Consider the following 72,089-nt stretch of genomic DNA (forward strand, 5'->3'; position numbering starts at 1 on the left):
ACAGTTCCATCGAACCCATGTGGAGCCGGGATGTCTCGAAGACCATGCAGCTCAGCAGATTCTTGTGTCTCCTCCTGAGTTTTCTTACCCTTCATCTTTCCTCGAAGTGCCTTGCGGCACAGCTGGCAGACTGAGACATGGCCCGCCAAGGGGCGGGAGCTGCTCAACATTTCCATCAGGTGCTTGATCTTCAGGTCGTGTGCAGCCTGCCCAGCAATGAGAGAGTCAAGAATGGATCTTGGTAGCTGCCCAGAGCCTGGTGCCTCTGGGGCAACCTGATGGCATTGGGTCCTGGGAAGATCTGTCCTGCTCTCACCAGCCTGTGCCTCTGGCCTCAGGCAGGAGCCTTCTCTGGAGATAACCTTCCTCTCCATGTGCAGCTCCAGCTTCTCTTCAGTCCCTTTGGTGTCACTCAAACTGGGAAGGGGCTTTCTCAACTCACTCCTATCAACATAGAGTATCGCAGCGAGCGTCTCTCTTAATGCGGTTCCTGGAGGCGGCGATGTCAGATCCACCCCTGCTGGCAGAGTGCAGCGATCAGGGTTAGTCTGGTTTCCTGCCGTGCCATCACTGCTGCCCGTCTCCATGGTGGTATCTTCCACTGGCGTTGGAGGACGTGTGGAACAAGAGGAGCTTGTGCTTTGCTTCCCTGTCTGCGATGCGCTGTGATGGTCTGGGCTCCCTTTTGATGCTACTGCCACAGGATGCTTCCAGGAGTAAGACCTGGCCATTTGCTGCCTTCTGTCAGTGGGTAGAGCATGTCCATCCTCCAGCCATCTCTTACTGGGGGCCCTTAGAGGCAACTGAATAGATGGAGCCTTCTTGGAGCACAGCTGAAACGGTGACAGGTAGGGAGTCGCTGTGCCCCCACACGTAGGGTGAGAGAGCTGGCCTCTCTCCTCTGGGGAAGGAGACATGAAACTCCTTCGGGAATCCTGGATCCTCATGGGCAGTCCCCATCTTTGCTGCACTTGCATCTTTATAATGTGGAACGCCAGCTGTTTCTTAACGTCCCCTCCAAGGAAGGGCAGCTCCCCAAGGATGGGAACCACCTCAACCTCGGGCATTGCCTTCAGGGAGGACAGCTTGGGAACCGGGGGTAGGAAAGCCCTCAGGGATTGACACACGGCATCCGGCAAACCCCACTCCTGCTGCAGCTTCTTCCGCTGCAAATGCCAGCCCAAGTTCTCCCTGACCTCATCAAGCAGGAAATCAGTCTGCATCTCGCTGAACTCTACACCAGCTCCCATGGCTGGGATGGCATGAGGCAGGTTTTCCGGGGGCTCTGGGTCCAGGGTGAGCGGCCCCCACTGCATGACGAGATGCTTAGGGCTCAGGTGGAGTTCCATGGGGTGGGCAGGTTGTTGTCCCAGTGTTGGGAATGCCGCTGGCCTGTGCTTCCCTGGCTCCCCAGGGGGGCAGAGTGGCCCAGGCAGGGCAGTCTCTCTCAGGAGGGGAGCATTTCTGGGTGACTCTCTCACGATCTTAGGAAATGCCTTCATTTGGATCTCCAAGCATTTCTGAGCCACATGATCCTGCAGCTTGACCACCGCTGTGGGCACAAGCCTGGCCAGGATGGCATCAGGGGATTTTCTGATGCTAGGGGCATTTTGGGGCAGGGATCCCGAGGGGCACACACATGGCTCCCGGATCTCCTCTGCACACTGAGGGCTGGCATCAGATCTCATGGGCTTTGGGACCTTTGCTGGAAATCCACATCTGGGCTGATCTGGGCTTAATTCCCATTGCTGCTTGGTCTCATGCTCACCCAGCAATGGCTCCCCCGGGATGCGGATTTGTGGAGTTGGAGGCAGAAGAGCTGTGTGAGGTTTCTGGGGGGTGAGGGGTAAGCCCTGCTCATGCTGGAGTCTCTTTGTGTGGCAGTGACAGTAAAGCTCCTCCCGGACTTCAAGGCTTCGGAAAGGGACCCTGCTCACATTGAACTTCACCCTGGGGCCTCTGTCTGGTGGGCGCAGAGCAGTGGCATTAGGGATCGCCCTGGCCAGCCACTCTGTGTATGCGGTAGGTGCCCCCAGTTGACTCTGCAGATGATTCTGTCTAATGTTGAAGTCTAAGGCATGGGCTGACGTCTGGTCCAGACCCGTGATTCGCTCTCGCCGGTCTCGTCTGCTGTGGACAGCAGGCCTGGGGAGAGGCTGGTCTTGGATGGGATGAGTGGATCCTTCCCAGCTCGTGACAGCCATGATCTCCCTTGTGTGGTAGAGGGGCTCAGACCGAGCCACGGAGGCTTCTCTCAGGGAAAAGGAGGTGGAGATCCGGAGGAAAGAGGTGATGGAGTCCACAGAGGAATAGGAGAACTGGCTCACGGAAAATGTCATCACACATGGCCTGTGGGAGAGAGCAGACAGGGACAGATGGGACATGGCCCTGCTGAGCAAAGGCAAGCCTTGGGAACAGCCTTCCAACTGTACTGCAATGGGGCAGTGTCTAGGCATGCATGGCACACCACGCTCTGACACAAGGACATCAACTGGAGAATGAAGGACTGCGAGGGGGAGCTGGCACTCATTTTATCGATAACAATTACCCCTTCATTGCACGCACAGGTGCAGCACCTAGCACAATGGGGCTTGAGCATGATTGGGGACCGAGTGCTCTTTTAATAGAAAGATTAGCTAACAAAAATTGGTTTGGGTGAGGAAGATGTGAGCATGTGTATGTTACCCTTGCCAGAGGATGTTGTGAAGGCCAAGACCATAAACAGGGTTCAAAAAAGAACTAGATCAATTCCCCAATGGTTATTAGCCAGGATGGGCAGGGATGGTGTCCCTAGTCTCTCCCTGAAGCTGGGAATGGGTGAGAAGGGATGGATAACTTGATAATTACCTGTTCTGTTCATTCCCTCTGAAGCACTTGGCATTGGCCACTGTCGGAAGACAGGATACTGGGCTAGATGGATCTTTGATCTGACCCAGTATGGCCGTCCCTAAGTTCTTATGTTCTAACCCCCTGGAAAACTGTCCTCGTCGAGTGGCTGATGCACTAGAGGATAACCACCTACTACTGATACCAGTTAATGGAGTTTCTTCTGTAGCTCCAGTGGTGAAGGTCTGTGCTATTGTCCTGAAAGTCCTGGGTTTGAACTTGATGACTCAAGTTTGGGGTGTGTCACTGGGTGCACCGCTCACTTCTTGTCTAGTACCTCCTCCTGGTCACTCCGGGGATTAGCGCTCGAGCTCAACGCCCCTCCCCATTGCCACACGTGATCACATCATCTCCCTCTCGGGTCTATAACCCCTCTCTCTTCCCCGACTGCAGTGTCTTCTTCTTGACTCAGCCACGTGACTTGGCCATTCAGCATTTCCCCCTCTTCCAGGGTACAGTCCTTCAATTGCCTCTCACTCCCACCGTGACCCAGACCGTCTTCCTTTTCACTGCCCCACCCATCTATGCCATGCCCTCGGTGGCTGGCAGGGAAACCTGGGCCCACACTTTTCACCTGGTTCCAGGCCAGGGACCCTCAACCCAGCAGTTCTGGGCTTTGCTCTCCCAGCCCTCACCACTTCTTCCCTGGACTGCTTCCTGTTACTCCTCATTCCCCTGCTGGGTGTACAAGCTCCAAACACTCCCCCCTCTTCCCAGGGAAGGACTGCCCTTTCCCAGGGGCAGCCCCTGTCTGTTGCCAGCTTCCTGGCTATATAGGCCTGGCCTATTCCTGCCCAGCTGAGCCTGCTTGCCATCAATTCCCTGCTCCCTGACTCTTCCTCCAGATGCAGCCTGTGGAGTTAATAGGGCTAGCTGCCCACCTTAACCCCTTCCAGTCCTATGTAGGGTGGACACCCCATCACAGGGTGTCATTTGATTGCTTTTTCTTTCAAACATAGCAGGGAAAGGTTCTAAACAGTCGTCTGCTGGGAGATATTGCTGTACAGAAGGCTTTTCCCTGTTATTTTAGGATCCTGGAGTGTCTGGTTTTCTCTGCTCCCTCCTCTCTACATTCACTATCCCCTCCCACCCAGCCCCCAGTCTGGTGCCCCCCGTTCAGTTGCCTTACGGTATCAGAACTTCATCCAGCTGTCTGGCCACGTACTGTATCCTCCTCTCAACCAGCCTGAGGCTGTCAGCCAAGGTGAGCCTCTCCAGGGGCACGGGGCAGCTGCGGAACAGAGAGAGCAGATAGTTGAGGGCAGGCCCTGCCCTCAGGCCCTCTTTCACCCAGGGGTGCGGCACTGACAGGCTCCCTGTCCCATTCTCCACTGAGGCAACCTCCTCCCCTGCAATACCCAGGCCTTGGATGTTCTGGTTTGGGGTTAGCTGGATTGTTCGGTGATCCCTGTGCAGTGCTGAGACAGTGAGAGTGTGTCCTGCTGGCAGAGTGTGTGTCATGCACCTTCCGCACAAGCTAATCAACATGGAGGATAACTGCCTGTGACAGCTACCAACTAATGCAGCTCCCTCTTGGACTCTAAGGGGTGCTTTATGCTGCAGGACTGAAGGTCCAAGGTTGAAGTCCAACTGGGAACCCATGCTGGGAGACTGGAGGTGGGGGTGGTGGAGGGGCCATTACAGAAGTGCTGCCGGATCCCTTTCACCCTACTCACCGTCCCAGAAAGGCCAGCCTTCCTCCCTGAACTCTCCATCTCACCTCCCAGGTGTGCACGGGGCTGCTCCCAGAAAGCATTTTCTCCCCCTCTTGGGAGGGGAGGATGGTCCACTCCAGTCAACACAATCTACCATCCCCCGCTCCCCCCCCCCCCCAGATTAAATGAGCTTCATGATGCTAGAGAAAGGGAATGGCCCACTGTAGGATGCATGGGTGGCTTAGAGATGGCAACTTCTGCTGGGTGAGAATGAATTGCATGATTCTAAAGGAGAATAGGTTTTAGAGTCGCAGCCGTGTTAGTCTGTATTTGCAAAAAGAAAAGAAGTATCATAGAATCATAGAATATCAGGGTTGGAAGGGACCTCAGGAGGTCATCTAGTCCAACCCCCTGCTCAAAGCAGGACCAATCCCAATTTAAATCATCCCAGCCAGGGCTTTGTCAAGCCTGACCTTAAAAACTTCTAAGGAAGGAGATTCTACCACCTCCCTAGGTAACAGATTCCAGTGTTTCACCACCCTCTTGGTGAAAAAGTTCCAGACCCCTAATCATTTTTGTTGCCCTTTGCTGGACTCTCTCTAATTTTTCCACATCCTTCTTGTAGTGTGGGGCCCAAAACTGGACACAGTACTCCAGATGAGGCCTCACCAATGTCGAATAGAGGGGAACGATCACGTCCCTCGATCTGCTGGCTATGCCCCTACTTATACATCCCAAAATGCCATTGGCCTTCTTGGCAACAAGGGCACACTGTTGACTCATATCCAGCTTCTCGTCCACTGTCACCCCAGGTCCCTTTCCGCAGAACTCCTGCCTAGCCATTCGGTCCCTAGTCTGTAGCGGTGCATGGGATTCTTCCGTCCTAAGTGCAGGACCCTTAGTACTTGTGGCACCTTAGAGACTAACAAATTTATTTGAACATAAGCTTTCCGTGAGCTACAGCTCACTTCATCGGATGCATTTCGATGCAGTCAGCTGTAGCTCACGAAAGCTTATGCTCAAATAAATTTGTAAGTCTCTAAGGTGCCACAAGTCCTCCTTTTCTTAAAGAAGAATAGTTGCTTGCCTGGTATATAGGTTGGGGCAGGGGAGGGATTACTAGGGCTACTGCCCCAGGGTGGGTTCTGAATCTATGAATGATTTTACACCTCTGGCATGTTCCCTCTTGAAGTAGTCCCAGTCTTTTCAATCTCTTTCTGTACAGAGGAGTCTTTCCAGGCCTTTCATCACTTTGGACCCTCCAATTTCAACACATGACAGGGTGCCCCACCCTACCCCACTGCCCCCGGAAGAGGAGGTTAAAGTGCTTTGGAATGCAGGAAAAGTACCTTCCACAACCCAAAGGGATGGTCCCTGATGACAGCTGGGTCTGGGGAAGAAGCTTCTTAAAAGGAAGATTTTGAGCCAGGGGAGAAGTCCTTGCTCACAGAAAGGAGCACACTCAGTCTGGGCCTGGGTTGAGAATACTTGTCCTACAGAAAGGACCTAGAGCTGAGCAGACTGATGCTCTCTCATCTCAGGGTGTTTGGTCCTCTTAGCACTGTCATAACAGTCCCCGGTCAACCAGGGACACTTTGTTGTGAGTTAATGCCTCAAGAGGGTGAAATAAGACCTGCAGTGGGTATGTAGCGAAGTGGTTGAAGCCTGAAGTTGGCAGACCTTCATCAGCCCCATGGGGGCTGGCAGGTGTGGTGCCAAGAGTGGGAACTACAAGGCACCATATCCCAATGACTGCTGCTGTGGTGGGCAGAGAACCAGACCCAGCAACAGCACTGCTATTCCTTTGACAAATGGCATCTCGGCAGCCTCGGGGGGCATGGATCAATGTTCACATTGCACTCCCTGACCCCAGCAGTACCCAGGCCGGGCCGGGGAAGCCAATGATCCAACCAACAGACCAAATTCATTGATGAATCCTGGTCACGTGCCACTTGAGGCACGTTGTGCATACGCTAAGAAGAAGAAGCAGCAGCCTCAAATGTGAGATAGCAGCTTTCTCCAGCCTCCGGGTCAGACGCCACCCCTACCTGCAGGACTAGCCTAGGACTGGCCACCAGAACCAGCACCACTGACCCAAATGGTCCTGATCATGATCCTGAGGTCACCATCAAGAGCGCATCAGTGCTCAGCAGCTCCCAGGCAAGTGGGCTGAACTCACGCCAAACTGTTTTCTTTTGGTGTAAAACAGCTGCCGTTTCAGGATGATATCGGGGTTAAATGAGCACTTGTTTGGGAGGATTTCTATAACCCACTCCTGGCTTCACCACTCAGGAGTAGCATGGCCATCCCAAATGCATGCAGATGAAACCCCTATATCATGCATTCCCTAAATATGGAAACAGGAAACACTGTGGTCCAGATGTCGGATTTCTCCCCCAAGGTCTGAATTCGGGGACTGGTATCTGTGGTTCGTTGCATACCCTGCAGTCCTTAAATCTGCAGAGTTTTAGAAGCTCTGCAGGAGAGAAAACTTTGCAGGATCTCTCCTTCAATGCTGATAAACTCTGCAGGCTCCTACTACAAGCAATCCCTGTTTCTCCAACCCCTCGATGATTCCAGGGACCCCTGTTATGGGTTGTGCTGTGTTCCCTATATGGGCTGCATGATAGGAAAGCACAATGCCTACCCATGATTCCTCAGAGTGCAATACTCTCCCACAAGGAAAAACTTCCTCTGGCCCCACATGGCAATCCCCTCTGGCTCCTTGTTATCCCAGTTTTATTGAGGAGTTCTCTCTAACCCTGCTGCTTTTTCTGTGTGTGGCAGGCTTCTGAGAGGAAGACGAGGCACAGACACAAAAAGAAGGAACAGAAAGGTAAGCAGTCCCTGACCCCACAGCTGTGGTGGCAGACTCAGGCCCCATGCAAAGCAGAGAAATCGGGTCTCTTCCCCCACTTGCCTCCCCTCTTCCTGCGAAGGCACAGACAAGCCCAGAGTCCTGCAGAAGCACTGTCTGGGGCTCCGTTCACATGCTGCGCCTGAAATCTGGGGATCTGGGATGCTAGGAAGCAAAGGATGCCCAAGCAGCTCAATATCTCCTTTACGTCTCACTTCTGGCAGATTTTGGACGCTGTGAGGAAGAGTTGGAGGAGGCTTCTGCATCCCAAGAGACATGCTCCCCTCTATAAATCTGCAGTGGGTCAGACCCCTCCTTTAGATTCAAAGTAACCCTTGCCACAGAATGGTGTGAAGGCCAAGACCATAAACAGGGTTCAAAAAAGAACTAGATCAATTCCTCAATTACTATTAGCCAAGATGGACAAGGATGGTGTCCCTAGTCTCTGCCTGAAGCTGGGAATGGGCGACAGGATGGATCACTTGATAATTACCTGTTCTGTTCATTCCCTCTGAAGCACCTGGCATTGGCCACTTTCGGAAGACAGGATACTGGGCTAAATGGATCTTTGGTCTGACCCAGTATGGCCGTCCTTAAATTCTGTGTTCTAACCCACTAGAAAACTGTCCTCGTCGAGTGGCTGATGCACTAGAGGATAACCACCTACTACGGTCTCCCACAGTATTCTTGTCAGCAAGTTAAAGAAGTATGGGCTGGATGAATGCACTATAAGGTGGGTAGAAAGCTGGCTAGATTGTCGGGCTCAACGGGTAGTGATAAATGGCTCCATGTCTAGTTGGCAGCCGGTGTCAAGTGGTCCTGGGGCCGGTTTTGTTCAATATCTTCATAAATGATCTGGAGGATGGTGTGGATTGCACTCTCAGCAAATTTGCAGATGATACTAAACTGGGAGGAGTGGTAGATACGCTGGAGGGGAGGGATAGGATACAGAAGGACCTAGACAAATTGGAGGATTGGGCCAAAAGAAATCTGATGAGGTTCAATAAGGATAAGTGCAGGGTCCTGCACTTAGGATGGAAGAATCCAATGCACCGCTACAGACTAGGGACCGAATGGCTAGGCAGCAGTTCTGCGGAAAAGGACCTAGGGGTGACAGTGGACGAGAAGCTGGATATGAGTCAACAGTGTGCCCTTGTTGCCAAGAAGGCCAATGGCATTTTGGGATGTATAAGTAGGGGCATAGCCAGCAGATCGAGGGATGTGATCGTTCCCCTCTATTCGACACTGGTGAGGCCTCATCTGGAGTACTGTGTCCAGTTTTGGGCCCCACACTACAAGAAGGATGTGGATAAATTGGAGAGAGTCCAGCGAAGGGCAACAAAAATGATTAGGGGTCTAGAGCACATGACTTATGAGGAGAGGCTGAGGGAGCTGGGATTGTTTAGTCTGCAGAAGAGAAGAATGAGGGGGGATTTGATAGCTGCTTTCAACTACCTGAAAGGGGGTTCCAAAGAGGATGGCTCTAGACTGTTCTCAATGGTAGCAGATGACAGAACGAGGAGTAATGGTCTCAAGTTGCAATGGGGGAGGTTTAGATTGGATATTAGGAAAAACTTTTTCACTAAGAGGGTGGTGAAACACTGGAATGCGTTACCTAGGGAGGTGGTAGAATCTCCTTCCTTAGAGGTTTTTAAGGTCAGGCTTGACAAAGCCCTGGCTGGGATGATTTAACTGGGAATTGGTCCTGCTTCGAGCAGGGGGTTGGACTAGATGACCTTCTGGGGTCCCTTCCAACCCTGATATTCTATGATTCTATACTGCTATCAGTTAATGGAGTTTCTTCTTTAGCTCCAGTGGTGGAGATCTGTGTATGGTCCTGAAAGTTCTGGGTTTGAACCCAGCTGATGACTCATGTTTGGGGCGTGTCACTGGGTGCACTGCTCACTGCTTGTCTGGTACCTCCTCCTGGTCACTCCGGGGATTAGCACTCGAGGTAAATGCCCCTTCCCATTCTCACACGTGGTCATATCATCTATCTCTTGGGTCTGCAGCTCCTCTCTCGTTCCGAGAACTACAATCTTCATGACTCAAGCCCGCTGGCCCTTTCACTCAGCGTTTCTCCCCTTTGGGGTACAGTCCTTCAATCTCTATCACTCTCACAGTGACCCAGTCAGGCTTCCCATTCATTGTCCTGCCAGTCTATGCCACTCCCTCAGTAGCTGGTAGGGGAACCTGGGCCTGCCCTCTACTCCGGGTTCCAGTCCAGGGACCCTCCATCCAGGAGTTCTGGGCTTTCCTCTCCCAGCCGTCTCCGCTTCTTCCCTGCACTGCTTCCTATCACTCCTGGTTCCCCTGCTGGGTGTACAACCTCCCAACACTCCCCCATCTTCCCAGGGAGGGACTGCCCTTTCCCAGCGGCAGCCCCTGTCTGTTGCCAGCTTCCTGGCTTTTTGGCCTGACCTATTCCTGCCCAACTGAGCCTGCTTCCAATCAATTCCCTGCTCCCTGACTCTTCCTCCAGATGCAGCCTGTGGAATTAACAGGGCTAGCTGCCCACCTTAACCTCTTCCAGACCGATGTAGGGTGGACACCCCATCACAGGGTGTCATTTGATTGCTTTTTCTTTCAAACATAGCAGGAGAAGGTTCTAGACAGTCGTCTGCTGGGAGATATTGCCGTACAGAAGGATTTTGATCCGACTCCCAACCCCAGTTTGTAGTCTCTGCATTTAATTTCTGATAAGCCCTCACCTCACTTTCACTGGTATCTCACCTTGGAAGCTAAAGTCTCTTAGTGGCTTTTTCCCTGTTATTTTAGGATCCTGGAGTGTCTGGCTTTCTCTGCTCCCCCTCTCTACATTCACTGTCCCCTCACACCCAGCCCCACGTCTGGTGCCCCCCGTTCAGTTGCCTTACGGTATCAGAACTTCATCCAGGTATCTGGCCACGTCCTGTACCCTCCTCTCAACGAGGCTGAGTCTTTGAGCCAAGGTGAGCGTCTCCAGGGGCACGTGGCAGCTGTGGAATAGAGAGAGCAGATAGTTGAGGGCAGGCCCTGCTCTCAGGCCCTCTTTCACCCAGAGGTGCGGCACTGACAGGCTCCGTGTCCCATTCTCCACTGAGGCAACCTCCTTCCCTGCAATACCCAGGCCTTGGATGTTCTGGTTTTGGGTTAGCTGGATTGTTCGGTGATCCCTGTGCAGTGCTGAGAAGGTGGGAGTGTGTCCTGCTGGCAGCGTGTGGGTCATGTGACTTCTGCACAAGCTAATCAACAAGTAGGATAACGGCCTACTCCAGCTACCAACTAATGGAGCTCCCTCTTTCGCTCGAAGGGGTGCTTTATGCTGCAGAGCCGAAGGTCCAGGGTTCATATCCTCCTGGGAACCCATGTTGGGGGACTGGAGGTGGGGGTGGAGGAGGGGCCATTACACAAGTGCTGCCGGATCCCTTTCACCCTACTCACCATCCCAGAAAGGCCAGCCTTCCTCCCTAACTGGTGGACACCCCATCACAGGGTGTCATTTGATTGCTTTTTCTTTCAACATAGCAGGGGAAGGTTCTAGACAGTCGCCTGCTGGGAGATATTGCCGTACAGAAGGATTTGATCTGACTCCCAACCCAGTTTGTAGTCTCTGCATTCAATTTCTGATAATCCCTCACCTCACTTTCACTGGTGTCTCACCATGGAAGCTAAAACCTCTTAGAGGGCTTTTTCCCTGTTATTTTGGGATCCTGGAGTGTCTGGTTTCTTTGCTCCCTCCTCTCTACATTCACTATCCCCTCCCACCCAGCCCCCAGTCTGGTGCCCCCCGTTCAGTTGCCTTACGGTATCAGAACTTCATCGAGCTGTCTGGCCACGTACTGTATCCTCCTCTCAACCAGCCTGCGGCTGTGAGCCAAGGTGAGCTTCTCCAGGGCACACGGCAGCTGTGGAACAGAGAGAGCAGATAGTTGAGGGCAGGCCCTGCCCTCAGGCCCTCTTTCACCCAGAGGTGCGGCACTGAAAGGCTCCCTGTCCCATTCTCCACTGAGGCAACCTCCTCCCATGCAATACCCAGCCTTGGATGTTCTGGTTTTGGGTTAGCTGGATTGTGCGGTGATCCCTGTCTAGTGCTGAGAAGGTGGGAGTGTGTCCTGCTGGCAGCGTGTGGGTCATGTCCCTTCCGCACAAGCTAATCAACATATAGGATAACGGCCTACTCCAGCTACCAACCAATGGAGCTACCTCTTTAGCTCAAAGGGGTGTTTTATGCTGCAGAGCCGAAGGTCCAGGCTTCAAATCCTCCTGGGAACCCATGCTGGGGGACTGGAGGTGGGGGTGGAGGAGGGGCCATGACACAAGTGCTGCCGGATCCCTTTCACCCTACTCCCCGTCCCAGAAAAGGCCAGCCTTCCTCCCTGAACTCTCCACCTCACCTCCCTGGTGTGCACGGGGGCTGCTCCCAGAAAACGTTTTCTCCTCCTCTTAGCGGGGAGGATGGTTCAGTCCAGACGACACAATCTACCGCCCCTCCCCCCGCCAGGTTAAAGGAGCCGCATGATGCTAGAGGAAGGGAATGACCCACTGTATGATGCATGGGGGTGGATTAGAGATGGCAACTTCTGCTGGGTGAGAATGAAGTTCATGGTTCTAATGGAGAACAGTTGATTGCCTGGTATACAGGTCGGGGTAGGGGAGGGATTAGTAGAGCTTCTACCCCTGTGGCAAGGGTTACTTTGAGTCGAAAGGAGGGGACTGACCCACTGCAGACTTATGGAGGGGGCATTGCTTACCATGTCTCTAGGGATGCACAAGCCTCCTCCATCTCTTCCTCACGGCATCCTAAAGCTGCCAGAAGTAGACAGAAAGGAGACATTGAGCTGCTTGTGCACCCTTTGCTTCTCAGAACCCCAGAGCCCCAGATTTCAGGGGCACCATGTGACCGGAGCCCCAGCCAGTGCCTCTGCACGACTCTGGGCATGTCTAGTGCCTTCGCGGGGAAGAGGGGGAGGCAAGTGGGGAATAGACCCGATTTCTCTGCTTTGCATGGGGCCCGAGTCTGCCACCACAGCTGTGGGGTCAGGGACTGCTCACCTTTCTTTTTCTTCTTTTTGTGTCTGTGCCTCGTCTTCCTCTGAGAAGCCCGCTACACACAGAAAAAGCAGCAGGGTTAGAGAGAACTCCTCAATAAAACTGGGATAACAAGGAGCCAGAGGGATTGCCATGTGGGGCCAGAGGGAAGTGGGCTGATCTCATGCCAAACAGTTTTCCTTTTGGTGTAAAACAGCTGCCGTTCAGGATGATATCGGGCTTAAATGAGCATTTGAGGCTGCTGCTGCTTCTTCTTAGCGTATGCACAACGTGCCTCAAGTGGCACGTGACCAGGATTCATCAATGAATTTGGTCTGTTGGTTGGATCATTGGCTTCCCCGGCCCGGCCTGCGTACTGCTGGGGTCAGGGAGTGCAATGTGAACATTGATCCATGCCCCGAGGCTGCCGAGATGCCATTTGTCAAAGAATAGCAGTGCTGTTGCTGGGTCTGGTTCTCTGCCCACCACTGCAGCAGTCATTGGGTTATGGTGCCTTGTAGATCCACTCTTGGCACCACACCTGCCAGCCCCCACGGTGCTGATGAAGGTCTGCACTTCAGGCTTCAAACACTTCGCTACATACCCACTGCAGGTCTTATTTCACCCTCTTGAGGGATTAACTCACAACAAAGTGTCCCTGGTTGACCGGGGACTGTTATGACAGTGCTAAGAGGACCAAGCACCCTGAGTTGAGAGAGCATCACTCTGCTCAGCTCTAGGTCCTTTCTGTAGGACAAGTATTCTCAACCCAGGCCCAGACTGAGTGCGCTTCTTTCTGTGAACAAGGACTTCTCCCATGGCTCAAAATCTTCCTTTTAAGGTGCTTCTACCCCAGACCCAGCTGTCATCAGGGACCATCCCTTTAGGGTATGGAAGATACTTTCCCTGCATTCCAAAGCACTTTAACCTCCCCTTCCGGGGGCAGTGGGGAAGGGTGGAGCACCCTGTCATGAGTTTTAATAGGAGGGTCCCAAATGATGAAAGGCCTGGAAAGACTCCTCTATACAGAGAGAGATTGAAAAGACTGGGACTATTTCAAGAGGGAACATGCCAGAGGTGTAAAATCATTCATAGATTCATAGCATTTAAGGCTAGAAGGGACCATTCGATCATCTTGTCTGACCTTGTGTATCACACAAGCCAGAAAATTTCATCCTGTATGGAGTCCTATCACTTGAGTTTGACTCAAAGAATGGTTTCGAGAAGGCACTCCCTATTCACCCTCGAGTACTGCAGGAATTCGGATATGAAATTGCAGAACTACTAACTGTGGTATTTAAGCTATTGCTTAAATCATCCTCTGTATGAGATGTCTGAAGGGTAGCTAACGTAACGCTGATTTATATAAAAGGTTCCAGAGACGATCCTGGCAATTACAGGCCAGTGAACTTAATTTCACTACAAGGCAAATTGGTTGAAACTCTAGTAAAGAACAGAATTATCAAATACATCGATGAACACGATTTGTTGGGGAAGAGTCAACACGGCTTTTGAAAAGGGAAATCCTGCTCACCAGTCTCCTGGAATTCTTTGAGGGGGTTGTGATGGGTTGGACCCCCCATTGCGGGGTGCCACCTGATGTACTGGGGTCCCACTGAGCCCATCTCTTCCACCAGCCTGGTCTCCCTCACCCTGTCCTGTTGCACACACACACTGGCAGGGACACACCCAGCTGTAGGATCACGCAGAGTATGCAATCAGCTCTCTTTGGGAAGACTCAGCTCGGTGATTGCCCAGCACTCAGGTGCAGGCACCCTCGGGAGTGTAAACCCAAAATTATATTCTCTTGCGCTGTACAGAGATCTATACAATGTAAGCTCATGACATTCTCTCCCTCCCTCAATGTGCAGGAAGATATGCATAGCTGCCCCCAACCCGCCAGTTATGAATTGCACAAACTGACTTTTAGAAGAAACCAAAAATAAGTTTATTAACTACAAAAGGTAAATGTTAAGAGATTAGAAGGGATAGCAAACAGATCAAAGCTGATTACTGAGCAAATAAAACAAAACACACCACCTAAACTCAATACGCGAAATTAACTGCTTAATAGAAAGTACATTCTCACCCTAAATGTTGTTTTGTGCAGTTGCAAAGTTTCTTGAAGGTAAACTGCACTGCTTGCAGCTTAAATATCCAACTATTCCTTTCACAGGCTAGATCTTTCTCACCTGGGCTCAGCCCCTGCCCTCCTCCCCCCCAGTTTAGTTTCTTTCTTTCTCCAGGTGTTTTCAGCAGTCTTCCTTTTTGAGCAGGGAGTTGGTGGACAAGAACCCAGATTGACTCCAGTCCAAAAGTCTTAAATAGGATTTGGATAGGACAGGAATCCTTTGTCTTCCAGTTTGACCCCCCACTCCCTCCTAGTGGACAAATACCACCAGTCCATAATGATGCTCAGTACCGGGTGACATGATCACATGACCCTGCAGTGTCAAAGCAGCATCCCAGGAAACTTCTCAGGAAGGAGGAAGATTCGTATATTCCAAATCCTATTGTCCTTCCTAATGGCCCATCCAGGCTGCCTGCCTACTGTTTGGTGGGCATTCCCCTGGTGCAAGCACTTCTGTAATTGATACATAGCTCATATTCCTGACTTCAGATACAGAAATGATACATCCACACAAAAAGGATAATCACATTCAGTAAATCATAACCTTTCCAATGATATCTCACATGACCCATATTGCATAAAACATACATTAGTTATGCCACATTCATCTAACAATATTTCTATGAAGAATATGGGGCGTCACAGGGGTGAACAAGCATGTGGACAAGGGCGATCCAGTGGACCTAGTGGACCTCAATTTTCAGAAAGTTTTTAAGCAAAATAAGTTGTTATGGGAGAAGAGGGAAGGTCTTCTCATGGACCAGTAACTGGTTTAAAGTTAGGTAACAAAAGGTAGGAAGAAATTTTGAGTTTATAAAGAGAGATAAATAGCAAGGTCCCCCAAGGATCTGTACTGGGACCAGAGATGTTCAACATATTCACAAGTGATCTAGAAAAGGGGGGAAACAGGGAAGTGGCCAGACTGGCAGATGATACAAAACTAAAGCTAGTTCAATCCAAAGCTGAATATGCCCTCCCTTTTCTAGATGTATAACTCTGTTTTGGGCTGTGTGAACATTCATTTTGTTTGAATGGGCCCCATTTGCCAAACAAACTCTCCAAAACTCTCTGTGTGACTGCCCTGTCCTCATCGTTATTCACCATTCTGCCAATCTTCGGGTCATCAGCAAATTTTTATCAGCAGCAATTTTATATTTACTTTCAAGTCATTGATAAAAATAGTGACTAGCATCAGACCGAGTACTGATCCCTGCAGAGCCCCATTAGAAACATCCACATTTGAGGAGCCCATTGACAATTACTTTTTGAGATCTGTCAGCTGGCCATTAGCCTGTACTCAATCCATTTAACCTGTGCTCCATTGATATTGTATAGTTCTAATTTTTTAATCCAAATGTCCTGTGGTACTTGAATGCATAAACAGGGGAATCTCAAGTTGGAGGAGAGAGGTTAGAATCCTGTGTCCAGTTCCGGTGTCTAACATTTAGAAAGGATGTTGCTAAATTGCAGCGGGTTCAGAGAAGAGCCAAAAGACTGATTAAAGGATTAGAAAACATGCCTTGTACTGATAGACTCTAGGAGCTCAGTCAATGTCGCTTAAAGAGGTTAAGGGTGGTTTGATTAAAAGGCTATAAATACCTACATGGGGAACAAATAATTACAAATGGGCTCTTCAGTCTAGCAGAGAAAGGTCTAACATGGTCCAACGGCTGGAACTTGAAACTAGAGAAATTCAGACTGGAAATAAGGCGTACATTTTTAACAGTGAGTGTAATTAACCATTGGAACAATTTCCCAAGGTCCTGGTGGATTGATTCTCCATCGCTGGCAATTTTTAAAATCAAGATTGGATATTTTGATAAAAGGTATGCTCTAGGAATTACGGTGGGGAAGATCTTTGGCCTGTGCTATGCAGGAGGGTCAGACTAGAAGATCACAATGGACCCATCTTGCCCTGGAATCTGTGAAAAACAACACCTTACAAAAGTCTAAGTTTGTCACATCTATGTTTGACATGACCCATTTTCCATAAAACATTGTTCACCTGCTTTAAATATATTCCGATCCTTTAATTCTTTAGCGATTGAATCCTGTATCGCTTTGCCCATTATTTCAGGCTAACTGGCCTATAATAAGCCGGGTCAACCTCCCATACCTTTTTGAATATTGACAAAACATGAGCACACTTCTAGCCTTCTGGAATTCCCTCAGTAATCCTAAATTTGTTCAAAATTAATGTCACTGGGCCAATAGCCTTGTGAACCAGCTCTTTGAGGACTCTTTGGTGTAGATGATCCAAGCCTGCTGATTTAAAAATACTTATGTTTGGTTCTGCATTCATCTGGCATCAGTCCAGCCTTTCCCTCTCTCGAGGATTCTCACTTACCTCCGATGTGGCGAGGCTCATCACAGCATGAAAGGCAAGAAACAGCACCGTGCATCTCAGGATCGTTAGGCAGGAGGCCCAGTTGAGATATAGGAGGAGTGAACTCATTTCCCAGGGCTCAGACACTAAGAACCACAGATACTCTCAAACCAGCAACAAGTACCCAGGTTACACCTGACTGCAGCTTGCTGCTCTGGCATCAGGCAGGCGCTGATGTCGTCTCTAGGTCAGAATGGGGCTGCCCTCCTGCAATCTCCCTCTCGCCTGTGAGCTGTCAATGCCATACTTACATCAGGAGATAGGATGGGGCAACCGCCCCAGGGGGCTGAGCTGCTGAGCTCAGAATAAGGCAGGAGAGAGGCCATCCGATTTCCCAGGATAACCCCGGCTCTTTTCCGAGCTTTACAACTCTCAAGCCCCTAGGCAAGGGACGATTTCCCCCTACTTGTGGGAACTCATAAAACCCCTGTGACTGAGGCAGAATCTCCCAGCCTGAAGTGAGAAGCAGCCCTGAAGTGATTATCTAGCGCTACGAGTGCAGACAAACTTTCACGGTATCGCCAGCCCAAGCATTCCAAAACCATGAGTTAGGCCCCACCAAAATCATGAGATTGGCTTCAAAATAATGAGATCTTCCAAAAAAATTCCTCTGGGGAACTCTTCATTTGCCTGCTGGTGTCTAAGCCGCTAGGGTGCATTCAGTTCACGTCCTCCAGCTTCTCTTTGCAGCCATGAGGGCTTGAAAATGGTTAACAAATAAAATAAAAAGCAGAGATTCTCAAATAATTCACTTGACTCCAGGCCTGGAAGCTTTAGGAAAAGCACCCTCTATCATAAGATAATAAAGAGCCCTAGCTCTTATCTAACATGTTCAATCAGTAGATCTCAAAGCACTTTACAAAGGAGGCGTGGAACATTAGCCCCCTTTTAGAGATGGGAAACTGAGCCACAGAGAAGAGCAGTGACTTGCCCAAGATCACCCAGCAAGACAGTAGCAGAGCCAGGACTAGCACTTAAGCCTTCTGAGTTCCATCTAGTGCTCTATCCACGAGGCCACAGTGCATTTGAAGTAAGGGGTCATAGTCAGTACATTCCTGTGGTGCTTAGTTTGGGCTCTTCCAATCACCATTGTTCTTGAAGTTACACGTTTTGACCTGTGACCTGTGCTGGCAGAGGGGCATCATTATTAAAATGAGTTTCTCACAGCAGGTTGCATCTGAGTTCTTGTTCTGCCTGAACACAAGTTAACTGGACCATGTCTCCGATGTCCCCATGAGAAAGTTTAGAAGCCATTGAAGGCCTTGCAGTGTACTGACATACTGGGATTTTCAGAAAGCCTTTGACAAGGTCCCTCACCAAAGGCTCTTAAGCAACGGAAGCTGTCATGGGATAAGATTGAGGGTCCTCTCATGGATCAGTAACTGGCTGAAACATAGGAAACAAAGGGTAGGAATAACAAATCCATTTTCACAGTGGAGAGAGGTAAATAGTGGTGCCCCCAGGGATCTCTGCTGGGAACAGTACTGTTCAACAGATTCATAAACGATCCAGAAAAAGGGGTAAACAGTGAGGTGGCAAAATTTGCAGATGATACAAAACTACTCAAACTAGTTGAGTCCAAAGCAGACAGCGAAGGGATCTCACAAAACTGGGTGACTGGGCAAGAAAATGGCAGATGAAATTCAAGATTGATAAATGCAAAGGAATGCACATTGGAAAGCAGAATCCCAACTATACAGCTAAAATGATGGGGCTGATTAGCTGTTACCACTCAACAAGAGATCTTGGAGGCATTGTGGGTAGTTCTCTGAAAACATCCACTCAATGTGCAGCGGCAGTGAAAAAAGGAAACAGAAAGTTGGGAATCATTAGGAAAAGGATAGATAACAAGACAGAAAATATCATCTTGCCCCTCTAAGAATCCATGGTACAGCCAGATCTTGACTACTGCATGCAGATGTGGTCTCCCCACCTCCAAAAAGATATATTGGCATTGGAAAAGGTTCAGAAAAGAGCTACACAAATGAGTAGGGGTATGGAACAGCTTGCATATGAGGAGAGATTAATAAGGCTGGGACTTTTCATCTTCGAAAAGACAAGTACAGGGGATATGATAGAGGTCTACCAAATCATGATTCGTGAGGAAAAAGTAAAGAAGGAAGTGTTATTTTCTCCTTCTCATAACACAAGAACTCAGGGTCACCACATGAAATTAAGAGGCAGCAGGTTGAAAACAAACAAAAGGAAGTATTTCTTCACACAATGCACAGTCAACCCAAGGAACTCTTTCCCAGAGACTCTTGGGAAGGCCAAGACTTAAATAGGGTTCAGAAAAGAACGAGATAATTTTAATTTCATGAAAGATAGGTCCATCAATGGCTCTTAGCCAAGATGGGCAGGGATGCCACACCACGCTCTGAGTGTCCCTAGGTTCTGTTTGCCAGAAGCTGGGAATGGGCGACAGGGGATGGATCACTTGCTGATTCCCTGTTCTGTCCATTCCCTCTGAAACACCTGGCATTGGCCACTGTCGGAAGACCGGAAACTGGGCTCGATGGACCTTTGGTCTGACCCAGCGTGGCCGTTCTTCTGTTACAGCTCTTCAGTCTCCTTGATACCTGTGATGTCATAATCCTGCTCAGTTCTCCAGTCTTCCATGGAGTCTGGGTGGAAAGACAGGGGAGATGTCACCTCGTGAGCTGGGCCTGTAAGAGCAACCTGTGTTCAGGCAGAGAGGGGCTCCTGGGAGAGAGGAGCCAGTGCGCGGTTAAAGAGCCGGAGACAAGGGCCTGGCCTGAGTGTAACCCACCAAACTTTGATTACACCCGTACCCATAATAATTCCACTTTAGTGCAGGGCTAGTGAGCAGGTTCAGTCTGTTCTGACCGCAGAACTCCCACCTGTGGAGAACAACACAAATATGCCAATTGGGACAGTTGGGGATGCCAGTCACCTGAGTTGCTCCGATTTGGAGGAAAGACACCACAGTGTAGTAAAGCTGCTCAGACTAAACAAAAAAATCCTTCCCTTTTTAAGAAGACAATTTGTGGGTTAACTAAGACGCCTCATAAATCTAAACATGCTCTTATCATTACAGCAATACAGCACCTAGCGGTCAAAGAAAAATAATAATAACAGATTTCTTCAGTACTGAAAGGCACATGGGCCACTAAGCCTATGCATTTGAAGCATGCGCTGCTTATTTGGCATTTATGTCCTCACACCCTCCTGAGCTGAGCAAGCAGCAAGCACCCTGTTCTTTGAATGGGCTGGGATCCTTCTCCTGGCAGTTCTCTGCTTGCTGCAGGTAGTCAAAGCAGGCCTGCGAACATCAGCCCTCAGGGCAGGGATCTTCACCGCCCCTCCGGTACGGCTGTCTCCCTCTGGCGCTGGATGAACTGGCGGAACAGGTTGGCACCCCCTTTTTTTCAATTTGGGAGTAGAATTGGCCCTCCGCCCTTGGAGATGCCCTTCTGAGCATGTGTGACCCAAAGCAGCCCTCTATTCACACCCTACATGCTATGGTAAGAATCTTTGTACGAAATATGCCTTGTGAGGTACCATTTGAAAAGGAACAACTCTCTGGTCAATAAGATCATGATGCAACATCACATATAGAGTTATGAGTTCCCCCTCTACGACATTACTTGGGAAAACCTTAAAGCCCCTCCTAGGCAAACGCTGTGAAAGATGTCTGTCCTTAGCAAAGGAGTGGGGGTTTATACAAGCAGCAAACAGGGTCCTCAAGACAGCAGAGGAAGGAGATGGTGCAGAACAGAGCAATTTACATTTCAGCAAACACAAGTGGGGGGAAAAAGAAGAGCACATGTAACGTTGACAGACCCTGGTTATTGGCAGGCAGGATCAAACCTGGGACCTCTGGAGCTTAGTACAGGAGCCGCTACCGCATGAGCTCAGAGCCGACTGGCTGTTAGCTAAGGCTGTAGAGCAGATTCATTTCACTGTCTCTAAATGGTCTCGGTGCCATTCGATAGGACACCACACCCAGGAGGCGTGCGGGTTACATACTTCCCTTCGCTGAGGAAGCACGTCCCGAGCTCAGAGACTTCCCGGTTGAAATCCCAGACGAGCCCCCACTTGTACCCTTGACAGACCCCTGTTGGCAGCGAGCGGGATTGAACCTAGGGCCTCTGGAACATACTGCATGAGTCTCTACCGCATGGGCTAAAAGCCGACTGGCTCTGAGCTGAGGCTGTAGCGCGGACTCATTTGATCTCTCGCTCAGTAAGTGGTCTTGGTGCCACTAGATGGGACAGGACACCTCACCCAGGAGCTGTGTGGGTTACACATGGAGCCTTCACCACCAGACTTCAGGTCGCCTTCCTCACAGCTTGGATAAACTTTCCTTTGAGGGGTGTACTGTAGAACAGTGGCTCTCAACCTTTTCCGTCTACTGTGCCCCTTTCCGGAGTCTGATTTGTCTCGTGTACCCCCAAGTTTCACCTCACTTCGAAACTACTTGGTTACAAAATCAGACATAAAATACAGATGTGTCACAGCACACTCTTACTGAAAAATTGCTGACTTTCTCCTTTTGTCTGTGCGAAATGTTAGTTTGTACTTATTTCGCTCGTGCTTTTTATGTAGCCTGCTGGAAAACGAGGCAAATATCTGCAGGAGTTGCTGTATTCCCAAGTAGACCTCTGTCCACCCTGTACCCCTGTCTAAACCACTGCTTTAGAAGAATCAACTTCCAAGAGTCAATGGACTATAAAAGGAAGGGGCAGACAACCCCACATTCTTTCACCTAAGAAAACAAAAACACCAGCACCTTTGGGCCCCTGGAAGAGAGCCTGAGCAAGGGGAGAGCCAGTCCCCATTTTGCCGCGGGACTGTGGATGAGAGAAACCATCTTGAACGGAGCCTGTGTCTAGCTAGACTAAGTTTCAGACCTTTAAAAGTGTTGCTTGTTTTGTTTTATTTGTAACTCTTTCTATCTGCATTCCTTATACTTGACTTTGATGACTCCTATATAGGTTTTGTTAATAGACTCATTTCAGTTTTACCCTAAACTCAGGGCTGCGTTTCAAGGGAAGGGTCTAGTTAATCCCAGTTAAGTTAATAAGCTGTGAAGGGCTTTGGTGTCTTTAAAGGAAGAAACAAACCAAATGATTTCTCTGGACTGTCTACGGGTTGAGGAAAATCCAGGACTGGGCGCTTGATTTGGAGCCCTGCAGCACAAAACATCACCCCTTAAGCTAGAGCAGAACATCCGTCAGCTGGCACCAGGACAACACCCACACTTGTCTGCTTTGACCATGGTGGAGAAATAATATTTATCGCTATGTTAAAAGAGTAATAGGTAAAGCAAAGCGTCACTCCCCGAACTCCTGCTTTTAATACACTCCTCTGGAAACGACTAACCCTCTTTTAATTGGATTTGATTTTTGCAGAGACAGAATGATGTACAAACCCGGCTGAAAGGATCCCTTACCATGACTCTGAACAACCTTAGTCCTATGAATTAGGGGGTTTTAACCCCATTTGATGGCTCTTCCCCAACCTCAGATCTCAACTGTAGGGTCATCTCTTATTTCCATATGTTGCTTTTTATTAAACCCCACACCTGGGGCTGGATATTTAGGTAGCCAAATGAAATGGGTTGGAGGGTTTGGGGGACCAGGGAACCAGAGCCCCACTGTCCCCTCCCAGTTATTTGTGGGCTGAAGCCAGCCCCTGTAATCACGGGTCTCCCATCCCCAGAGCAGGAGCCAGGGGAGCAGCACCAGGATGATGGTGGGGGAGACATCTTCACAGCCTCCTGGACCCAAAAGAATGGCACCAAATTCTGCTTTCTACCTATGCACTCTGGAGACTCTTTCCTCTCTACTGATTAGCTGTTTGTGGCAACATCCTCTGAACCATCTCCCGCAGACAGTCTCACTCGCCTGCCCTCCCTGCTCCTCCCTCCTCCCTTCCCTCCTCATGATGGGGGGAAGGATAGCTCAGTGGTTTGAGCTTTGGCCTGCTAAACCCAGGGTTGGGAGTTCAATCCCTGAGGGGGCCATTTAGGGATATGGGACAAAAATTGGGGATTGGTCCTGCTTTGAGCAGGGGGTTGGACTAGATGACCTCCTGAGGTCCCTTCCAACCCTGATATTCTATGATCCCCTGTCCCTATGCTGCCATGTCCCTTTCTTCCAGGGCTGGATTAACTTTTTGTGGGCCCGGCGCCAAACATATTTGTGAGCCCCCCCTGGGGAATGAAGAGGAATCAAGTTATGTTGAAAACTTTTCAGATGAGTTTTACAGCTATATCTCTGCACTGAGCTGAGGATGGGGGTGCAGGGTCTGGAAGGGAGTTAGGGTGCAGGAACAGGCTGGGGGTTGGGGTGCAGGGTCTGGCCAGGAGCTAGAATGAGGGAGGGGGTTCTTGGTTGGGGCAGGAGGTTGGCGTGTGGAGCGCTGTCCTCGGGCAGCTCCCATTCGGTGCAAAGGGTGCAGGTGGGTATGTGGGGGGGAGGTGGGAGAAGCTCCCGTTTGTTGCTCAGGGTGCCGGGGGAGATGTGGAGGGGGGTGCAGGAGTCAGGACTGCGGGCTGGGTGTGTGTGAGGGGGTGCAGGAATCAGGTCGTGGTGTTTGGGGTGGCTGGGTATGTCTGGCGATGCAGGAGACAGGGCTGGGGTTCTGGAGGCATGCAGGAGTCAGGGCAGAGGGCTGGGGGGCGTGGGGGGGACGGGAATCAGGACTGGGGGCTGGGGGTAAGGGAGGGGGTGCGGGAGTCAGGGTGGAGGGTGGGGCAGGGGGATGCTCCGAGACCCTGGCCCTGAGTGGCCCACGGCAGGGGGCTGGAAGGGATATGCCCCGATTCCACCCCCTTCCCAAAGGCCCCCGCTTCTCCTCCCTCACCCCACCTCGCGCGGGCATACAGCAGATCGGTGGCAGGAAGGGCGGGGGTCACAGTGCGCTGGGGGAAGAGACGGCGGGCGGGGGGAACTTGGCTGCCACGTAGCCTGCCCGGCTGTAGCAGGACAGAGCCCGGGGAGCCGTGGCACCAAAAGAGCCCCCTATTCCAACCCCTTCCCCAAATCCCCTGCCCTGCCTCCTCCCCCGCGCCGTGCTGGGGGCCGCGTCTCCTTCCACTGCGCATTCGACACACACAGCTCGCGGAGAAGGAGAACAAGGGGGAGAGAAAAATCAGACAAAGGAGACGTCCTCCCAGCCCAAGGCCGGGCAGACGAGACAGGCCTCAGCTGGAAACACGGCCTGTTCCAATCCTCACACCTGCGGATCAGCGTCCATCTCGAGCGCTGCCCTCCAGCGCTGCCTTTTCTCTTGCATGATGGGGAAGCTGGTTAATTCGCGCCAGGGTTGCCAGAGGCTTCCTGTTATGTCACAGAATAGCAGCTCCACGTAGGAGGTCACTCTACGCGCTGACACTCACCTCTCCGGGCCCTTGGCGATCGGGTCTTAGGCATGACGGAGCAGCCCGGGACCCCGCTATGAAAAGAGGCTGCGGGGCAGCATGGTTGGGTGTCTGGAGCCAGACCCCCCCTTGGTATAAAGCAGGAGAACTTCATTGGTGTCACTGGAGCTGGGCTGATTTACATCAGCTGAGGATCTGACCCATCGTTACCAGGCTGAGCGGTCTCTGGGCCGCTGGTTCTGACCCACGTTAGGCTGGCAGTGAAGGCCCAACTCTTCCAAAGTGGCCCCTGGTTTGCGGGGGGCTCTTCTCTTTTCTATGCCCCGCTGAGATTCCTGCAGGCCACTTTTCCAAGGTGCTGAGCACCAGGGGCTGCCGTAGGAGCCAAGTGGAGTTGTGAGTTCTGAGTGCCCAGCACCTCTGCAGCTAGCTCCAAGGTGTAGCATGTTGGATGCCCAGAAACAGGGACGCCCACCAAGCGGGGGTCCTTGGGGGACATACAGGGCTGAGGGATTATCGGCTTCCTTCTGAGCACCCAGATTTCCTATTCGTTTCTCTTTTGAAGAAGAGGCCAGAGGATGTAGGATGACATATTTCTTTTAGTTCAGGCCACGGGGCTGTTTAGGAGCAGTCAGAGGTGACCAGGGACACTGGGAGCCTGACCTGAGACCCTGATTCTCACCCTCACTCCAAAAATTAGATCCCTTTAAGGAGAGCCAATCTGGGCCCTCAGAAAATGGAGGCATCTGAAATCACTAGGCCCGGCTGAAGATCTTGGCTCGGAGGATGAGAGTTAACATCTTGTGAAGGCCCCAGAAGTCCTAGCATGTAGCACGCTGCAGGCCAAGAACGCGGGCGGGGGGATCTGTTGTGGTGTTTAGCGGCCACATTGCAGCCTATGCTCATGCTTCTCTCGGCCACGTGTAACTGGTGCAGATTTGCTTTTGCTGAAGTGTTTCTGCCTAATTCCACTCGTCCAGGTTCCCCCGGTCTGTTTTCCCTCGGAGTGAATAATAAGCCCGCTCCTTTGCTCACCACCCTGCCTTTCCTAGGGCAGCTGAAATACCTACTTCCCAAACGCTGGCCTTTGGTCCTGACTGCTCCACACCTGAGCACATCCCCGGCCTCCTACAATCTAGTGCTCAGCACACGCCAACGCCAGCTGCTTTCGGGTACAGGGTCTCTGTGCGATCGGCCCAGAGCGACTTCTCCAGGCCCTGAGCAGAGCCCTTCTGGCTCCTGACAGCTCACATGGGAAGCTCACCTGGCAGAGCCGCTACCTACAGGCTACGAGGATCCCAAGTGCTTTGGGAAACTGAAAAAAAAAATCAGACCTCCCCCATGTATGCCTTGCTGACCTTTGGGAGATGCTTATAAACATAGTGATCTCTGGTGGTAACTGGCTGGTGGCCCACTGAACTGCCTTCCTCCTGTGGGAGAGGGCGGGTGCCTGCCTATCCCTGTTGGAATTGCTGTTCAGCCTTTCTGCCCCAAATGAGATCAAGAGCCCCCGGTGCATCCGCATAGCGAGCGACTCAGTCTTTGCCCCGCAGAGCTTGCAGTCTAAGTGTTGGGGAGCGGGGCGTGGGCAGTGTGGCCGAGTGGTCGCAGCAAGCATCAGGAGCAGGGAAATCAAACCCAGAGTCAGAACCAGAGTTAGAGGGCAGATGCCAGAGCCAAGGATCAAGCCAGAGACAGAACCTCAGGAATTGTAGCCCAGTGTCAGAACCGAAATCAGGGGTCAAATGCCAGGCCAAGGGCCAAGCCGAAGTCCGAGTCCGAGGCAGGGACTGGAGCTGCAGACCAGAATGGGGGTCCCTGGAGTCAGGGAAGGCAGGAGAAGGGCTGGGTCCAAGGCAGCAGCAGCAGCCCTCAGCTGGTCTCCTTAGAGCAGATCTGCTGATCCCCTCATCCTACAGGCGGTTTGGCCAATCAGGTGGCTCAACTGGGGCCCAGCTGGATTCGTTAGGCTGGAGAGTTTAAGCAGGCTGCTGTGGGTCCTTATTCCTGACACTAAACACACAGAATGGGCAACAGGCAGGAAGGCAACCAAGCACAGGGAGAAGCAAAGTGACTTGCCCAAGGTCACAGAGCAAGTCAGTGGCGGAGCCAGGAAAAGCCACTCCATCTCCTGCCTCTTCATCCACAAACCAGGCCGCTCTGCCACACACATATGATCAGAGTACCTCACAGCCATTAATTAATGCTCACATCCCCTCAGGTGGAACCCGTAACCCCTCCTGCATGCCGCACCCCATGGCTCCAGCCCGGAGACCCTTCCTGCACCCCAAACACCTCATCCCCCGGCCTCACCCCAGAGCCTACACCCCTAAAAATTACTAGCACCCTGCCCTGGATATGCCCTATCTACAGTCCTTCCTTGCCTCCTGTGAGATGTGTGCCCACGCCAAGATGCCAAGCTACAAGCCTCCCAACCCGGCCACCTCAGACCTGTTGCAGCAGATTGGTGAGGCCCAGGAAGAAATGAAGAAGCACCTGGAAAAGGCAAGAGTGAATTATAAGCAGTATGCAGACAAGCATCAACAGCAAGGCCCCACCGATGCAGTGCGACAAAAGCTATGGCTCCCCACGGAGCATCTCTGCACGGGCAGACCTGCTCACCAGCTGGACTTTCGGTTCCTTGGCCCTTTTCAGATCCTGCGGCAGGTTAATCCAGTCATTTCTGAGCTCCAACCACCCCGCTCTCTGCAGGTCACCTGGTGCTTCACGTATCACTTTTGAAACCCTACCCAGAAAACCCTTTTCCTCACAGGACCCAGCCACCTCCTCCAGTGGTACAGGGCCACGAGGAATACATGGGCCACAAAATCCTGGACTCTAAAGGTGACCGTGGCAGGCTCGGGTGTCTTGTTGACTGGGAAAGGTATGGTCCTGAGGAGCGCACCTGGAAGCCTGTGGAAAACATAGATACTCCTACCTTTGTGCAAACGTTCCATAGGAATCACCCTGAAAAACCTGGTCCCACGTCACTCTGAGGGTGCCCCTCAGCAAGGGGCTGATGGCAGAGACTATGCGTCTTGAACCCTTGTCTGTACAGGCCATAGGCACTAGTGTGGTCTAACCTGCCGTGCAGTGACCATCTAACAGCTGCTGGAATAGGAGCTGAACTCTGAGAGAGACTGTCAATTCTGTCATCTGATTGACAGGACTCTGGGGATCCTGATTGGCGCACAGCTTCCATATAAACCCAGCAGAGGAGCAGGAAGTTATCCATGCAAGTGGGATCCACCTACCCCTGCCTAACTCCTGGTTTTGCCCTCTGGCCCACCTGGGGCTCTGACTTCCTGCTTGCTAATGTGGCCTGACTCCTGCTCTGATCACTAAGTTAGACGACCCATGCCCTGCTCATGACAACAAGTGGTCCATACTGGAGGGGGAGGGAACTGGCGTAGGGCAGAGGAGTGATCAAAGGCTTCACAGAAGAAGTGAGTTTTTGCTCTGCACATACAGCACCTAACACACTGGGGCCCTGATCCGTGACTAGGGCTCCTAAGTGCTACCAATATACAAATAATAATAATGCCTAGAATCCAGAGGTGCTGAAGGCAGAAAGGGCTACCCCACCTACTCCCAGTCTGAGCCTTGTCACCGAGAGCCCACTGATCAGGCAGGATGAGGGGCCGATGCAGACACAGCCAGGGGACAGTAACTCTTCATCCTTAGTTGAGCGATCTCTGCTTTAGATCTTTAGTTTTAGTTCAGTCTGCTCCCTAGAGCTGCTGTTCTTGTGAGAGCCGGGCTGCCTCATGAGTGCATCAAGCAGAGTCAAAAAGGGTAAAGTTTACAGTGTGAAGGGAGAGGAGGAACCCAGTGGTTCCTGGTCTTGTTGGCTGCCCCTGCTGCCGGCACCCAGTCCCGAGAGGCTAAACAACAGCTGAGGTTGGTTCGCTACCCGGTGTGCTACACCCAAGAATCACAACCGGGGGGAGAAGCAGAAAAGTTTATTTGCAGCTGCAAAAAGGTACAGGGAGAATAGAATCTCAAATCCTGCACCCAGAGCAGGAAGTTACACAGGCTTTTATACATCCTTTTTCCCAGCATACTTATCCAATAGCAAGCTGCCCTAAGTATCCATATAGCCAGCCAATCCAGTTCCCAGCTAGTTCCCTTCTTCTCTGTATCATTTGTTAAACCATACATAAAGCTGCTTTATTCAGCATTGTTCTTCCATATCTGCCCTGTGTGCCCTTGCTTAGTTTCAGGCAGTCTGACTCTGCAACATATTGTTGCAGATCCTCAGCATAACTGCTGCGTGTGCCTCCAGGTCGGGGGGCCAAGGACACTTGGGCCTAGTACGCAGAGCTGCTGCAAGTGCCTCCAGGCGGGGGGGCGGGGGGGGGCAAGGATACTTGGGCCTAGTGCGAGGGGGCTTCATCGACACTCGTGGTCTTCCATCCCCTCGAGTTACCTAGTGTCCATGCCCCAGTGACCCCAACACCCCCAAGGAAATCTTTCAGAGCGATTTCTGTGTGAACCTGTGTGGGTAAATCTCTGCCTTGCCCTGTTCCCTGGCTTTGCTTCTTACTTCACATCCACTTAGCCCCTGAGCCAGGCTGCTCCCCACCTGTCTCTTGCTCTGTGTTTGCCCAGCCCTGCGGCCCTTCCCTCCCTCCGCACCGGCCCTTCCCTGAGCCCTGGTCAGTGCATTGAGTTCACACCAAAGACAATGTATTAAACAGCAACGGTGAGGAGAATAAGGAAAAATGGAAGAGGGTGAAGGGGAACAAGGGACCCGCCCTGTGGGCTCGGGGGCACCACCACCGGCGTCTCCGGGACGTAGGGAAAGTTCACCGGCTCTTCCTCACACCCCCAGCCTCCCTCCCAGGCCCGGGCTGGGCGCGGTGACACCGCGGGTCGCACCCGGCTCTGGCGCTGGCCACGGGCCCTCAGGCGCGAGCTGGCCGGGCCCCCCGACGGCGCGGCTGGTCTGCACGGCCCCAGCTCCCGGCTGCCCCGGCTCCCCCAGCTCTGGCCCCGCTCCGGCTGCTGCTCTGCCCTTAGCTCGGCCCCGCTCCCCCCCGCAGCTCCCCTCACACGCAGGACGGGACCCCAGGCTCCGGCTCCCTCGTGGGCCGGCCTGCCCTGTCAGTCGGGCTGAGCTGGAGCGTTGGCGTCTCCCCGTTGGCCCTGGGGACTGTCAGTCTCAGGACCCTGATTTCTCTTCCTCCATTCCCCTTTCTTTGGGGACCGGGAGAGGCCAGCCAGAAACCCCTCTGAGGGTCAGTGGGGGCCAGCAGCCCCCTCCCGCCGGCCTGGAGCCGATCTCCAGAGCAGGCCCCGTGGACTGAACCGGAAATCGGGTTCAAAACGCACACAGGGAGCCCCTGACGCTTGGAGCTCCAAACAGTCCTTAGATCTGGCGGAGGTTCCCCCTTCCAAGCTCTTCATCCACCCACCCTCCAGTCCCTCTTCCGACTGCACGGGAAGCCCGGGGCTGCCCTGACAAAACCTTCAGCACATCTGCCAGGGACCGGGTTGGAACGGTTCCCATCCCATACAGCTTGATATCAGTCTGTTTGCCCCGGGGGCCTCTGTCTGGGCTCGGTTGTGGTGGGTTTGCTTCACTGTGGAAACCAATGCAGATTGCCCCAGCACCTCCTGTCTGCAGCTCAGGCTCCCCTGGGACATGGGTTTACTGCAGGCAAAGGGGGGATGCCCCTCGATCACACAGTGGCCCAGACTCCCTGACTGGACGCCTAGGCACTACCACAGTGGGCTCTATCCAGAGCTAGAGCTGGGCACATAATGGATATTTCCGTTCAGTGGCACTTATGAGAAATACATTCTTTTGTTTGGGGTCAAACTGAATGTGAAACTTTTCAGTGACTCAAGGACAGGCTGTGGTGGGTCTATTCCAGTGCAGAGATTTGAACTGCTGTCTTTTACAGCAAGGGGAAATGCACCCGAACCACTGGACTAAAGACAGAGCAGTTGCAACAACACCAGGGGAACCACCTTTCTCCTTCTCTCCTGGCCCTTTTGGGACTGGCCAAAACTGTGTGTGTCAAATGCGCTATTCATTTCAGGTCACTCAGAAGTGCATTTTTCATGTAATAATCCTCCTCATCCAAAGAATGACACCCAGTTTTACACAGAACACCAAGAGCTAAATTCACAATGGACTGAGGTGCGGTGACACTGAACGTCACCATGCCGATCTTTCGGATGATTCACAAACCCTGCGTTGGTGCCTGGGCTCCCTGTAGAACAACTGGAGAGAGACAGGCACCTGAGAAAGGGGATCACAAAAGCTGGCGATGGAGAGGACTCCAGATGGAAATCCCACCCTCTAGCTGAGGGGAGAAGAATTTGAATGAGGATCTGCCACCTGTCAGGTGAACACAGTGGGCTTTGGGACAGCCTGACAGGGGCTCCCTCAATCACTCCCGTTGAAGCTATTCCATCGTGGGGGAAATAAGTAAAAAAAAACCTTGGTGCAGGGAGATTGGAGATTGGGTCTTTCACCTCTCCATCCTTCCTTCAACCTCTGTAAGCTCACTTAGAGGAGCCTGATCGGGCTCCACAGCCAAATTAGGTGGCAAACTCCGACCGTCCCTGGTGTGGGTGCTCAGAAACACAGATGCCCTGTGAACTTTTATTACAAAAAATGTTTAGGACCCTGCAGTGGTGAGCAGCAGCTGAGTGGGGGGTTGGGAATCCCAGTGGGGTCTGATTCTGGCAGTTAGGTGCCTAAAGGAACAGTTAGGCACTGAAGCCCTTTGGCCCCAAGAAGGAGGCAGAGCTGGGAAGAGATATGAGCTCATCGGAAGAAGAAATCACAACTGGGAGGGGCTCAAGAAGTTTAGGGGCTTACTACCTGGTATCCCCTCGGAGCCATTCCCATCTTTTGGAAAGCAAAGAAGTTCCTCCTAGACTTTAAGGCCAGGAGGGACCATTGTGATCATCTAGTCTGACCTCCTTCACCTTGCAAGCCAAAGAACCTCACCCATCCCCTCCTTTAATAGACCCATAACCTGCCCGGGCCCTTATGGCTTGGGGCAAACCAACCAGGACTTGGTTTTGTCATCAGTTGATCTCATCAGGTTCCTTGGGCTAGATACCACAATAATTCCCAGGCTTGAGAACCTCCTTCTGGAGGTATCAGCTACAACACCTTCCCTGGGCCCTAGTGCCACCCCATCCAGCCTCTCCCCACGCCCACTGATGCTGAGGATGGCTAGCCACTGGGTTGCTTGTACTTGAGGTTTGTATCCCTTTAAGACCGGAGAGTCCTGCTGTAATAGTACCTGCCTCTCTCAGAGGGTTAGCAGAACCTTATCTCCAGCCACTTGTCTGCTCCCAGACACCAGGTAGATGGCCCACGTTCTGCTCTCCAAACCTTGGCCTTGCTACGTCCCTGTGCTGCAGGTCATTGAGCCCAGAAAGCTCAGCTAACATGTGCAATGCAGGCACAGTAGACTGGGGTTTAAGTTGCAGGGCACCTCAATTATCCAAGCCTCAGCTCTTGAGATCTCTGTTTTCCACAGCTTGGCCGTGGCCATTCATTATGCTCAAGCCCCCTTTAATTATTGGTATCTATCTCCCCCGCTCCGACACCCCAGGCCCATGACATCTCAGCTCTTGCAAGGTGTGATGTAGAGAGGGGAAATGGGGGTTGGTCATCACTCCAGGTGGATGGCACTCCCCTCAGGTCTGTGGCCGATCTCTCCTTCTTTCTCTCTTTGGTTCAAGGACCTCACTTCCTGCCTACCCCAGCCCCTCCCTCGGGTTTTGGGTCTGCCACCTTGGAAATTCCAAACTCTGTCTTTCCATCACCCCAGGAAAGACCTGCCCTTTATCTCCCAGCAAGTTTCTCTTCTGAGCCCTGTGCAATCTAAGTGCCCCATGGAGTCCCCTGCTTTCCACTAATATAAACATCTCTGGGGCTTTTCCCCCCACTGCCACCACCCTTCCATGTCTAGCACCAGGTCAGTTTCTGAAATCTTGGAGGGTTTGCTCTTATCCTCCTCCATGGATTGTTGGCTTTTCTTCACACTTGTGGCCAAAACATCTGAAAGGACAAGACTTATCCCATGAATCTGCAAAGGAATGATTTATTCTCGAAGTAAATGAGGTAAAGTAACAAATCCAGTGAGCTATTCACACCCTCAGTCTCATCCAAGCCCCAGGCCTGCCTTTCACCTTGGAATCTGGGGTTAAACGTCATACCCCAAGGACAGTCTCTTATACATCAGTCTCTGTGTCCCAGGACAACATGCAATTGTTCTCAGCCACTTTGGTCCATGCTTATTAGGCCCGCTGGATGCGAGGGAGATGGTGGAATTTTTGGGCCCCTTCTGTGAGTGGGAATGCTGGCAGGGTGGGATTCAGTAATATGGAAACTGGAAGTAGTAGAAGGGCCCTACTGTCAAACAAACCCTAACCCCGCCCCTTGGCCCCTGAAACCCCGCCCCTTGACCTCTTATGCCCCGACCACCTGTCACTGGAAGTCCCACCAATGGGGGATATTACTACCGGGGTGAAGGTGGACACATGACCGGATGCAAAATGTGTCATGTGACCCCTCTAAGAACTCCTCCCACTGCCCTCAACCAATCAGGATGGGTTTTGCCCCAATACACCCGCTGCGAGAGGAGATTTGACCAATCAGTGGTGTTCCAGGGCAGGGTGACCCATCTGGAAGTGGTTCGTGTGACCCCTCTAAGACCTCTTCCCACCGCCCTCTACCACTCGCGATAGGTTTCAGCCGCATAGGACCGCCCCGAGAGCAGATGTGACCAATCAGGGGTGTACTGGGGTGGGCGACCCGCACTGAAGAGGGCCATGTGACCCTTCAAAGAACTCATCCCAGCGCCCTCTGCCAATCAGAGCGCAGCACCCTCATCCCATAAGTCCCAGCGCAGGGGCAGAAGAGGGCACCTTTTACCAAGAATGCGTGCTTTAGTAATCGTGGAAAGATGGACACCTTCACCACCCTCGTGAGAACTTCGGAGTTTGTTTTAGCCTCGAGGGCCTTTAGACTTGTGTGGAGAAAGTGCTACATCAGCGACAGGTCTGACGAGGGCCCTTTGACTCACCCGTTGATGGATACGCCGGAACCTGAAACCCAAACTCTTCTGAGGCACGCCGAGGAGCATGATGGGCTCTCATTGTCAGCCCCCCGAGAGGTGGAAAGCAAACGCAGCTCGGGGGAGTCACCGGAAGACAAGGTGAATGGAAAAGACGTCGCTCAGGTAAATGAATGATTAAGAAGTGGCGGCTGATGAGGGGGTATAATGGGGTTAGGAACCGGGGGGCCGTGTAAATCTAAAAACAAGCAGTGGGGTGCTTACACTGTTTCTTCTCTGAAAATCTCTCAACAGCTCGACGATGCCTTCCCAGAGGCCTTTGAGAACTTCTACATCGGTTGCCCCGTGGGAATAAATATATCATGCATCCGCTGATTTTGCTCATGTCTGAGACACAGATCTCAAGAGGAAAATCCAGAAAAGGACAAAATGGAAGAATCACTCCCTTATGGTAGGGGTCATGGCGTCCATTTTTACAGGGGGCTGTAAAAGGTCGTGTTAAACCAGGCGATTAATAACACTTAGTTAAAAGTGTCAATATGAATGTGTCCCCCTTCATATTTGTGTGAGTAAGAGACGGTACCAGTAAGAGTCGTGTCTACACAGGCAGCTCTGTGAAAGAAAATATATTTGACCCCCGGGGAAGTTGGGAGCTTCGGCAGGGTGAACCCTCTTTTTCAAGTGGCCAAAAAGCAGAGTAAAACTTTAAATGAAGACGGGTAAGAGCTTGATTTTCACACCAGGACGCTTACACTTGATACAAACCAGCTCGAATATGTTTTAAAAGAAACAAGACCATTGTTTCAGATGTGGATGCGTAATGGCATGCAGATTTGATGGATATGCACCGGTTCTCCAAACGCAACAGCGGTTTTAAGTCCATCTTAACAGTCGTAGACATTCTATCCAAATATACCTGGGCCTTCGGCCTAAAAGACAAGATGAGTGGTGAGTTCTCCAAGACCTTTACAGCTATTTTCAGCAAAGATCACGTGCCTCAAAAATTACATTCCGATCGGGGGAAAGAATTTTTAAACAAACCTTTAAGGAGACTGTTAAAGCGGCATGGAGTTCACCATATTGTTACTGATAATGAAGTCAAAGCAGGGGTTGTAGAGCGATTGAAGAAAACTTGAAAAACTAGGATGTGGAGATATTTTATGAGGGTGAGACAGTTACTGGATCTTTTTACCCTAAAGAATTACAAAAAGTAAACCCCAAACAAGACAGGATTTACAGGGTTGAAAAAGTTCAAGCGGCGAAAGGAAAAGGGAGAAAAAAGCAGCTACTGGTGAAATGGTTGGGGTGGCCCGATGAGTTTAACAGCTAGGTGAAAGCTTTTCAACTCTGTGACACTTACACCCAAACAGAGAGAGCGAGAGGGAGAGAGAGAGAGAAATGAGGGACGGCGGGTTTTACATTACTTTGCCCAGCAATGCCAGCTCTGCAGCGTTTCCTCAAAACACCAGCTCCAAGGTTACAATAGGACTAATTAAGCCCTTGGATCTCCCGGGTGCCTGGGAGGTGGGGTTAGTGGAAAGACAGTACCCGCACAGCTGGAACACTATCCACGAAGACACCCCTTTCAAAATCACCTTTGGAGATATGAGGTGGAATTTCATCCTACGACGAGGTTATTACTCGACCATACCCGAATGACTGGATCATATGAACAGCACCATGGCTGCCAATTTTACGTACATGTTTTCTACCAGCAGGGAGCTAGCTAACATTCTGGGTTTGGACCCCAAGCGCGGCGCTCAAAAATTTCCCGTCTCGGCAGACATCACAGGGGGTTTCAACTCCTTGTATCTGTACACAGATATCAAACAACACCAGTTTGTGGGGGACTTTTCTGTTGCCCTGTTACTCTGCGTAACCTCACTACGTCCCTGTCAGTAAAGACCACATTGACACCATCACCATTGAACTAAAGACAGATCAGAACAGACACGTCTCATTTTGCTTTGGCAAGGTGATCGTCAAGCTCCACCTGCGTCCGCGGAGAGAGTGAGGTTTCTAAAAAGCAAACTACTATTTTGGCGATCCTAAAAAATTACGGTGACCCCGCAATCAACAGGAACTATTACAAAGCCCAGGCTGGATACGCCCTTCCTGGATGTCATGGGGCCCCCGTGATACACGGGGCTGGTGTGGGTGGAAGATTTCACACCCTTTTTTGAAAAGCTGTACCACTTTTGAGGAGGGGGCTAGAGATTATAAAAGTCCACATAAAAACCGCCACTCAAAACATAGCTACAGACGTGGTAGGTCATGTCTCCCACGCTGTTCTGGAGAAAGTGGGGAATACAGTTTCACAGGAAGAATTGGGGCTGATGTACAATAAAAGGAGGAAGAGCACGAGAAATGTGTCATACCCGCAATGCTCAGGTCCCCCAAAACCCTTTAAAAGAAGGGCTTTGACCCGCAGGGCCAGCCACAAGTGAAAGTCCAAGAGGAAGCCTGGGCGAAAGAGGAAACGCTCTCCACCTGGTGAAAGAGATATATTTGAATCAACATGGCTTTTGTTCACTGCGGGTCTGAAGAGTGGACCACATCTGAACTAGACTTGTTCCAAATAGCCCCTACGCAGACCAGCATTGAGAAAAGCATCTACATCGAGGTGCCGCCTCTGTCGGTCATTATGGAGTCTGCCCCATTGACTTTTTTGTAGCAGGGAATGGTGTAAATTGTTTGGATTTAAACAACCCGCTGCTGGAGCTGTGTTGCAAGATTGTAAAAGGAGACGAAACTGAACTCACCGTGGACGCCGAGGTGGGCCTGGTGAATTACCCCGTGGCCTCTATTTTTAGTCAGTGCGATGTCACGCTGGGAGACCGCCTCGTAAGGCAAAGCAACAACTGTTACCCTTACAGGGCCTTTATAGAATTCGTACTCAATTACAGTGACGACACCCTCGCCACGCAGTTTTCCACCGGCCTGTTTTACAAAGACACTTCCAGACAACAGGAAGAAACTCGAGATGGATGGAGGGAATCTAGGGTTTGTGAGGTGTGCAAAGCTGATGGCCCAGAGCAGGACGGTAGAGCTGCTGGTTCATCTGCACAGCGACCTGTTTTTTCAAGAAAAACTTTTGTTGAATGGAGTGGAAGTGAAAATTAAACTGACGCGCAGTAAAGACACTTTCTGTTTAATGGGCAGTGCGGCTGAAGGCTTTAAACTGTGCATTGTATCACTGTATCATTGTATCAGCGTCCCTTTTTGAAGGAAGTACGGGTGTCCCCGAGTGTCGCATTTGCCGAGCGAGTGTAGAGATTTGTAATTTATCCCTGGGGTTTTTGAACAGAACCATGTACTTTGTGTTTAGGTTAATCTTGCGACTCTTTTTCCCCTGACAAAATAGGCTTTGAACTATAAACATAATGCTCTGGTTTCTGTGATGCACGTACTTGGTAAAGCCTTCCTCGATTTCACTGCTTTCACAAGCAGAGTTCATCAGATCGTTCATCAGATAATCGTCTTTACTTTACTGGTAGGAAACAAACGGTCATCGTCACAAGCATCAGGCAGCAACTCCACAAAACTGATAAAGGGATATTTACAGAGCAATTCTGTATACAGAGGTTGCCAACAACTGTAACACCACACGATATTCTCAGGCATAACAGACAGCGTTTGTTGGGCATTATCCAACACATTTTTTATAAAGTAACTTTTCTGGCAGTTGCTAGGCCCCGTGAGAATTGCAGAAAAGGGGTGTTTCGAAATTATCCATTTTTAAAAACCATGGGGCAGGGTTTTAAACCCTCTCCTTGACCTTCTTGTTGTAAACGACTTTCTGTGTTTGTTTTCTGAAGGGTTTTTGTCCCTATTTGCCACTGATTTTTGCTCCTTACGACAGAGGGCTGCCGCACCTCTGTCTTTTTTGAGGTGTTTTCTCGCAGGCCCGTGCAATAGTCCAGAACTCGGTCTTCCATACTGTCAAAGTTAATCTTTTCACAGTTTGCTACGTTCAGGATAATACCATTGACTTTCCTAAGGCCTTTCCTCCCGACAGCTTGTACCCATATGTTTTTGGGCCTTCCGACACAAAGTCGGTGATGTGTGGATCAGGCGGGATCTCGCTTGTGAGGTCCCCTAAATAATCCCCCAGAGGGGGATTCCGGTCACCCTCCCTTTTCACAAATGTCACCAAGTCAGTGTCGTGGTACAGACACCGCTCTTGCAACCTGTCTAGGAGGTTGTCTAGTTCTAAGCGGGCATAAGCGGTGTGAAACAGGCTATGAAGACTGGTATTGCCAGAGACAGAGTGCTGGTCTTTTGCGTGCTTCCAAGACACATATGCGGTTTCATCCTCGATAAACTCGCAGGATGAATCCTCGTAATTGGGGGAAAACAGATACTGAAAGACTTCATCAGGATCTCTCACGATGCTGGTGTTGGGTAGATTTGTTCTTTGGCCAAACTGACCCCACAGAGATTTTAAAAACAGTTTAGTGATTTGGCATTTAGCGGAGTTTTAGACAGGCATTTGACTCGCTTTTTCGATGCACAGTCGACGTGTCTGTCTAAACGACAATACAGTCTAGAGCTAGGACACCTCAGCTGCACGCCCATGCTGTCCAAGCACGTTACGCTCAAACGGAGCCGGCAACGATACCTGCAAGTGTGGTCCTGACTGTACCCTGTGTGGCAAAACTCACAATAATTTTTCTCACCAAACAACTTTTTCACGTCCAGAACCCCATAGTAATGTTCATCGTGCAAGAGGATGAAAAAAGTCTTGGGGTACATGGCCCCCACCCCGCCCATTTTAAAGAAGCCCCGTCCGCCTTTCGCCGCAGACAGCACCACCTGTATGGTGACTCCTCAACGCTCTTCCAACGTTGCTACGGCACTGAGCAGAACCGTTTTTCGATCTGACCAGCCCAGTTTCTCATGCAACTTTCTCGCCCCCGCTAACAATTCCGCGTCCGTAGGTTTACAGTCGGACAAAACGGCCAAGAGCCCACCTGCAAAACCGGTGTAAGTCAGGACTACTAAGCATTGTCTCTTTATATGCATGATTTGACTACTGAGGATAGAATTTAAAACTCTACGAGCGCCACCACCCCTGTTTGTTCCAACTGTCACAACGTCCCATCAAGATGCAACTCTCTCTTGCTCTGTAGCAGCTTTGAGGCCTGATTTAAGAAATCCTCAGCAGACAGCTCATCCCTAGTTCTTCTGACCTCATACAAAGGGTTAGTTAAATTTCAGCTCTCTAAACGTAACTGAACAGAATCATCAGGGCCTACCCTACCATTAACCTCACCCAGAACTAACTCTATTCCCCTGTGTATGGCTTCACAAACATGCTGAGCTGAATTTATTCGCTCAAGATTGACAAAACAAAATTCCGCACAGTACACCGACCCCCCAAATCTAGGTAATTCACATTGCCACCTTCTCACTCTCTCCATGTACACCTCTGCATTTTCAGAGTTACTTGGGGGTTCCTCGACGGGACCATCAGAGGCATCTTCTACATCAGAGGCCATTTGAGAGTCAGACGCCGAGGAGCCTCCGGTATTCTGAACAAAGCGTCATATTTCCCCCAAATCTTCATCAGTTTTCTGAATACAGCATCATACTTTTCCCAAATACTAGAATATGGGGGAGGTGTGATGAGCTTATGGTGTTGGGAGAATGGTTTGTCAGTCCCGAGTTTTTTATTCACAACCCTTAGAGCGCGTGCACCGGGTTTGTGAATGTGGACGTTTTCGCTCACAGTTTTCTCAGGGCTTGGTGTGGTGGTGGCCTCTGAGGAACTGGAGGGGTGTTTGCGTGGTTGGTTTTTGTTTTGTCCTTGGGTTTGACGTCTAGGAGGTTTCGACTGCCCTGATGCTTCATCTGCACCCTTGTGCTGTTTTGCGTTAGCCTTCTTAAAGGTCTCAAAGCAGATTCCTGGTTCTTTGGCCGTTCTGGTGGAGGTGTCCCTGTCGCTTCGACTACAGCATTGCCAGGAAAGCTGCCCATGCCTGTGGGGGGCGGGGGAAAAGCATTTTACAAAACCGAACGTTACCATCTTTCTCACCCACACCTATGTATTTACTTCAAATACAAAACCTCATAAAACAACCAAACCAATAAGCAAAATATATTTACTGGGCTTCATCCATCCTTCAGTCACTGACGCTGGTCAATTTTCCTTTTCAGCTGGCTCTTTTCCTTTGTCTTTTCTGCTTGTTTACCCTCTCATGTTTTGACTGTACTGTGAAGCAAACAACATTATAATAAAACACATGGAACTGTCTTGTAAACTTAAAAAAATAAAATATTATTCGGATGTTCTTCTATTTAAAAAGTCACACCTTTAAAACAAAATAATCCCTTTCAGGCTGTACAACAAACACAGGTTTCTTTCTACCAATTGAAACAACTAACCCACAAACATTGTTTTAAAATACATCTCATTTTGCAAAATGAAAACCAAACTGCTTTTAAAACCCATTCTAAAACCCATTTTGCACAAAAACCCTTGTTAGTTTTAAAAACACCATTACCATCCGTTTGCAACCAAATACTTTTGAAAAAACCACCCCATCTCTCTCTCACACAGACACACAAAAACAGCAGCTTCATAAACACATCAAACCAGGTTTGCAACCAAAAACTCAGACACACACAACACACACACACACACACACACACTCCAGCAGTTGAAAAACACCAACAGTTTGCAATCAAATACTTTTCAGTAAACCCACATGCATTTAAAAGTCACACGGTTGTTCTGTTTCCCCGCCCCATCCCGATGTGTGTTTGGGCCTTCAGGTTAAAGAACAAGCAAAAATGTTAAGTTAGGGTTACTCTCTATACAACCTGTGTAATACCTGAAGTTTGTTTTTTGTTTGTTTGTTTTTTCTGTTTTTTAAATATAACAGTATTAAGCACAACTATAGTTAAAATGGTTTTTACCTTGGCCTGGTGGTGAAATGCAGCTTAAAGTTACCGGTTCCACGCTAAACAGATCACACTGCAAGAGAGATAGGCACCATTATTTACGAAGACAGCATGGCCAAAGAATGAACTTATAGAATATATATTTTCACAGTTAAAAACAGGGAGCATACCTTCTCTTCCAGTCCAGCAGCAATTCAAGAGAGTTTCTGTTGAAAGAGACAGTCTCCAAGCAACCTGAAGCTTTGTTTCAAAATAGTTAGCAGGGTGATTGGATCCCCCCTCCCTAGCATTCCCTTTTGTGATCTGGGGTGGGGGAATAAGTTGTCTGCACAACTGGGTTGCTTTTCTTTTCTTTTCTTTTCTTTTCTTTTCTTTTCTTTTCTTTTCTTTTCTTTTCTTTTCTTTAAAAGACATACAGCTCCGTGAAAAGAAACCAAGGGCCAGAGACCTTCTAACAGAAACACAGATAGTCACAAAGCCCTTTTTTTCTTTTTTTTTCAATTTACAGCTACCAAGTTTTATGTCGCTGTTTGTCCCCTCACCATTTTCTAACTTAATCCTTTTTGATTTCTTACAACTGGTCTTTTTCTGAAGCAGGGTTCTGTAACTTTTTGTGCAGACCAGACGGTCAATATAACGCTGGAAGCAGCATCTTCCGGTTTGGTCATTTTCTTTCAAAGACGGTCAGGGTCTGCACTAAATGGCACAGCATTTATCAAGGTCACCCCGTGCGCTAAATGTTCTTGGGTGAGGCACAGACATTGCACAGCTTAACCTATGGCAAGAACAGTGTTTAATAGGCTTTCCAAACACAGCTCAGCACACCGGCCCCGGAGCTGGCAGTTTATATCCACTGAAGTCCAAATCACACAGCCATGGTGACGTTGGGCTGGCGCATCCATGACACAGCCCTCACATCTTCAAACAGCGTTTCCCGAAGACAGCGATTGAGGACAGCAGAAACAGCAATGCGTACAATAGTCCGCATGACTTTTTTACACTCACGACGTGGCACTGGCTCAGTCGGTTCCATGCCAAACCTCCTCCTAAACGCCTCCTAGCCGTCATCCTCGGAGTCCTCTTCAACAATTTGGATCGGCGCTGAGCAAAAACAAGGTGGGCCTTGTTCATCTTCGATGCTTGATGCGACGCTGTCTGGGGCCTCTGGGGCCTCTGGAAAGACATCGTCGAGCTGTCAAGAGATTTTCAGAAAAGAAACAGTGTAAGTTCCCACTGCTTGTTTTTAAATTTACAAAACTCTCCCGCGCCTCTGGTTCCTAATCCCATTTCACCCCATCATCAACCGTCACTTCTTAATCATTCATTTACCTGAGCGATGTCTTTTCCATTGACCTTCTTCACCGGTGACTCCCCCAAGCTGCGTTTGCCTTCCTCCTCCAGTGGGGTGGACGTCAAGAGGCCACCACGCTCATCGGGGTGTCTCCACACAAGTCCAAAGGCCCTCAGGGCTAAAACAAAATCCGACTTCTCATCGGGGTGGTGAAGGAGTCCATGTTTCCACGATTTCTAAAGCACGCGTTCTTGGTAAAAGATGGCCTCTTCTGCCCCGGTCCTGGGACTTATGGGGTGATGGTGCTGCACTCTGATTGGCAGAGGGCACTGGGAGTAGTTCTTAGAGGGGTAACAGGACCCTCTTCTGGGCGGGTCACCCTGCCACGGAACACCCCTGATGGGTCAAATCTGCTCTCAGGCAGTCCTATGCAGCCAAAACCCATTGCGATTGGTAGAGGGAGGTGGGAGGAGGTCTTAGAGGGGTCACACAAACCACTTCCGGATGGGTCACCCCGCCCTGGAACACACCCAATTGGTCAAATCTCCCCTCTGGGCAGCCCTATGTGGCTGAAACCCCTCCTGATTCGTAGAGGGCGGTGTGAGGAATTCTTTGAGGGGTCCCATGAAACACTTCCGGATGGGTCACCCAAACGTGGAACACCCCCGATTGGTCAAATCTGCTCTCAGGGCAGTCCTATGAGGCTGATACCCCTCCTGATTCGTAGAGGGCGGTGTGAGGAATTCTTTGAGGGGTCCCATGAAACACTTCCGGATGGGTCACCCAAACGTGGAACACCCCCGATTGGTCAAGTCTGCTCTCAGGGCAGTCCTATGAGGCTGAAACCCCTCCTCATTGGCAGAAGGGAAGTGGGAGGAGTTCTTAGTGGGGTCACATGAACCGCTTCCGGAGGGTCACCCTGCCCCGGAACTCCCCCGGATCAGTCAAATCTCTTCTCGGGGAGGCCTACGGGGGAAAAACTGAGCCTGATTAGTAGAGGGCAGTGGGAGGAGTTCTTCGAGGGGGTCACATGACACACTCTGCTTCCTGTCATGTGTCCGCCTTGACTCTGGAAGTAATACCCCCATGGGCGGAACTTCCGGTGACAGGTGGTCGGGGCTGAAGGGGTCAAGGGGTGGGGTATAAGGGGTAAAGGGGCAGAGTTAGGGTTTGATTGACAGTAGGTCTCCTATACTACTACCAGACACCCTTAGAGGCCCTTGCCTTTCGAAAGGGTGGCTTTGTAAATTTAGGATCAGGTGTTCTTGAACAAAAGTCCTTGGACATTTGGGACTTCACTTTGTTTTGAATCTTGGAGAAGGTTTGCTTCAGGCACACGAAGATCCCTTTGAGAACTGGAACTTTGTTCCTTGAAGGGGATGATGTCCTAGCTCTGGAGGCCTTTGGTGGCTTTGGAGGAGAAGCGTCAGGACTCCCAGTTGCTTTCTCCCCTGCTTGCGAAAGCCCTGTTGTACTTGTCGCAATGGACACCATCTTCGGTTGCTTGGGGGGAGCCCTTTTCCCCATTCCATCCTGCCTCTTGCTCCTGTCTGCTGGAAGGAGCCACACCACTGGCATCTTGTTGTGGTTGGATGATGCCGTAGAGTCTCCTGGAGTCCATCGCTGGGGAATTCCATGGGACGTTCTGGGCAAGTCAGCACCTGCAGAGCCAGCTGGTCTCTTCTGTAGAAGCTTACCGCACTTCTTGCAGACTCTGATAGGCTGCTGGTCCCTGAAGAGCTTTGAATTCACAGTTCCATCGAACCCATGTGGAGCCGGGATGTCTCGAAGATCATGAAGCTCAGCAGATTCTTGTGTCTCCTCCTGAGTTTTCTTACCCTTCACCTTTCCTTGATGTGCCTTGCGGCACAGATGGCAGACTGAGACATGGCCCGCCAAGGGACAGGAGCTGCTCAACATTTCCATCAGGTGATTGATCTGCAGGTCGTGTGCAGCCTGCCGAGCAATGAGAGAGTCAAGAATGGATCTTGGTAGCTGCCCAGAGCCTGGTGCCTCTGGGGCAACCTGATGGCATTGGGTCCTGGGAAGATCTGCCCTGCTCTCACCAGCCTGTGCCCCTGGCCTCAGGCAGGAGCCTTCTCTGGAGATAACCTTCCTCTCCACGTGCAGCTCCAGCTTCTCTTCAGTCCCTTTGATGCCACTCAAACTGGGAAGGGGCTTTCTCAGCTCACTCCTATCAATGTGGAGTGTCACAGCGAGCATCTTCTCTGTTATTACAGTTCCTGGAGGTGCCGATGTCAGATCCACCCCTGCTGGCAGAGTGCAGTGATCCAGGTTAGTTTGGTTTCCAGCTGTGCCATCACTCCTGCCCGTCTCCATGGTGGTATCTTCCACTGGTGTTGGAAGACATGTGGAACAAGTCTGCTGCCTTCTGTCTGTGGGTACGGCATGTCCATCCTCCAGCCACATCTTACTGGGGGCCCTTAGAGGCAACAGAAGAGCTGTGTGAGGTTTCTGCGGGGAGAGGGGTAAGCCCTGCTCATGCTGGAGTCTCTTTGTGTGCAAGTGAGAGTCCAGCTCCTCCAGGACTTCATGGCTTAGGAAAGGGACCCTGCTCGTGTTGAACTTCACTCTGGGGTCTCTGTCTGGTGGGCGCAGAGCGGTGGCATTAGGGATCATCTTGGCCAGTGACTCTGTGTATGGGGTAGGTGCCCCCAGTTGGCTCTGCAGATGCTTCTGTCTAATGTTGAAATCTAAGCCATTGGCTGATGTCTGGTCCAGACTCCTGATCTGCTCTCGCCGGTTTCGTCTGCTGTGGACAGGAGGCCTGGGGAGAGGCTGGTCTTGGATGGGATGAGTGGATCCTTCCCAGCCCTTGACAGCCATGATCTCCCTTGTGTGGCAGAGGGGCTCTGACCGAGCCGCGGAGGCTTCTCTCAGGAAAAAGGAGCTGGAATTCCAGGGGAAAGAGGTGATGGATTCCATGGAGGAATCAGAGAACCGGCTCATGGCAAATGTCATCACACTTGGCCTGTGGGAGAGAGCAGACAGGGACAGATGGGACATGGCCCTGCTGAGCAAAGGCAAAACTTGGGCACAGCCTTCCAACTGTACTGCAATGGGGTAGTGTCTAGGCATGCATGGCAAACCACACTCTGACACAAGGACATCAACTGGAGAACGAAGGACTGCGAGGGGGAGCTGGCACTCATTTTATCTATAACGATAACCCCTTTGTCACACGCACAGGTGCAGCACCTAGCACAATGGGGCCTTGAGCATGATTGGGGACCGAGAGCTCTTTTAATAGAAAGATTCTATTCTGTAACTCCTCTCTCGTTCCGGGAACTGCAGTGTCCTCTTTTTGTCTCAGCCCCGTGGCTAGGCCACTCGGCATTTCCTACTCTTCCAGGGTACAGTCCTTCAATTACCTCTCACTCCGAGAGTGACCCAGATAGTCTTGCTTTTCAGTGCCCCACCCGCCTATGCCGTGCCCTCGGTGGCCGTTCGGGAAACCCTGGCCCGCAGTTTACACCTGGTTCCAGGCCAGGGACCCTCAACGCAGGAGTTTTGGGCTTTCCTCTCCCAGCCTGCACTGCTACTTCCCTGGACTGCTTCCTACTACTCCTGGTTCCCCTCCTTGCTCTGGGCGTACCAGCTCCAAACTGGGTGTACCAGCTCCAAGCTGGTACTTCCCCCTCTTCCCAGGGAGGGACTGCCCTTTCCCAGCAGTAGCCCCTATCTCTTGCCAGCTTTCTGGCTTTAGAGGCCCCGCCTATTCCTGCACAGCTGAGTCTGCTTGCAATCAATTCCCTGCTCCCTGACTCTTCCTCCGGGTGAACCCTGTAGAGTTCACACGTCTGCCTGGCCAGCTTAGCCCCTTCCAGTCCTGGTGGGGTGGACAGCTCATCACAGAGCCTCCCGCTCAAGACTGCTCCTCATAGGGGGAGGAGAGGAAGGTAGCACCTCCCCTGCCTCTCATGCAGCCAAGTGTACAGACTTTCCCTCTCTTTCTTTATGTCACCCACCATGAGTAGTTTCCCTTTCTCCCCCGTGCTGTCGCTCCGTTTCTGCTGCTGAGATTCCAGGTCTTGCACAACCTCTTGCAGGGTCTGCGCTGCAGCTACTAGCCTGCCCTACAGCTGCTTCATCTGCCCCACCGAGTCCTCCAGCACCCTCGCTCTCAGGGTCTCAGTCCCCACTGTCTTGTGGGTCACCTCGGCATTAATTCCTACCTGCTTCAGCTTCCTCCCCTGGGGGGTGTCTCTGCTCCCCCCAGTCTCACCTGCCTTTTGGCTTTCACCACAACATCTACAGGTTCACTAGGGGCTCTCTTTCTCCTTTTCTTTTCTTTCTTCAGGCCTTTGCCTTTTTCTTGACTGTCTTTCTTTCCCCTTGGGGTCCGTTCCCAAAATACGGACCCTTTTGGCAGCGTTCAGCTGCTTTACAGTCTCGTTCTAGCCCCCTTGGGGTACTCATCCTGCATAATCTAGATCTGATCCCTTACATTAGGGCTGACCGTTAGGTACAGTCTCTCTCACAGTCCCCTGACATCAGGGTGACTGTCTCATAAAACGCTTCACTCGGTCTACAGTCCTCTGCACAATCCCTTTCCCACAGAGGTGACCGAGTACCCGCATTTCCCACCACATTGGCATGGAGGGCACCCCTCATTGCTTCTCTGGTGCCTCCTCCTGGTCACTCCGTGGATGGGCTCTTCAGGTCAATACCCCTTCCCATGTCGCACACCATCACTCCGTCTCTCTCTTGGGAGTGCAGCTCCTCTCTTGTTTCAGGAACCTCAGTCTTCATGACTCAGCCCGCTGGCCCTGTCACTCAGCGTTTCTCCCCTTTGGGATACAGTCCTTCAATTCTCTATGATTCTTCCAGTGACCCAGGCAGGCTTCCCGTTCATTGTCCTTCCAGTCTGTGCCATGCCCTCAGTAGCTGGTAGGGGAACCTGGGCCTGCCCTCTACTCCCGGTTCCAGTCCAGGGACACTACAGCCAGGAGTTCTGGGCTTTCCTCTCCCAGCCGTCTCCGCTTCTTCCCTGGACTGCTTCCTGATACTCCTCGTTCCCCTGCTGGGTGTACAACCTCCAAACACTCCCCCTTCTTCCCAGGGAGGGACTGCCCTTTCCCAGCGGCAGCCTCCGTCTGTTGCCAGTGTCCTGGATTTATAGGCCTGGCCAACTGATCCTGCTTGCAATCAATTCCCTGCTCCCTCACCTCACTTTCTCTGCTGTCTCACCTTGGAAGCTAAAGCCTCTTAGAGGCTTTTTCCCTGTTATTTTAGGATCCTGGAGTGTGTGGTTTTCTCTGCTCCCTCCTCTCTACATTCACTATCCCCTCCCACGCAGACCCCAGTCTGGTGCCCCCCATTCAGTTGCCTTACGGTATCAGAACTTCATCCAGGTATCTGGCCACGTACTGTGTCCTCCTCTCAACCAGCCTGAGGCTGTCAGCCAAGGTGAGCCTCTCCAGGGGCACGCGGCAGCTGCGGAACAGACAGAGCAGATAGTTGAGGGCAGGCCCTGCCCTCAGGCCCTCTTTCACCCAGGGGTGCGGCACTGAAAGGCTCCCTGTCCCATTCTGCACTGAGGCAACCTCCTCCCCTGCAATACCCAGGCCTTGGATGTTCTGGTTTTGGGTTAGCTGGATTGTTCGGTGATCCCTGTGCAGTGCTGAGAAGGTGGGAGTGTGTCCTGCTGGCAGCGTGTGGGTCATGTCCCTTCCGCACAAGCAAATCAACAAACAGGAGAATGGCCTACTCCAGCTACCAACTAATGCACCTACCTCCTTCGCTCGAAGAGGTGCTTTATGCTGCAGAGCTGAAGGTCCAAGGTTGAAGTCCAACTGGGAACCCATGCTGGGAGACTGGAGGTGGGGGTGGTGGAGGGGCCATTACAGAAGTGCTGCCAGATCCCTTTCACCCTACTCACCCTCCCAGAAAGGCCAGCCTTCCTCCCTGAACTCTCCACCTCACCTCCCAGGTGAGCACGGGGCTGCTCCCAGAAAACGTTTTCTCCCGCTCTTGCAGGGGAGGATGGTCCAGTCCAGTCGACACAATCTACTGCCCCTCCCCCACTCCAGATTAAATGAGCCGCATGATGCTTGAAGAAGGGAATGACCCGCTGTATGATGCATGGGGGTGGATAAGAGATGGCAGCTTCTGCTGGGTGAGAATGAATTTCATGATTCTAAAGGAGAATAGGTGCTTGCCTGGTATATAGGTCGGGGCAGGGGAGGGATTACTAGGGCTACTACCCCTGAGTGGGGATGAATTGCATGACGCTAAAGGAGGGGACTGACCCACTGCAGATTTATGGAGGGGGGCATTGCTTACCATGTCTCTAGGGATGCACAAGCCTCTTCCAACTCTTTGTAACGACTTCCAAAAGCTGCCAGAAGTGAGACATCAAGGAGACATTGAGCTGCTTGGGCACCCTTTGCTTCCTAGCACCCCAGAGCCCCAGATTTCAGGGTCAGCATGTGAACGGAGCCCCAGCCAGTGCCTCTGCACGACTCTGGGCGTGTCTGTGCCTTCGCAGGAAGAGGAGAGGCAAGTGGGGGAATAGACCCGATTTCTCTGCTTTGCATGGGGCCCGAGTCTGCCACCACAGCTGTGGGGTCAGGGACTGCTTACCTTTCTTTTTCTTCTTTTTGTGTCTGTGCCTTGTCTTCCTCTGAGAAGCCTGCCACACACAGAAAAAGCAGCAGGGTTAGAGAGAACTCCTCAATAAAACTGGGATAACAAGGAGCCAGAGGGGATTGCCATGTGGGGCCAGAGGGAAGTTTTTCCTTGTGGGAGAGTATTGCACTCTGAGGCATCATGGGTAGGCATTGTGCTTTCCTATGATTCAGCCCATATAGGGCACACAGCACAACCCATGACAGGGGTCACTGGAATAATCCAGGTTTCAGAGTAGCAGCCGTGAGCTGTAGCTCATGAAAGCTTATGCTCAAATAAATTTGTTAGTCTCTAAGGTGCCACAAGTACTCCTTTTCTTTTTGGAATAATCCAGGAGTTGGAGAAACAGGGATTGCTGGTACCAGGAGCCTGCAGAGTTGATCAGCGTTGAAGGAGAGAGCCTGCAAAGTTCTCCCTCCTGCAGAGATTCTAAAACTCTGCAGGTTTAAGGACTGCAGGGTATGCAACGAACCACAGATACCAGCCCCCGAATTCAGATCTTGGGGGAGAAATCTGACATCTGGACAACAGTGTTTCCTATTTCCATATTTAGGGAATGCATGATATAGGGGTTTTATCTGCATGCATTTGCGATCGCCATGCTCCTCCTGAGTGGTGAAGCCAGGAATGGGTTATGCAAATTCTCCCAAACAATAGCTGATATAACCCCTATACCATCCTTAACAGCAGCTGTTTTACACCAAAAGAAAACAGTTTGGCATGAGTTCAGCCCACTTGCCTGGGAGCTGCTGAGCTCTCATGGGCTCTTCATGGTGACCTTAGGATCATTATCAGGACCATTTGGGTCAGTGGTGCTGGTTCTGGTGGCCAGTCCTAGGCTAGTCCTGCAGGTAGGGGTGTCATCTGACCCGGAGGCTGGAGAAAGCTGCTATCTCACATTTGAGGCTGCTGCTTCTTCTTCTTAGCGTATGCACAACATGCCTCAAGTGGCAAGTGACCAGGATTCATCAATGAATTTGGTCTGTTGGTTGGATCATTGGCTTCCCCGGCCCGGCCTGGGTACTGCTGGGGTCAGGGAGTGCAATGTGAACATTGATCCATGCCCCCCGAGGCTGCCGAGATGCCATTTGTCAAAGGAATAGCAGTGCTGTTGCTGGGTCTGGTTCTCTGCCCACCACAGCAGCAGTCATTGGGTTATGGTGCCTTGTAGATCCCACTCTTGGCACCACACCTGCCAGCCCCCATGGGGCTGATGAAGGTCTGCCAACTTCAGGCTTCAACCACTTCGCTACATACCCACTGCAGGTCTTATTTCACCCTCTTGAGGCATTAACTCACAACAAAGTGTCCCTGGTTGACCGGGGACTGTTATGACAGTGCTAAGAGGACCAAGCACCCTGAGATGAGAGAGCATCAGTCTGCTCAGCTCTGGGTCCTTTCTGTAGCACAAGTATTCTCAACCCAGGCCCAGACTGAGTGCGCTTCTTTCTGTGAACAAGGACTTCTCCCCTGGCTCAAAATATTCCTTTTAAAGAGCTTCTGACCCAGACCCAGCTGTCATCAGGGACCATCCCTTTGGGGTGTGGAAGATACTTTCCCTGCATTCCAAAGCACTTTAACCTCCTCTTCTGGGGGCAGTGGGGAAGGGTGGGGCACCCTGTCATGAATTGAAATGGGAGGGTCCAAAATGATGAAAGGCCTGGAAAGACTCCTCTATACAGAGAGAGATTGAAAAGACTGGGACTATTTCAAGAGGGAACATGCTAGAGGTGTAAAATCATTCACAGATTCATAGCATTTAAGGCTAGAAGGGACCATTCGATCATCTAGTCTGACCTTTTGAATCACTCAGGCCAGAATATTTCATCCTGTATGGGGTCCTATCACTTGAGTTTGGCTCAAAGAATGGTTTCGAGAAGGCACTCCCTATTCACCCTCGAGTACTGCAGGAACTCGGATATGAAATTGCAGAACTACTAACTGTGGTATTTAAGCTATTGCTTAAATCATCCTCTGTATGAGATGTCTGAAGGGTAGCTAATGTAACGCCGATTTTTAAAAAAGGTTCCAGAGACGATCATGGCAATTACAGGCCAGTGAGCTTAGTTTCAGTACAAGGCAAATTGGTCGAAACTCTAGTAAAGAACAGAATTATCAGATACATCGATGAACACGATTTGTTGGGGAAGAGTCAACACGGCTTTTGAAAAGGGAAATCCTGCCTCACTAATCTCCTGGAATTCTTTGAGGGGGGTGTGATGGGTTGGACCCCCCATTGCGGGATGCCACCTGATCTACTGGGGTCCCACTGAGCCCAACTGTTCCACCAGCCTGGTCTCCCTCACCCTGCCCTGCTGCACACACACACTGGCAGGGACACACCCAGCTGTAGGATCACGCAGAGTATGCAATCAGCTCTCTTTGGGAAGACTCAGCTCGGTGATTGCCCAGCACTCAGGTGCACGCACCCTCGGGAGTGTAAACCCAAAATGATATTCTCTTGCACTGTACAGAGATCTATACAACGTAAGCGCATGACATTCTCTCCCTCCCTCAATGTGCAGGAAGATATGCATAGCTGCCCCCAACCCCGCCAGTTATGAATTGCACAAACTGGTTTTTAGAAGAAACCAAAAATAAGTTTATTAACTACAAAAGGTAAATGTTAAGAGATTAGAAGGGATAGCAAACAGATCAAAGCAGATTACTGAGCAAATAAAACAAAACACACCACCTCAACTCAATACGCGAAATTAACTGCTTAATAGAAAGTACATTCTCACCCTAAATGTTGTTTTGTGCAGTTGCAAAGTTTCTTGAAGGTAAACTGCACTGCTTGCAACTTAAATATCCAGCTATTCCTTTCACAGGCTAGATCTTTCTCACCTGGGCTCAGCCCCTGCCCTCCTCCCCCACAGTTTAGTTTCTTTCTTTCTCCAGGTGTTTTCAGCAGTCTTCCTTTTTGAGCAGGGAGGTGGTAGACAAGAACCCAGATTAACTCCAGTCCAAAAGCCTTAAATAGGATTTGGATAGGACAGGAATCCTTTGTCTCCCAGTTTGACCCCCCACTCCCTCCTAGTGGACAAATACCACCAGTCCATAATGATGCTCAGTACTGGGTGACATGATCACATGACCCTGCAGTGTCAAAGAAGCATCCCAGGAAACGTCTCAGGAAGGAGGAAGATTCGTATCTTCCAAGTCCTATTGTCCTTCCTAATGACCCATCCAGGCTGACTCCCTACTGTTTGGTGGGCATTCCCCTGGTGCAAGCACTTTTGTAATTGATACATAGCTCATATTCCTGACTTCAGATACAGAAATGATACATCCACACAAAAAGGATAATCACATTCAGTAAATCATAACCTTTCCAATGATATCTCACATGACCCATATTGCATAAAACATATCTTAGTTATGCCACATTCATCTAACAATATTTCTATGAAGAATATGGGGCGTCACAGGGGTGAACAAGCATGTGGACAAGGGCGATCCAGTGGATCTAGTGGACCTCAACTTTCAGAAAGTTTTTAAGCAAAATAAGTTGTTATGGGAGAAGAGGGAATGTCTTCTCATGGAGCAGTAACTGGTTTAAAGATAGGAAACAAAAGGTAGGAAGAAATGTTGAGTTTATAAAGAGAGATAAATAGCAAGGTTCCCCAAGGATCTGTACTGGGACCAGAGTTGTTCAACATATTCATATGTGATCTAGAAAAGGGGGGAAACAGGGAAGTGGCCAGACTGGCAGATGATACAAAACTAAAGCTAGTCCATTCCAAAGCTGAATATGCCCTCCCTTTTCGAGATGTATAACTCTGTTTTGGGCTGTGTGAACATTCATTTTGTTTGAAGGGCCCCATTTGCCAAACAAACTCTCCAAAACTCTCTGTGTGACTGCCCTGTCCTCATCGTTATTCACCATTCCGCCAATCTTTGGGTCATCAGCAAATTTTTATCAGCAGCAGTTTTATAGTTACTTCCAAGTCATTGAAAAAAATAGTGACGAGCATCAGACCGAGTACTGATCCCTGCAGAGCCCCATTAGAAACACCCACATTTGAGGAGCCCGTTGACAATTACTTTTTGAGATCTGTCAGCTGGCCATTAGCCTGTACTCAATCCATTTAACCTGTGCTCCATTGATATTGTATAGTTCTAATTTTTTAATCCAAATGTCCTGCGGTACTTGAATGCATAAACAGGGGAATCTCAAGTTGGAGGAGAGAGGTTAGAAGCCTGTGTCCAGTTCTGGTGTCTAACATTTAGAAAGGATGTTGCTAAATTGCAGAGGGATCACAGAAGAGCCAAAAGACTGATTAAAGGATTAGAAAACATGCCTTGCACTGATAGACTCTAGGAGCTCAGTCAATGTCGCTTAAAGAGGTTAAGGGTGGTTTGATTAAAAGGCTATAAATACCGACATGGGGAACAAATAATTACAAATGGACTCTTCAATCTAGCAGAGAAAGGTCTAACATGGTCCAACGGCTGGAACTTGAAACTAGACAAATTCAGACTGGAAATAAGGCGTATATTTTTAACGGTGAGACTAATTACCCATTGGAACAATTTCCCAAGGTCCTGGTGGATTGATTCTCCATCGCTGGCAATTTTTAAAATCAAGATTGGATATTTTGATAAAAGGTATGCTCTAGGAATTACTGTGGGGAAGATCTTTGGCCTGTGCTATGCAGGAGGGTCAGACTAGAAGATCACAATGGACCCATCTTGCCCTGGAATCTATGAAAAACAACACCTTACAAAAGTCTAAGTTTGTCACATCTATGTTTGACATGACCCATTTTCCATAAAACATTGTTCACCTGCTTTAAATATATTCCCGTCCTTTAATTGTTTAGCGATTGAATCCTGTATCGCTTTGCCCATTATTTCAGGCTAACTGGCCTATAATAAGCCGGGTCAACCTCCCATACCTTTTTGAATATTGACAAAACATGAGCACACTTCTAGCCTTCTGGAATTCCCTCAGTAATCCTAAATTTGTTAAAAAGTAATGTCAGTGGGCCAATAACCTTGTGAACCAGCTCTTTGAGGACTCTTTGGTGTAGATGATCCGATCCTGCTGATTTAAAAATACTTATGTTTGGTTCCTGCATTCAGCTGGCACCAGTCCAGCCTTTCCCTCTCTCAAGGATTCTCACTTACCTCCGATGTGGCGAGGCTCATCACAGCATGAAAGGCAAGAAACAGCACCGTGCATCTCAGGATCGTTAGGCAGGAGGCCCAGTTGAGATATAGGAGGAGTGAACTCATTTCCCAGGGCTCAGACACTAAGAACCACAGATACTCTCAAACCAGCAACAAGTACCCAGGCTACACCTGACTGCAGCTTGCTGCTCTGGCATCAGGCAGGCGCTGATGTCGTCTCTAGGTCAGAATGGGGCTGCCCTCCTGTAATCTCCCTCTCGCCTGTGAGCTGTCAATGCCGTACTTACATCAGGAGATAGGATGGGGCAACCGCCCCAGGGGGCTGAGCTGCTGAGCTCAGAATAAGGCAGGAGAGAGGGCATCCGATTTCCCAGGAAAACCCCGGCTCTTTTCCGAGCTTTATGACTCTCAAGCCCCTAGGCAAGGGACGTTTTCCCCCTCCTTGTGGGAACTCATAAAACCCCTGTGACTGAGGCAGAATCTCCCAGCCTGAAGTGAGAAGCAGCCCTGAAGTGATTATCTAGCGCTACGAGTGCAGACAAACTTTCACGGTATCGCCAGCCCAAGCATTCCAAAACCATGAGTTGGGCCCCACCAAAATCATGAGATTGGCTTCAAAATAATGAGCTCTTCCAAAAAAAATTCCTCTGCGGAACTCTTCATTTGCCTGCTGGTGTCTAAGCTGCTAGGGTGCATTCAATTCAAGTCCTCCAGCTTCTCTTTGCAGCCATGAGGGCTTGAAAATGGTTAACAAATAAAATAAAAAGCAGAGATTCTCAAATAATTCACTTGACTCCAGGCCTGGAAGCTTTAGGAAAAGCACCCTCTATCATAAGAAAATAAAGAGCCCTAGCTCTTATCTAACATGTTCAATCAGTAGATCTCAAAGCACTTTACAAAGGAGGCGTGGAACATTAGCCCCCTTTTAGAGATGGGAAACTGAGCCACAGAGAAGAGCAGTGACTTGCCCAAGATCACCCAGCAAGACAGTAGCAGAGCCAGGACTAGCACTTAAGCCTTCTGAGTTCCATCTAGTGCTCTATCCACGAGGCCACAGTGCATTTGAAGTAAGGGGTCATAGTCAGTACATTCCTGTGGTGCTTAGTTTGGGCTCTTCCAATCACCATTGTTCTTGAAGTTACACATTTTGACCTGTGACCTGTCCTGGCACAGGGGCATCATTATTAAAATGAGTTTCTCATAGCAGGTTGCATCTGAGTTCTTGTTAGGCCTGAACCACAAGTTAACTGGACCATGTCTCCGATGTCCCCATGAGAAAGTTTAGAAGCCATTGAAGGCCTTGCAGTGCACTGACATACTGGGATTTTCAGAAAGCCTTTGACAAGGTCCCTCACCAAAGGCTCTTAAGCAAAGAAAGCTGTCATGGGATAAGAGGGAGGGTCCTCTCATGGATCAGTAACTGGCTGAAACATAGGAAACAAAGGGTAGGAATAAAGAATCCATTTTCACAGTGGAGAGAGGTAAATAGTGGTGTCCCCAGGGATCTCTACTGGGAACAGTACTGTTCAACAGATTCATAAACGATCCGGAAAAAGGGGTAAAGAGTCAGGTGGCAAAATTTGCAGATGATACAAAACTACTCAAGCTAGTTGAGTCCAAAGCAGACTGCGAAGGGATCTCACAAAACTGGGTGACAGGGCAAGAAAATGGCAGATGAAATTCAAGGTTGATAAATGCAAAGGAATGCACATTGGAAAGCATAATCCCAACTATACAGTGAAAATGATGGGGGCTAATTAGCTGTTACCACTCAACAAGAGATTTTGGAGCCATTGTGAGTAGTTCTCTGAAAACATCCACTCAATGTGTAGCAGCAGTCAAAAAAGGAAACAGAAAGTTGGGAATCATTAGGAAAAGGATAGATAACAAGACAGAAAATGTCATCTTGCCCCTCTAAGAATCCATGGTACAGCCAGATCTTGACTACTGCATGCAGATGTGGTCTCCCCACCTCAAAAAAGATATATTGGCATTGGAAAAGGTTCAGAAAAGGGCAACACAAATGAGTAGGGGTATGGAACAGCTTGCATATGGGGAGAGATGAATAAGACTGGGACTTTTCATCTTCGAAAAGACAAGTACAGGGGATATGATAGAGGTCTACCAAATCATGATTTGTGTGGAAAAAGTAAAGAAGGAAGTGTTATTTACTCCCTCTCATAACACAAGAACTCAGGGTCACCACATGAAATTAAGAGGCAGCAGGTTGAAAACAAACAAAAGGAAGTATTTCTTCACACAATGCACAGTCAACCCAAGGAACTCTTTCCCAGAGGCTCTTGGGAAGGCCAAGACTCAAATAGGGTTCAAAAAAGAACGAGATAATTTTAATTTCATGAAAGATAGGTCCATCAATGGCTCTTAGCCAAGATGGGCAGGGATGCCACACCACGCTCTGAGTGTCCCTAGGTTCTGTTTGCCAGAAGCTGGGAATGGGCGACCGGGGATGGATCACTTGATGATTCCCTGTTCTGTCCATTCCCTCTGAAACACCTGGCATTGGCCACTGTCGGAAGACCGGAGACTGGGCTCGATGGACCTTTGGTCTGACCCAGCGTGGCCGTTCTTCTGTTACAGCTCTTCAGTCTCCTTGATACCTGTGATGTCATAATCCTGCTCAGTTCTCCAGTCTTCCATGGAGTCTGGGTGGAAAGACAGGGGAGATGTCACCTCGTGAGCTGGGCCTGTAAGAGCAACCTGTGTTCAGGCAGAGAGGGGCTCCTGGGAGAGAAGAGCCAGTGCTCCGTTACAGAGCCGGAGACAAGGGCCTGACCTGAGTGTAACCCACCAAACTTTGATTACACCTGTACCCATAATAATTCCACTTTAGTGCAGGGCTAGTGAGCAGGTTCAGTCTGTTCTGACCGCGGAACTCCCACCTGTGGAGAACAACACAAATATGCCAATTGGGGCAGTTGGGGATGCCAGTCACCTGAGTTGCTCCGATTTGGAGGAAAGACACCACAGTGTAGTAAAGCTGCTCAGACTAAACAAAAAAATCCTTCCCTTTATAAGAAGAAAATCTGTGGGTTAACTAAGACGCCTCATAAATCTAAACATGCTCTTATCATTACAGCAATACAGCACCTAGCGGTCAAAGAAAAATAATCGTGTCCAACAAACAGATTTCTTCACTACTGAAAGGCACATGGGCCACTAAGCCTATGCATTTGAAGCATGCGCTGCTTATTTGGCATTTATGTCCTCACACCCTCCTGAGCTGAGCAAGCAACAAGCACCCTGTTCTTTGAATGGGCTGGGATCCTTCTCCTGGCAGTTCTCTGCTTGCTGCAGGTAGTCAAAGCAGGCCTGTGAACATCAGTCCTCAGGGCAGGGATCTTCACCGCCCCTCCGATACGGCTGTCTCCCTCTGGCGCTGGCTGAACTGGTGGAACAGGTTGGCACTCCCCTTTTTTTCAATTTGGGAGTGAAATTGGCCCTCCACCCTTCGAGATGCCCTACTGAGCATGTGTGACCCAAAGCAGCCCTCTATTCACACCCTACATGCTATGGTAAGAATCTTTGTACGAAATATGCCTTGTGAGGTACCATTTGAAAAGGAACAACTCTCTGGTCAATAAGATCATGTTGCAACGTCACATATAGAGTTAGGAGTTCCCCCTCTACGACTTTACTTTGGAAAACCTGACAGCCCCTCCTAGGCAAACGTTGTTAAAGAGGTCTATCCTAAACAAAGGAATGGGGGTTTACATCAGCAGCAAACAGGGTCCTCAAGACAGCAGGGGAAGGAGACGGTAGCCAACAGAGCAATTTACTTTTCAGCAAACAGAAGGGGGGTGGGGAAAGAAGAGCATGCGTCATGTTGACAGACCCTGGTTGTTGGCAGAGCAGGATCAAACCTGGGACCTCTGGAGCTTTGTGCATGAGGTGCTACCGCATGAGCTCAGAGCCGACTGGCTGTTAGCTAAGGCTGTAGAGCAGATTCATTTCACTGTCTCTAAATGGTCTCGGTGCCACTCGATAGGACAGAACACCACACCCAGGATGTATGCGGGTTTCACCTTACTTAGAAACTACTTCTTTACAAAATCAGACATAAAATGCACTCAGCACACTCGTACTGAAAAATTGCTGACTTTCTCCTTTTGTCTGCATGAAATGTTAGTTTGTACTTCTTTTGCTCATGATTTTTATGTAGCCTGCTGGAAAACTAGGCAAATATCTACAGGAGTTGATGTACTCCCTGGAAGACCTCTGTGTACCCCATACCCCTGGTTGACAACCTCTGCTGTCAAGAATCAACTTCCAAGACTCAATGGACTATAAAAGAAAGGGGCAGACAACCCCACATTCTTTCACTTAAGAAACCAAAAACACCAGCACCTTTGGGCCCTTGGAAGAGAGCCTGAGCAAGGAGAGAGACAGTCCCCATTTTGCCGCGAGACTGTGGATGAGAAAAACCATCTTCAACATAGCCTGTGTCTTGCTAGATTAAGTTTTAGACCTTGAAAAGTGTACTTTGTTTTGTTTTACCTGCAACTCTTTCTATCGGCATTCCTTATACTTGACTTCAATGACTCCTATGTAGGTTTTGTTAATAGATTTGTTTCAGTTTTACCCTAAACTAAGGCTGCGTTTCAAGGGAAGGGTCTAGTAACCCCCAGTTGAGTTAATAAGCTGTGAAGGGCTTTGGTGTCTTTAAAGGAAGAAACAAACCATATGATTTCTCTGGACTGTCCACGGGTTGAGGAAAATCCAGGACTGGGCGCTTGATTTGGAGCCCTGCAGCACAAAACACCACCCCTTAAGCTAGAGCAGAACCTCCGTCAGCTGACACCAGGACAACACCCACACTTGTCTGCTTTGCCCATGGTGGAGAAATAATATTTATCGCTATGTTAAAAGAGTAATAGGTAAAGCAAAGCGTCACTCCCCGAACTCCTGCTTTTAATACATTCCTCGGGAAATGACTAACCCTCTTTTAATTGGATTTGATTTTTGCAGAGACAGAATGAATACAAGAGCGAAGGGGGACGCGGGGAGCTGCAAACAAACTCAGCTGAAAGGATCCGTTCCCATGACTCTGAACAACCTTCGTCCTATGAATTACCGGGTTTTAGCCCCATTTGATGGCTCCTCCCCAATCTCAGATCTCAACCGTAGGGTCGTCTCTTATTTCCATATGTTGCTTTTTATTAAACCCCACACCTGGGGCTGGATATTTAGGTAGCCACATGAAATGGGTTGGAGGGTTTGGGGGACCAGGGAACCAGGGCCCCACTGTCCTCTCCCAGTTATTTGTGGGCTGAAGCCAGCCCCTGCAATCACAGGTCTCCCATCCTCAGAGCAGGAGCTCGGGGCAGAAGCACCAGGACGATGGTGGGGGAGGCATCTTCACAGCCTCCTGGTCCCAAAAGGATGGCACCAAATTCTGCTTTCTACCTATGCACTCTGGAGACTCTTTCCTCTCTACTGATTGGCTTTTTGTGGCAACATCCTCTGAACCATCTCCCGCAGACAGTCTTACTCTCCTGCCCTCCCTGCTCCTCCCTCCTTCCTTCCCTCCTCATCATTCCCCCCTCCCCACGCTGTCATGTCCCTTTCTTCCAGGGCTGGATTAACTTTTTGTGGGCCCAACGCCAAACATATTTGTGGGCCCCCCTGTTGACCGAAATAGGAGCTGAAATTAAAAGTGGCCCAGATTTTTTGGTTTTAGGTTTGTTTTTTACCCGTATTTATTACCAGGGGCTTGTAAATTTTACATAAAACTTAAACCAAGAAAGGTACAACAGAATTTATTAAAGGGGGTGGCAAAAACTCCCGGGATAAACTAGGTAAACAGGTAACAACTAGGCAAATCACAAAATGAGGCAAGCTGTACCAATAAAGGACCTGTGAACACAATCGAGTGATGGTGACAGGACCATTTTTGGCAGCTTGATTTACAGATGTTTTTTCCCAAGGGTAGCACAGGACAGCAGGACTGCTGGATCCCTCCGATGGAACCAGGGAACCCGGGACAGGGTCAGGCGAGTGTTTTTTTAGGTAAGTTGCTAAAACCCTTCCACTCCCTATTCTGCGTTGCTGTGCGTGTGGTGAGTGAATTCTAGACAGTTGGATTAGGTGTGTGGAGGTCAGTATGACAAGTAACCCTTGTGGGGTGAATGGCCTACCCTTAATTACCGAGTTTGTCTTCACCAGACACTACCACTCAGATGGGCCGCCCCGATCTGATTTGAACACTGCCTTACCTAGACTTTTGGTCACTAGGCAGATTAGGAGATTGACAGCTCCTGTCATTTTCCGCCAAAACAGAAAAAACGCCAAACTGCAGGTAGGAGGGGACGAGAAGGGCTTACAAGATGGATGCTCAGTTGTTCTTTAGAGGAATTCGAGATGGCCTTATGATTTTATCTTTACACCCCTGGGGAATGAAGAGGCAAGGGGCAAGAGCACGGGGGGGCAGGGTGGATTTGATTTAAATCACGAGTTAGGAAGACTCGATTTAATCATGGGTTTCGAGATAAAAGTGCCTTCTTGTTGGTTGTTATAACCTGAATACATATTCTTCACAACTCAGAGATACATGTAGGTTTCAGTTTTACAATGTACACACTACACACTTTTAAACCGTGCAGGAAGAGGCTGGGGTCAGGGTCTGGCAAGGAGCTAGAATGAGGGAGGGGGCTCAGGGTTGGGGCAGGAGGTTGGGGTGTGGAGCGCTTACCTGGGGCAGCTCCCATTTGGGGCAAGGGGTGCAGGTGGGTATGTGGGGGGAAAGGTGGAGGAGCTCCCGTTTGGTGCTCAGGGTGGGGGTGGGAATGTGGGAGGGGGGGTTTGCAGGAGTCAGGACTGGGGTCTGGGTGTGTGTGAGGGGGTGCAGGAATCAGGGCAGGGGGCTGGGGGGCATGAGGGTGGTGTGGGAGTCAGGGGAGAGGCAGGGCAGGGGATATGCCCCAATTCCACCCCCTTCCCCAAGGCCCCGCCCCCTTCTCTGTCCTCCCCCCCTCGCGTGGGCATACAGCTGACTGGCGGCGGGGGGGTCGCAGTGCGCTGGGGGCAGAGGCGGGGGAGGGGGAACTTGGCGGCTGTGGAGCCAGCCCGGCTGCAGCAGGACAGAGCCCGGGGAGCCGCAGCACCACAGGCCCCCCCGCCCCGGCCCCGCCCCCATTCCAACCCCTTCCCCAGATCCCCTGCCCGGCCTCCTCCCCCGGGCACGCCGCATTCCCCCCCCCGCAAAGCTGGGAGGGAGGGGGGAGGAGCAGAGCGGCGGCGCGCCTCGGGGAGGAGGCGGAACAGAGGTGAGGGGGGCAGGGGCTCAGGAAGTAACCCTGGGGGGGGGCAGAGGAACCGCTCCCCGCCCCAGCTCGCCTCCGCTCCGCCTCCGCCCCCGAGCGCGCCGCTCCCTCTCCGCTTCTCCCCCTCCCTCCCTCCCTCCCTCTCCAGCCCCGGAGCACCCCGGAGTCGGCGCCTGTCCACAGCACCAAGCTGAGCGAGCCGGGGAGCGCGGGGGACGGAGCAGAGCGGCTGCCGGGGCCCCTTAGGAGCGTGGGCCCGGCGCAGGGCTGGCGCCATGGTAAATCCGCTCCTGCTTCCTTCGTCTATGTGTAAACACTCTGCACACACAGCTAGAATAGATGGTCATTCATGATCCCCCTAAGTGCCTCTTATCGGAACTACAGGGGTTTCAAAGGCATTGCCCCAGGTTTTTCCTCTCATTTCAGAAATTGGGGCCATATCCCCTGTCCTCAGTCACCTTTACAGGCTTCTCCAAATCCTAGCCCCTGCAGATCCAATTCAAAATTGTTCTCGTTGTTTTCCAAACTCATTTGACCACGAATATGACAGCCACCGATTCTCCCATTTGGTTGCTCTCCCTTTCTCCACTCTTGTTCTCTGCTCTCCAGCTCCACATAACTTTCCAGAGTTGGGGAGGGTCGCTCTTTTCACTTCCTCCCAGATTTATAGGGCATTCTCCCTTCCTTCAAGCTACTTCCTCTCTTCAGATCTTGCCTAAGGACCATCTTGGTTGTGTTAGTTTGACTCAGAATCCCATTCATCTTTCCCTTCCCTCCCATTATTTCCTACTCCCATTCTTCTCCAATTGAAACTAATGTGCAGTGATAATTACCTTTTAGTTTGACCAGGACTGCTCTTAAATTTCAGTTTCCTTTTCTTTTACTTTCCTCCATCTTTGCACATTAGCACTTCTATAGCACCTACCAGCCAAGGATTTCAAACCACTTTACAAACAGTTTTGCCTCTATACCCCTCAGAGGTATTAGCCTCATTTTACTGAAAGGGGAATGAGGTAGAGATAGGACTAATCATTCTAGGTCTCACAAATCCATGGCAGAGCCAGGAGCTGTGTTCCCTCAAAGCTGCACGGTCACCCAGGAGTGAATCAGGTACCGTGCACATCCGGGGGTGTGTGTTCAGGCGCCCTCCCCCTGCTGCTCTGCAGTCACGTTGCTCCTGCCCTCTGCCTTGGAGCACCTGGCGAGCTGCTCCTGGGACCCTCCTGCTTGCTGTGCAGAGCACGGCAAGGGCGGGAGAGAGAAGGGGGTACTGATGCACACGCACACACACACACACCCACCTCCCAACACATACTTGTGTTATTGTTGTTACTTCTTGGTACTTCCTGCAATGCACATATATTCTTGGTAATTTTATTCTTTCAAAGTGCTGTTATTTGTGGTTTTATTTCTCTTTTATGCTTAAATTTAATTCTTTGAGTAGTGAGTTCTAAAATGCTTAACCTGTCCTGACTGGAGTAATTATCCCTATGGTAACTTTTTAAAAATATATATATTATAGTGAGGTTTTTTGTTTCTACTGGTGGCGCACATCACCTCGATATTAGTGCACATGGATGGAAAAAATTAGAGGGAATATTGATCAGGCGCTGTACTCAGATGGGGAGACTTCCAGCTTTGTCCTAAATTTTGGTTGCACTGTTTCCCCTGCCCTTCCTAGGTTGCATACTAACAGATGCCCAAGTTCTGCTACACACCTGCGCCCTTGCAGACCGCCATTAACATCAGAGGCGCCAGGTGTGAGCAGCTGGGTCTATGCATTCAGAGCTCATAGTGGAATGGGAGCCTCAGATTGTAAGATCTTCAGGGCAGGTATCGTGACTTCCTACGTGTGTGAATAATGCCTAGCATATTATGCGCATCATCAGAACACAAATTCCCCCACATTTAGGTGTATAATCTCAATAAATATTGGAGGCAACAAACCCTCCTTAAGCAGGGAGAACGAGACTTAACATTTCTGAAAGTTCTAGGGTTCAAAATAAGCAGAGAAAGCCAACTCCTGAAAAAATATTTTCTGGAAATGAGAGGATACAAACCCAATTTTTAAGCAATCCTTTGCAGGTCACTGTTATATCAGTACATATTTGTTTAACTGCACCGGGATGCTGTGATCACCTTGTGTAATCGGAGGTACACGTGTGCAGAGGAGAGCTTATCCACATGAAACCTACAGAATAAAAAGGCCCATTTAGCAGAGGGTCGCTTGCTCTGAAATAAATGCTACAATACAGCTTGGCATAACAGACTAGGAGGCCCATGGGTAAAAGCATTAAAATAAATTCTGAACATGCATATTTGACAGCATGCAACGGAATTGTTACACCTTATCAGGTGTTTCAATCTTTGAGCAAATATTCACCCACCTGTAAGAGGAGGAAATTGAAAAGCTAAATATTTTCTCTGAAACATAATATACTTAGACATTAACAGAAAGATCTTATGAATAAGATATTGCTATTTGCTCCCTCTAGTGATTCCTATGGAAATGACATAGATCTCTACCCTTTCTAAAAAAAGAAAAGGAGTACTTGTGGCACCTTGGGGACTAACAAATTTATTAGAGCATAAGCTTTCGTGAGCTACAGCTCACTTCATCGGATGGATAGAATGGCTTTCTAACTAACTAATGATGTGAGAGAAACAAATTAGTATATCACTATAGCAAAGCATGTTATGAAAAGCGACGGTTACTCTAACAAGACCCAAGGATCTTCCATCATAGGGTATGTCTATATTGCAATAAAACACTCACAGCTGGCCCATGTCAGCTGACTTGGGCTCATGGAACTTGGGTGCCCGTGTTATCAAATTTCAGTGTCGATGTCCGGGCTCGGGCGGGAGCCTAGGCTCTGGAGCCCGGCGATATCTACACTGCAATTTTATAACCCTGCAGTCCAAGCCCCGCAAGCCCAAGACAGCTGACACAGGCCAACCGCAGGTGTTTTACGGCAGGGTATACATACTCCCAGAGTCTTACATCCTCAATTTGCAGAGCTGGTGCAAGACAAGCAGAGGCAGGGCACACTTCTTACACACTAGCTCCACCAATATGCCTCAGTCCACCCGCAAAAAGACCATCTCTAGGAATGAGAAGGGAGGACAGTCTATATGGCCCACTCAGTCGTTAGCCTCTCAGCTGAAATGGCTAACAAGGAAGCCAGTATCAATTAAGATGATGGGGTTTGTATGTGGAAGCCTGTCTACTGAAACAACTGGCCCATTCCATTGATCATCTAACAGCTTTACAAGGCCCCAAGCAAATTTGGCCAGTGCCAACATAGAAAATCTGGCAAGGATTAACACAAAGAGCAATCGATAGCATATCTGCAGCTAACAGTGAGTTGTCCTAACTGCCCTCTCTGATTATTTCCTTTTCCATGTAGGGGGACCAAACCTACGTCAACATGTGTGGTAGAGAGCAGTGCCCACAGCCAGCCCTGTGCATGCGACCAGTTAGGTCTGCTTAGGTCAGGCAAAGCTTTTGCCTCTCAGGATTCTGAGAGTCGCTCAAGCTCAACTCATGGAGCCAGAACAAAGGCAAGAGCTGAGACAAGAAGACAGGGAATATTTCACTCTGCCAGGCAGCATGTGTATACAGTAGACATGATGGTGACATTGTGTATATACAAGTACAAGAAGAAATCAGACAAAGGGATTGGGTTGAAGACCCAGCATGCTCCTGCAGAGAGGATACTGATCTGGGGGTCAGGAGACCTCAGTTCTATTCCCATCACTGTTGCTGATCTGCCATGTGACCTGGGACATGTTATTTCACCTCTGTGCCCGTCTCCCCTATCACTAAGGCCCTACCAAAGTCTTGGCCATGAAAAACACATCACGAACCATGAAATCTGGTCTCCGCCCACGAAATCTGGTGTTTTATGTGCTTGTATCCTACATTATATAGATTTCATGGGGGAAACCAGCGTTTCTCAAATTGGGGGTCCTAACCCAAAAGGGAGTTTAGGGGGGTCGCAAGGTTATTTTAGGCAGGTCATGGTATTGCCACCCTTCCTTCTGCGCTGACTTCAGAGCTGGGCAGCCGGAGAGCAGCAGCTCTTGGCCAGGCCCCCAGCTTTGAAGGCAACGCCCCTCCAGCAGCAGCGCCGAAGTAAGGGTGGCAATACCATACCATGCCACCCTTCCCTGCTGCTGCCTTCAGAGCTGGGCGGCCGGAGAGTGGCGGCTGCTGACGGAGGGCCCAGCTCTGCAGCAGCAGCGCAGAAGTAAGGGTAGCAAGACCACACCAGGCCATCCTTACTTCTGCGCTGCTGTTGGCAGAGGTTCTGCCTTCAGAGCTCAGATCCCGGCCAGCAGCTGCCGCTCTCTGGCTGCCCAGCTCGGAAGGCAGCGCCGCTGCCAGCAGCGCAGAAGTAAGAATAGCAGAACTGCAACCTCCCCGACAATAACCTTGTGACCCCCCCCCCCCCCACACACACACAATTCCTTTTTGAGTCAGGACCTCTACAATTACAACGCTGTGAAATTTCAGATTTAAATAGCTGAAATCATGAAATTTACAATTTTTTAAATCCTATGACTGTGAAATTGACCAGAATGGACCTATTCCTGAATAGCTCCATGTGTGGGCACACCTATTCCATGTGCACACAAGCCATGTGGATAGCTCAGTGGTTTGAGCTTTGGCCTGCTAAACCCAGGCTTGTGAGTTCAATCCTTGAGGGGGCCATTTAGGGATATGGGGCAAAAATTGGGGATTGGGCAGGGGGTTGGACTAGATGACCTCCTGAGGTCCCTTCCAACCCTGATATTCTATGATTCTATGACAAACGCTTCGGGGGGCAGGGACCAGCTCTTACTATGTGTGTGAGAAAGTACCTAACACAGTGTGTCCCCAGCCTCGGTTGGGACCTCTAGGTGCTACTCTATAACAGCCCTCCGTGACTGTGTTTCAACTAGTTAATATTCTGAATAGCACCTATAGTAGCCAGAAGAGCCTCCCACTGAAGTTCACTATGAAGGCATTTCATTTCACAAGCATAAAGGACTTACATGGCTCTTTTCAGTACCTACCAAATATCTTCAGGCCAGCCATATTTTATCAGGTCTTCATCTGCAGGCATTAAAAAAAGAATACTGAGCAAAGAAGGATACCTCCCCCAGCAGCCAGCCAAACGGCCCATTGAGAGACCGGCAATGAGGGGAAATGATTGCTTGAGTTAGGGTCCTGAACTCATTTTGACACACCACTAGTTACTTTTTAAAAGCTAAAGGGCCTTAATATCAAGAGTGGTTGCCCTACAATATGGCACCTGGAGAGCGAGTGTGATGGAACCGCAAATAAGGCCTGAAACACACAGTGCTCTCGGGCACAAAGGTGCGAAGGCCAAAACTCTGAACAGTTCTAATTTCTCCCCCTTTTCCTCCACTCCAGTCTCAGGGGTTTTTTTTATTGGGAGACACTGATCTTTGCATAACTTATCCTTTCTGCCTTCTGCGAATCTTAGATTCCGACAATATAAATGTACTAATTTCTCTCTCTCTCTCTCTCTCTCTCTCTCTTTAGTGGCTTGTCATACATCACTTAAAGAGTTCTCTAAAAAATACATTGATTGCACGATGTTGACCTGTAGAAGGGATGTTACACACTAGAAGTTATAACATTAGTTTGGCAGCAAAAGCAAGGAAGGAGGGAAATAGAATTCACGGCAGACTACCACCCCCTAACACAGAACTGTTACACTTCAAAGGATGGAACCTCTGAATGGCTTCAGTAGACTGTCCTTTAAAACTTAGTACCAGACACTGTTAACATCCCCACAAACTGGAAGTAAACACAGAATATTCGCTTCTGCGTTTTAAAACTCCCCTCCCACTTGGACATGCTTTTCATCATTTGAATGAAAAAATGTGAAAACGAAAGTTTAATCATCCTGTCAAGGGAATTATCAACATTCTGCAACTGCATGCTCTGAATGCTGCCAATAACCAGGTTAAACAGGGGTATTCAGCACTGAAAACTCACTTACATTTTTATTGTTAGGCACGATCCTCTATTTTTATGTGGTCCTGTTACAATATAATGCCACAGGAAGCCTCAAACTATTAACCACCTCTGAAACGTTGAGCTAGTCTACAGGGAGTGAAGCAAACATTGACCTTTTTCGATAGAGCATAGCTTGCAAAGTTGCTAATATTGTCTTCTCATATTTTAGATCCTTTGGGACAATATTAAAAGACCCCCAGTCGTTGCCAAATTGCACAAATAGAGTAAAGAAATGATACTTCTTTGGTTTCCTACAGACTGGCTCCATGTTGCAGGGAGATCATCCCAGAAGAGCTACAACTCGAACTTGCTTTTTATTTTCTACTCCCGCGGTTGGAAAGAAGGTGCACTGCAGAGGTGCCCAACTCACGGGTACATAATGACCCAACCTGTGGCATCTGAAGTGCTGACTGTGACAAGCGCTGCAGGCTTCAAGAAAACATAATGAAGTCCTGGAACATTCTTCCAGATAAATCTCTATTAAAATTAAATATTCAAAAGGACATGAGCCTCTTCTTACCGGATCACTTTATATGGAGTGGTCCCAGCAGGGACAAAATGGCACAGGTATTTCTTATATTCACACCCACCCCCCAACCCCTCCGGCCCCCGTCCCTCCACTGCCCAGTAGCAGGCAATGCCTGGCCTGCTAGAAGCTGCCTTTGTAAACGGCTCTCTAACTGCAGCCGCAACCCTCTGTATGGCCACCCAGCTCCCTGGGGGTGCATCCACACTCTTTGTAAACCCGGGGCTGCCCGATCCGTTTCCGTGACTGCACTTGAGTGTCCAGGCTGCATTGTGAGCCTGGGTTTCCAGTGGCTGGAGCCGGGTCTCACAGCTGTGTTAGCGCGTCCCTCTGCGCTACACCCACCTTCTGACTCGGGCCTGTGTCCACACTGCTCAAGGACAGGGCGTGGACCCGAGTCACAGCAGGGCTCAACTCTGACCCATGCCCCAGCCAGGACCGAGGAGCCGCATCCTGGGTGCTCGCTGGCCCGAGTCAGACTGATGTGTGTGTGAACGGAAAGGGGCTTGGGCTCAAAGCTGAGCCAGAGCCTGGGCATAGCCTGAGAGGCTCGGCCACGCAGAGTCGTTAACGCCAGCGAGATTGCTGCTCCTGCTGGGGAAATGGGCCATCCACAGGGAAATCCCTCGGCAAATGGGCACCATGAAAAGCCAGCGTGGCCCAGGCCAGCCGGATCTGGAATCGCAATTCTTGGATTTGCAAGGCATGGTCATCTCCCTCTCCCCTGCCCTTCTCCTAGACATCCCCACTGCTTAGAACTGAGGGGGATCCTTTTCCCTCCCTCTGAGAACCTGCTACTGCCTCAACACCAGCTCGGAGGAGACCCTCCGCCCCCAGTCGCCAAGCTACAAAGTCGTCCCTATCCCAGCATTACAAGGGAGGAAAGCCAGGGTCTGTCTTCACTGCAGGTGGGCGGAGCCTCCCAGCCCAGGTAGTCAGACTCTTGCTAGCAATCACAGTGCGGACCTTGCGGCTCAAGCCCACCCAACTCTACAGGCTTGAGATCCCCGGCTCTGAGCTCCCAGCTATTGCTTGTGCACTGCCTTGTGGCCGTGTAGCCGGGCTGGGCGGCTCGCTCCCAGCTGCAGCGTGGACACCCCCTTTGGCACACGCAGCAGACCCGGATTAGAACCCCAAGGCTGCTTCCTCACTTCTCTTTCAGCTCCCCTCCCCAGATCCTCTCCTGGACCCTGCCCCCCCCCCCACGCCCCCAGTCTCAGATCTGTTGGTGCAAGAGCATCTCCCATGAACTGGAGCAGCCCTGCTGCATCCACTCCCCATCTGCTGCACTCCTGACACACTCCCACACCCCCTTTGCGAGTGCACGGGTAGTGTCGCTTTGTGTTTGCACTCTGGGGACCCAGTTTGTCTGGAAGAGGCTGTACAAAGAAGGCCCTTTGTCATTGCATTGTCTGTTCTCCGCCTGGGGCCCCCAGCAAGCAGCCAGTACCCATCTCCCATCTCAAACACCTGCCCTGGAGACAGAGTCCTTGGGTGGGGGTGGGGGGGTTCCTCCAGGGCCAGGGGTTGGGGAGCGGCCAGCAGCGCATGGGCTCTGTTTGCATTGGTGCTCCCTGTGCGGAGCACAGAGTCCCCCCCAACCCCGCCCCCTCGCTCAGCACTAAATCCACTGACCAAACCCAGCCTCTGGATTACAGCTGCAGGGCCAGACCAAGTCAGTTCTGCTGGGGCATTCTGAAAACGTTTTCATTGCTTTCACATTTCCCATGACTTTTTTTTTCCTATGAAAAACCTAAACAAAAACTGAACGAAAAACTCAGTGTTTGGTTAAACAAAAATGTTCCCTTTTCAAAACACGCGCGTGTTCCAGCTAATCAGTCAGAACAAAATAATTCTGAGTATCGGGGGTCGCCGTGTTAGTCTGTACCCACAAAAACAACGAGGAGTCCGGTGGCACCGAAAAGACTAACAGATTGAATTGGGCACAAGCTTTCGTGGGTAGGCTTTTCGTGGGGGTTTCTACCCACGAAAGCTTATGCCCAAAATAATGCTGCTTTCCCAAGCCCCCAACCTGACCGTTGGGTACCAAAAACGAAGCGGTTTCAGGTGTGGGGCCTGTTTGCTTCATCAACAAGCTGGGAGTTGGTCAAAGAGGTATTTTTCATCCACCCCCCCGCAAGTTACAATTTTAAAACTCTCCCCCATGTGTGCTCTGCACCCCTGGGTGCCCCTGGATTATTCCTGAGCCATAGCAGGGGGTTTCACCCTCACCCCTGCTCCCAGAGGCCAGAAGCAGTTTCCTCCAGGAGCAGATCCTTACCATCCTGCTGGTTTCACTGCGGTCTGGTCTCTGACCAAAGCAGGGCCCCTGGGCTGTGGCTCCAGGTGAAGGGGGGCTGTGGTGTGTGGGGGGCTGTGCCCAGATGGGGCAGAAGAAGACGAGCAGGAGCGGGGCATGGGGAGACCGTTCTCCTGACCTGCAAGGGCAGCGGAGAGCAGCCGCTGCGTCAGCCTGGCTGGGTGCAGTACCTGTTTGGGGAAATTTGTTAGTCTCTAAGGTGCCACAAGTACTCCTCTTCCTTTTGCGGATACAGACGAACACGGCTGCTACTCTGAAACCTGTTTGGGGAAGTGTCTGGCCAGCAAAGCACCTCCCTCCTCCAGGCTAAGAAGGGCTAATGAGAAACCGCTCTCGCCTTGTCTCTGCAACCTGCCCCCTGCCCTCCTCTGAGCAAGCCAGACCCCAGGACACAGGGGGAACCATGGCAGATCTGATCTCTCAGACCCGGTGCCCCCCGGGCCAGCTGGAACCAAAGAGGGTGGACCAGTCACGCGCGGGGCCTCCCCAGGTGGCCGGCGTGTTAGCTCCAGGTCTGGCAGGAAGCAGATTGGCACCAGGCTCACGCCTCCTGCTGCCTCCAGGAGCCACCTAGGAAAGATACAGGACACGGACAGCTTGGGATCAGCCCCCTGAATGACTCAGTCCTGGAGTTCTGCTCATCCAATCAGGGAACAGAAGTCAAGTCATATGACCCGAGTGTCCAATCCACACACTGTGAGTTTTAACGAGCAAACTGATTCCTGAATAAGAATTATTCATTGAACTCACCCCGTGATGATGTTTGAAATGGGGATAAATTTGCGTACCTTGTAAGCTTCTTACGGAGAATTTCTGAAGAGGAAAACGGGACGGATTCACAGCCTAAATTATCCCCCATGAATTATTTGCTTGGCTATAAAGAGAAGTGTTTCCAAACCCCCCACACATCGCCAAGTAAAGCCGACCCAATTCATTCCAACATCACAAGTCAGGCCTCCCAAATCAGGAGATTTTAAAATGATCTGGGGGATTCTCTTTATTTGCCTTCTACTTTTTGAACCTTGCGGGGGGGGGGTCACATTTTCAAGCATGAGGGGCGAGACATTTCCTATTTTTCAGAAGAAAGTGGAGATTCTTGTCGGCTCGGGGGCGGCCCCACTCTGGGGTGCTCCCTCCGCACCGGCCCTTCCCTGGCCCCTGGTCAGTGCATTGAGTTCACACCAAAGACAATGTATTAAACAGCAACGGTGAGGAGAATAAGGAAAAATGGAAGAGGGTGAAGGGGAACAAGGGACCCGCCCTGTGGGCTCGGGGGCACCACCACCGGCGTCTCCGGGACGTAGGGAAAGTTCACCGGCTCTTCCTCACACCCACAGCCTCCCTCCCAGGCCCGGGCTGGGCGCGGTGACACCGCGGGTGGCACCCGGCTCTGGCGCTGGCCACGGGCCCTCAGGCGCGAGCTGGCCGGGCCCCCCGACGGCACGGCTGGTCTGCACGGCCCCAGCCCCCGGCTGCTCCAGCTCCCCCAGCTCTGGCCCCGCTCCGGCTGCTGCTCTGCCCTTAGCTCGGCCCCGCTCGCCCCCGCAGCTCCCCTCACACGCAGGACGGGACCCCGGGCTCCGGCTCCCTCGTGGGCTGGCCTGCCCTGTCAGTCGGGCTGAGCTGGAGCGTTGGTGTCTCCCCGTTGGCCCTGCGGACTGTCAGTCTCAGGACCCTGATTTCTCTTCCTCCATTCCCCTTTCTTTGGGGACTGGGAGAGGCCAGCCAGAAACCCCTCTGAGTGTCAGTGGGGGCCAGCAGCCCCCTCCCGCCGGCCTGGAGCCGATCTCCAGAGCAGGCCCCGTGGACTGAACCGGAAATCGGGTTCAAAACTCACACAGGGAGCCCCTGATGCTTGGAGCTCCAAACAGTCCTTCGATCTGGCGGAGGTTCCCCTCTTCCAAGCTCTTCATCCACCCACCCTCCAGTCCCTCTTCCGACTGCACGGGAAGCCCGGGGCTGCCCTGACAAAACCTTCAGCACATCTGCCAGGGACCGGGTTGGAACGGTTCCCATCCCATACAGCTTGATATCAGTCTGTTTGCCCCGGGGGCCTCTGTCTGGGCTCGGTTGTGGTGGGTTTGCTTCACTGTGGAAACCAATGCAGATTGCCCCAGCGCCTCCTGTCTGCAGCTCAGGCTCCCCTGGGACATGGGGTTTACTGCAGGCGAAGGGGGGATGCCCCTCGATCACACAGTGGCCCAGACTCCCTGACTGGACGCCTAGGCACTACCACAGTGGGCTCTATCCAGAGCTGGAGCTGGGCAAATAATGGATATTTCCGTTCAGTGGCACTTATGAGAAATACATTTTTTTGTTTTGGGTCAAACTGATGTGAAACTTTTCAGTGACTCAAGGACAGGCTGTGCTGGGTCTATTCCAGAGCAGAGATTTGAACTGCTGTCTTTTACAGCAAGGGGAAATGCACCCGAACCACTGGACTAAAGACAGAGCAGTTGCAACAACACCAGGACCACCACCTTTCTCCTTCTCTCCTGGACCTTTTGGGACTGGCCAAAACTGTGTGTGTCAAATGCGCTATTCATTTCAGGTCACTCAGAAGTGCATTTTTCATGTAATAATCCTCCTCATCCAAAGAATGTCACCCAGTTTTACACAGAACAC

This window comes from Natator depressus, chromosome 3, assembly GCF_965152275.1.
Source record: "Natator depressus isolate rNatDep1 chromosome 3, rNatDep2.hap1, whole genome shotgun sequence".
Classification (NCBI taxonomy): Eukaryota; Metazoa; Chordata; order Testudines; family Cheloniidae; genus Natator; species Natator depressus.